Source organism: Bos grunniens, chromosome 8 (genome assembly GCF_055505025.1).
Source record: "Bos grunniens cultivar Pamir isolate PY7600 chromosome 8, Bosgru_T2T1.0, whole genome shotgun sequence".
In the NCBI taxonomy this organism is placed as follows: domain Eukaryota; kingdom Metazoa; phylum Chordata; class Mammalia; order Artiodactyla; family Bovidae; genus Bos; species Bos grunniens.
In genome coordinates this window covers 1,916,844-1,988,932 of record NC_141172.1, presented here as the reverse complement: position 1 = coordinate 1,988,932, position 72,089 = coordinate 1,916,844, and positions in this window count along the sequence as shown.

The window sequence follows — 72,089 nt, the reverse complement described above, 5'->3', positions numbered from 1 at the left end:
GGGTCACAGCCAGAGATCAGCTCCCCAGAGGAGACACATAGCACAGCTGAGACAGTGCTCCCGCTGAGCACCCAGGAAACAGAGCATCTGGAACCGGGGAGGTGATAAGATGCACCGCCCTACCTGGGGAGAGTGTGCTCACCAAGCACCTGGTCGCCTGAGCTGATCAGACCTGGGAAGGGCACAAAACGCAGGCCCACCCAATTCTGTGCCTTTGTGGATTACCTGAGAACCTGAACCTGAGCAGCTTAGTCCTGGGAGATTCAAGCAACCCAGGGCCCACCTTAGACAGTTCCCTTGCAGAGCAACCTGGAGCCTGAGCAGTGTAGACCAGGAAAGCACACATGCCATGAGCAGGTGCAAACCCAGTGTGGCCCAAACATGGTGAGCACTCCCCACACATGCCAGTGATATTTGTTTGCAGTGTTCCTCCCTCCCCGAGCACAACTGAACAAGTGAACCTAAATAAATGACCACCTTCGCCCCCTTGTGTCAGGGCAGAAGTTAGACACTTGAAGAGTCTTGCAAACAGAGGAAGCCAAAATAGACAAAGAAGAGGGAATCGTTTTGGAAGTGACAGGTGCAACAGATCAAAACCCTGTAGTTAGCACCGACTACATTGGAAGGGGCCTATAGACCTTGAGAGGAAGTATAAGCTGGAAAAAGGAACTATCTGAAACTGAACTGACCCCACACTGCCATCAGCAGCTCCAGAGAAATTTCTAGATATATTTTAATATTATCATTTTTTACTTTTTTTTATTTTTAAGTTCTTTATTACTCCTTTAATTTTCATTTTTAAAACCTATTACCTTGCAAAAAAAGACTATATTTTTAAAGCTAATTTCATATTTTTAATAACTTTCGTAATTTTGTATTGTTTTTTAAATATTGTATTTTTGAGAGTCTAACGTCTACTCTAGATTTTTAATCTTTGCTTTTTTGTATTTGTTATCAATTCTGTAACTTTAAGAATCCAATCTTCAATACCCATTTTTACTTAGGAGTGTGATTATTGGCTTGATTACTCTCTCCCCTTTTGACTCTCCTTTTTCTCCCCCAGGTCACCTCTATCTCCTCCCTCCCCCTTCTCTTCTCTACTCAACTCTGTGAATCTCTTTGGGTGTTCTGGATTGTGGATAACACTTAGGGAACTGATTACTGGCTAGATTTTTCTCTCCCCTTTTGATTCCCCCTCTTTTCCTCCTGGCCACCTCTGTCTCCATCCTCCCTCTTCTCTTCCCCATGTAACTCTGTGAACCTCTCTTGGTGTCCCTCACTGTGGAGAATCTTTTCATAATTAATCTAGGTGTTTTATCATCTGTGCTGTATGGATGGAGAAGTCTTGAGGCTACTGTAAGCATAAGACTGAAAGCCAGAGGCAGGAGGCTTAAATCCAAAACTTGAGAACACCAGAAAACTCTTGGCTCCAGGTAACAGTAATCAACAAGAGCTCATCAAAAAGCCTCCATTCCTACACTGACACCAAGCTCCACCCAAGAGCCAACAAGTTTCAGAGCAAGACATACCAAGCTAATTCTCTAGCAACATAGGAACATAACCCTGAGCACAAAAATACAGGTGGCCAAAAGTCACACCAAATCCATAGACACCTGAAAACTCACTACTGGACACTTCACTGCACTCTAGAGTAAAGAGATCCACCTTCACCCACCAGAACACCAATGCAAGCTTCGCTAACCAGGAAACCTTGACAAGCCACTCATCCAACCCCACCCACAGGGAGGAACCTCCACAATAAGGAGGAATCACAAACTTCCAGCATACAGAAAGGCCACCCCAAACACAGCAACCTAAACAAGATGAAAGGCAGAGAAATAATCAACAGGTAAAGGAACATGATAAAAGCCCATCGAACCAAACAAAAGAGGAGGAGATAAGGAGTCTACCTGAAAATAAATTCAAAATAATGATGGTAAAAATGATCCAAAATCTTGAAAACAAAATGGAGTTATAGATAAATAGTCTGGAGACAAGAATTGAGAAGATGCAAGAAAAGGTTAACAAGGACCTATAAGAAATAAAAAAAGAGTCAATCAATAAAGAATAATGCAATATCTGAAATCGAAAGCACTCTGGAGTGAACCAACAGTAGAATAACTGAGGCAGAAGATAGAATAAGTGAGGTGGAAGATAGAATAATGAAAATAAATGAAGCAGAGAGGAAAAAAAAAAAAAAAACAATTTAAAGAAATGAGGACAACCTCAGAGACCTCTGAGACAATGGTAAATGCCCCAACGTTCCAATCATAGGAGTCCCAGAAGAAGAAGACAAACGGGAAGGCCATGAGGATGAGGAGATAATAGTTGAAAACTTCCCTAAAATGGGGAAGGAAATAGCCACCCAAGTCCAAGAAACCCAGAGAGTCCCAAACAGGATAAGGCCAAGGCAAAACACCCCAAGACACATATTAACCAAATTAACGAAGATCAAACACAAACAACAAATATTAAAGGCAGCAATGGAAAAAACAACAAATAACTCACAAGGGGATCCCCATAAGGATAACAACTGATCTTTCAATAGAAACTCTTCAGGCCAGAAGGGAATGGCAGAACATACCTAAAGTGATGAAAGAGAAAAACCTACAACCCAGATTACTGTACCCAGCAAGGATCTCATTCAAATATGAAGGAGAAATCAAAAGTTTTACAGACAAGCAAAAGCTGAGAGAATTCAGCACTACTAAACCAGCTTTTCAACAAATGCTAAAGGATCTTCTCTAGACAAGAAACACAGAAAAGGCGTATAAACTCGAACCTAAAACAAAAAGTAAATGGGAACAGGATCATACTTATCAATAGTTACCTTAAATGTAAACGGGTTGAATGCTCCAATCAACAGACAAAGACTAGCTGAATAGATGAAAAAATAAGACTCCTATATATGCTGTCTACAAGAGACCCACCTCAAAACAAAAGACACATACAGACTGGAAGTGAAGGGCTAGAAACATATATTCCATGCAAATGGAGATGAAAAGAAAACAGGAGTAGCAATACTCATATCAGATAAAATAGACTTTGAAATAAAGGCTGTGAAGAGATAAAGAAGGACACTACATAATGATCAAAGGATCAACCCTGGAAGAAGATATAACAAATAGAAATATATATGCACCCAACATAGGAGCACCACAATATGTTAAGACAAATGCTAACAAGTATGAAAGGGGAAATTAACAGTAACATAACAATAGTGGGAGACTTTAATACCCCACTCACACCTATGGATAGATCAACTAAACAGAAAATTAACAAAGAAACACAAACTTTAAATGATACAATAGACCAGTTAGACCTAATGATATCTGTAGGAAAATTTACCCTAAAACAATGAATTTCACCTTTTTCTCAAGTGCATACAGAACCTTCCCTAGGATAGATCACATCCTGGGCCATAAATCTACCCTTGGTGAATTAAAAAAATTGAAATCATATCAAGCATCTTTTCTGGTCATAATGCAGTAAGATTAGATGTCAACTAAAGGGAAAAAAATGTATTAAAAATACAAACATATGGAGGCTAAACAACACACTTCTCAATAACCAACAAATCTCAGAAGAAATAAAGAAATCAAAATATGCATAGCAACGAATGAAAATGAAAACACAAGAACCTAAACTCTACGGGATTCAGTAAAAGCAGTGCTAAGGGGAAGGTTCATAGCAATACAAGCCTACCTCAAGAAACATAAGAGAAATCAAATAAATAACCTAACTCTACACCTACAGAAACTAGAAAAAGAAGAAATGGAGTACCCCAGAATTAGTAGGTATACCTGTGGTGGATTCATTTTGATATTTGTCAAAACTAATACAATATTGTTAAGTTTAAAAATAAAATAAAATTTAAAAAAAGAATTAGTAGAACAAAAGAAATCATAAAAATTAGGGCAGAAATAAAGGAAAAACAAAGGAGATCATAGCAAAAATCAACAAAGCTAAAAGCTACTTCTTTGAGAAGATAAATAAAACAGACAAACCATTGAAGAATCAAATCAACAAAATTAGAAATGAAAGTGGAGAAATCACAACAGACAACACAGAAATACAAAGGATCATAAAAGACTACTATCAGCAACTATATGATAATAAAATGGACAACTTGGAAGAAATGGATGAATTCTTAGAAAAGTATAACCTTCCGAAACTGAACCAGAAAGAAACAGAAAATCTTAACAGACCCATCACAAACACGGAAATTGAAACTGTAATCAGAAATCTTCCAGCAAACAAAAGCCCAGGAGCAGATGGCTTCACAGCTGAATTCTATCAAAAATTTAGAGAAGAGCTAACACTTATTCTACTCAAACTTTTCCAGAAAATTGCAGAAGAAGGCAAACTTCCAAACTCATTCTATGAGGCCACCATCACCTTAATACCAAAACCAGAAAAAGATACCACAAAAAAAGAAAACTACAGGCCAATATCACTGATGAACATAGAAGCAAATATTATCAACAAAATTCTAGCAAACAGAATCCAACAACATATTAAAAAGATCATACTTCATGACTAAATGGGCTTTATCCCAAGGATGCCAGGTTTCTTCAATATTCAGAAATCAATAAGTGTGATACACACATTAACAAATTGAAAGATAAAAACTATATTATAATCTCCTTAGATTATAAAGGAAAGGCCGTTGACAAAATTCAACATCCATTTATGATAAAAACCCTCCAGAAAGCAGGCATAGAAGGAATATATCTCAACATAATAAAAGCCATATATGATAAACCCACAGCAAACATTATCCTCAATGGTGAAAAATTATAATCATTCCCCCTAAAGTCAAGAATAAGACAAGAGTGCCCACTCTCACCACTACTACTGAACATAGTTTTGGGAATTTTAGCCACTGCAATCAGAGAAGAAATGAAAGGAATCCAGATTGGAAAAGAAGTAAAACTCTCACTGTTTGAAGATGACTTGATCCTCCACATAGAAAACACTAAAAACTCCACTAGAAAGTTACTAGAGCTAATCAATGAATAGAGTGAAGTTGCAGGATATAAAAATAACACACAGAAATCCCTTGCATTCCGACACACTTTCAATGAGAAAACAGAAAGAGAAATTAAGGAAACAATTCCATTCACCATTGCAACGAAAAGAATAAAATACTTAGGAATAAATCTACCTAAAGAAACAAAAGACCTATATATAGAAAACTATAAAACACTGATGACAGAAATTAAAGATCACACAAATAGATGGAGAAATATACCATGTTCATGGATTGGAAGAATAAATATACTGAAAATGAGAATACTACCCAAAGCAATCCATAGATTCAATGCAATCACTATCAAGTTATCAATGGTATTTTTCAGAGAACTAGAACAAATAATTTCCCAATTTGTATGGAAATACAAATAACCTCGAATAGACAAAGAAATCTTGAGAAAGAAGAATGTAAATGGAGGAACCAACCTGCCTGACTTTTGACTATACTACAAAGTTACAGTCATCAAGACAGTATGGTACTGGCAGAAAGACAGAAACATAGATCAGTGGAACAAAATAGAAAGCCCAGAGATAAATCCATGCACCTTTGGACACCTTTTCTTTGACAAAGGAGGCAAGAATATACAATGGAGAAAATATAATCTCTTTAACAAGTGGTGCTTGGAAAACTGGTCAACCACTTGTAAAATAATGAAACGCGAACACTTTCTAAGACCATACACAAAACCAAACTCAAAATGGATTAAAGATCTAAAAGCAAGACCAGAAACTATAAAACTCCTAGAGGAAAACATAGGCAAAACACTCACTCTCTGACTTAAATCACAGCAGGATCCTCTATGACCCACCTCCCAGAATACTGGAAATAAAAGCAAAAATAAAAAAACTGAGACCTAATTAAACTTAAAAGCTTTTGCACAACTATGAAACTATAAGCAAGGTGAGAAGACAGACTTCAGAATGGGAGAAAATAATAGCAAATGAAGCAACTGACAAAGAATTAATCTCAAAAGTATACAAGCAACTCCTGCAGTTCAATTCCAGAAAAATAAGCAACCCAATCAAAAAAATGTGCCAAAGAACTAAACAGACATTTCTCCAAAGAAGACATACAGATGGCTAACAAACACATGAAAAGATGCTCAATATCACTCATTATCAGAGAAATGCAAATCAAAACCACACTGAGGTACCATTTCACACCAGTCAGAGTGGCTGTGATCCAGAAGTCTACAAGCAATAAATTCTGAAGATGGTGTGGAGAAAAGGGAACTCTCTTACACTGTTGGTGGGAATGCAAACTAGTACAACCACTATGGAGAACAGTATGGATATTCCTTAAAAAGGTAGAAATAGAACTGACATATGACCTAGCAATCCCAGTGCTGTGCATACACACAGAGGAAAGCAGAATTGAAAGAGGCACATGTACCCCAATTTTCATCACAGCACTGTTTACAATAGGCAGGACATGGAAGCAACCTAGATGTCCTTTGGTAGATGAATGGATAAGAAAGCTGTGTTACATATACACAATGGACTGTTACTCAGCTGTTAAAAAGAATGCATTTGAATCAGTTTTAATGAGGTGGATGAAACTGGAGCCTATTATACAGGGTGAAGTAAGCCAGAAAGAAAAATACCAATACAGTATATTAACATATATATATATATGTTAATATATATATGGAATTTATATATATATATATATATTTGGAATTTATATATATATATATATGGAATATATATATATATATAATATATATAAAAATATATATATATATTCAGAATTTATAACGATGGTAATGATGACCCTATATGTGTGACAGCAAAAGAGACACAGATATAAAGAACAGACTTTTGGAGTCTGTGGTGGAAGTTGAGGGTGGAATAATTTGACAGAATAGCATTGAAACATTTATATCATCATATGTGAAATAGATCACCAGTCCAGGTTCGATGCATGAGACAGGGTGCTTAGGGCTGGTGCACTGGGATGATCCTGAGGGATGGGATGGGGAGGGAGGTGGGAGGGAGGGTCGGGATGGGGAACACATGTACACCCATGGCTGATTCATGTGAATGTATAGCAAAAATCACCACAATATTGTAAAGTAATTAGCCTCCAATTAAAGTAAATTAAATTAAATAAACATAAACTAAAGCTGTTAAAACTATTCAAAATGTTGTAATTTAAAGAATAAAATGTGATGTCAAGCATTTATTTTAGTTAAGTTCTGTGTTTTCCCTTGTCAGATATTTTTTACTACTTTTTTTGTTTGTTTTTTGTATCATTTTTAACCCTTTCCAGGTAGTGCAGTAGTTAAGAATCCTATTGCAGTAGAGTAGACACAAGAGACACAGGTTCCCTCCCTGAATTGGAAAGATCCTGTGCAGGAGGAAATGGCAACCCACTCAAATATTGTTGCCTGAAAAATCCCATGGACAGAGGAGCCTGGTGAGCTACTGTGCATGGGGCCACAAACTGCCGGACAGGACTCAGCACACACAGCACATCAACTTAACTGACATATTTGTTAAATTCAGCTGGAGTTACTGTATTTGTTTAGTGGCAAACTTCGAACTCTGTGTTGAGAAGATTGCCTGAAAGACAGCATGACAGCCCACTCCAGTATTCTTGCTTGGAGAATCCCACGGATGGAGGAGCCTGACAGGCTATGGTCCATGGGGTTACAAAGAGCTGGACATGACTGAAGTGACTTAGCACAGTGACAAACTTCAGAAATCAATCTTTAGAGTTAAGATCATTGGTAATAGCAAATAGAAGTCTGAATGAGAATTAAAAATTGCTTCTAATTACTAAGGACCTTACAAACTGCTAATATATTGACAATTTAGAAAATCACTATAGAAAATTGCACTGTTCTTGTATATTTTCCTTAGTGGATTGGTGCAGAGAAGATTCTTGGAAATCTGGTGTAACTCTGCAGAGAAATACAAGGACCTCAAATTTTTTCAATAATACTTAACCTTGCTTTAGTGTGTATGAAACTTTATATGCTGGATTAAACTGAGAATCCAGGCTTAAACTTTTTATTTGATTTTTTAGTTGTTGGAGGAATGCTGAAACATTACTTATAAACCCTCTCCAGAGTTCAGTAAATAACATCCATGTGTTGTTTTTTCTTTTTTTTTTTCTTTCTGTGAAAAACGTATCTGACGGAATTTTTTTAAATTCCTTATATAGGTTCAGTAGAAATCTAGGCAAATAAAAAATTAGTGGTAGATTATTTTATCTTTTAAGGAATGAAAAGAACATTTGTCTCATTAGACACTGAAACATGTGGCACGGACACTACAAATTAGACTCTCTGTCCTGTGATGTCATATAAGCCATCTCAGATTTTAACTCAAGATCAAGAAGTTAGGCTGAACTATATTAAAAGGCTGTTCTGGGTACTGTCAGGGAGGGTAGATGTTAATGGAAGTGAGAGTCATAACATGTGACTATACTGGGTGGTTCCTTCTAATAATATATACATTTACTGTGTGACTGGTCTTGTGTATTTCCCTCAGTGGATGGATTGGTGCAGAGAGGATCCTTGGAAATCTGAAGTAACCCTGCAGAGCAATACAAAGGACCTCAAAATTTTTAAATTTTGACTTCTTTTGCCCTATTCCATTTTCCAGCTCTATATTAGTAGAGGATTTGCAAATGTATCTGTTTACAAGATGGTTTAGGGGAAGTAATCAGACATGTTTTAGTGCATATGCATTAAAAGTAGATAAAAATGATATAGTATGAGCATTGCACAACATTTGAGTTAGATAATTTGATATATATAGAAGATAATTTTAGAGTAAGCTTATTTATAAGAACTCTGTTTTGGAAGTGGCTCATAATCTTAAACATTCCTATCAGTTTAATTAAATTGCTCTGTCACATTCGACTCTTTGCAATCCCATGGAATGCAGCTCGCTAGGCTTCCCTGTCCTTCACCATCTCCAATAACTTGTTCAAACTCATGTCTACTTCAATGATGCCATCCAATCATCTTACCCTCTGTCATCCCCTTCTCCTCCTGCCTCAATCTGTCCCAGCATCAGGGTTTTTTCCAATGAGTCTGTGCTTCTCATCAGGTGGTCAAAGTATTGGAGCTTCAGCTTCAGCATCAGTCCTTCCAATGAATGTTCAGGGTTGAATTCCTTTAGTTTGACTGGTTTGATCTCCTTAATGTCCAAGGGACTCACAAGAGTCTTCTCCAACACCACTGTTCAAAGCATCAATTTTTCGGCTCTCAGCCTTCTTTATGGTCCAACTCTCACATTCATACATGACTACTGGAAAAACCATAGCTTTGACTATATAGAGCTTTGTCAGTAATGTCTCTGCTTTTTAATACACTGTCTAAGTTTATCATTGTTTTTCTTTCAAGGAGCAAGCTTCTTTTTTTAATTTATTTTTTTATTGAAGGATAATGCTTTACAGAATTTTGCTGTTTTCTGTCAAACTTCCACATGAATCAGCCATAGGTATTTATAGGGCAGCAATGGAGAAACAGACATAGAGAATAGACTTATGGACAAGGGAAGAGGGGAGGAGAGGGTGAGATGTATGGAAGAGTAACATGGAAACTTACATTAACATATGTAAAACAGAATTTGCTGTATGGGAATGCCAAATTTACCAATGAAAATTTTCTGTATGTTTCAGGAAACTCAAACAGGGGCTCTGTATCAGCCTAGTAGGGTGGGATGGGAGGGAGATGGGAGGGAGGTTCAAAAGGGAGGAGCTACGTGTAAACCTAAGGAGCAAGCATCTTAATTTTATGGTTGCAGTTTACCATCCACAGTGATTTTGGAGCCAAAGAAAATAAAGTCTCTCACTGTTTCCACTGTTTCCCCATCTATTTGCCATGAAGGGATGGGGTGCAATGCCATGATCTTCAATTTTTTCAATGTTGAGTTTTAAGCCAGGTGTTTCACTCTCCTCTTTCAGCTTCATCAAGAGGCTCTTTAGTTCTTCTTAACTTTCTGCTGTAAGGGTGGTGTCATCTGCATATCTGAGGTTATTGATATTTATCCCTACAACCTTAATTCTAGCATGTGCTTCATCCAGCCTGACATTTCATCCAATATACTCTGCATATAAGTTAAATAAGTAGGGTGACAATTACAGCCTTGATGTACTCCTTTCCCAGTTTGGAACCAGTCTTTTGTTCCATGTTCAGTTATAACTCTTGCTTCTTGAGCTACATACAGGTTTCACAGGAAGCAGGTAAGGTGGTGTGTTATTCCCATCTCTTTAAGAATTTTCCACAGTTTGTTGTGATCCACACAATCAAAGGCTTTAGCATAGTCAATGAAGCAAAAGTACATATTTTTCTGGAAATCTCACTAACTTTGTTCACAGTGATGCTTCCTAAGGCCCACTTGACTTCAGACTCCAGGATGTCTGGCCCTTGGTGAGTGATCACATTATCCTGGTTATCTGGATGACTAAGATCTTCTTTGTATAGTTCTTCTGTTTATTCTTAATATCTTCTGCTTCTGTTAGGTCCATACCATTTCTCTCCTTTATTTGTCCATCTTTGCATGAAATGTTCCATTGGTATCTCTAATTTTCTTGAAGGGATTTTTAGCCTTTCCATTTCTATAGTTGACCTATATTTCTTTGCATTGTTCACTTAAGAAGGTTTTCTATCTCTCTTTGCTATTCTTTGGAACTCTGAAGTCAGATGTGTATAACGTTCCTATAATGATTTTATGTTTGATGTAAACTTGGTAAAATGATTAACATTGCTGTGGGCAAAGAATGTCTTTAGTCAATGACATTATTATTCCACTTTAAAAACAATCAAGGTGATGTCACTAATTATCAGTACAGAGCTCTGAATATCATGAAGTATAAAAATTACAAGCTTTACAACTTATTTTCATTATGGGAGTAAAAACAAAGTATGTAATCTGTTCTAAGGAAGAAAGGTGGGTTGTGATTAGGCAGCCACAAAAACAAAGTAATGCCATTTCAGCAATATGGATGAATCCAGAGATTGTCTTACTAAGTGAAGTTAGTCAGAGAAAGACAAATATCTTATGATATCACTTACATGTGGAATTAAAAAAATGATACAGATGAACTTATATACAAAACATAAATAGAACCACAGACATAGAAAACAAACATGGTTACCAAAGGGGAAATGCTGGGGAGGGATAAATTAGGGGTTTGGGATTAACAGGGAACTGTACTCAATATTTTGTAATAACCTATACATGAAAAGAATCTGAGAATATATATATATATATATATATATATATAACTTAATCATTTCCTTGTATACCTGAAACTAACCCAACATTGTAAATAAAGTATACTTCAATTTAAACATTTTAAAAAACCCTTATTAAAGTAAGTCAATGATGATCAGCAAAGAGAAAGCACACACACTGGCATGCTTAAGTACAATTTGTGTTGAATATACCATCTATATCACAGAGACAAGTAGAACTATTCTGGATATGTATGTATATAAATTATTTATATATTTTATATTATATATATATAATATATATTATATTATTATATATTTACTAGTTAATAATTAATATAATCTGTATTAATGTATTAGAAAAGGAAATGGCAACCTACTTCAATATTCTTTTCTGGAGAATCCCATGAACAGAGGAACCTGGAGGGTTACAGTCCATTGGGTCACATGGGTCAGACACAACTTAGCAACTAAACAGCCAAAAAATAATATATCGACTTCCCAGGTGGCACAGTTGTAAAGAATCCACCTGACAATGCAGGAGACACAAGAGATACATCTTCGATTCCTGGGTCAGGAAGATCCCCTAGAGAAGGAAACGGCAATCCACTCCAGTATTTACTGCCTGGAAATCCCACGGGCAGAGGAGACTGGTGGGCTACAATCCATGGGGTCGCAAAGAGTCAGATACGAGGGACTGACTGAGCACACATGCATATTAATTATTATATCATTATATATTATTAGTATTGGCCATTGATATTATTGATGATGATTATTAATCGTTATTATTTAAACTGTAGTGGTAACTGACACACTGTGACTTCATGGAGCCATTTCCTTCATAGTGGTCATGCTGGGAGCCCACATGTCACTCAGCAGTGTCAACACTCGTCACACATCAGATGCTATTTAATAAAGTCATGTTTAATCATCCTCTTGTCTCACGTGTTACAAGGCTTAGGAGTTAGTGCGAATGAGACTGTTTCCTGGGGCCCTTCTCCCACCATACATTTTAGAGGAACACTGATGAAAATGAAAACAGAAATGACAGAAGAAGCTAAGATATATTTTGCTCTTATAATCTCCCAGGTAATTTAGTAACTAAACTATATCAGATCAGATCAGTTGCTCAGTTGTGTCTGACTCTTTGCGACCCCATGAATCGCAGCACGTCAGGCCCCCTGTCCATCACCAACTCCCAGAGTTCACTGAGACCCACGTTCATCGAGTCAGTGATGCCATCCAGCCATCTCATCCTCTGTTGTCCCCTTCTCCTCCTGCCCCCAATCCCTCCCAGCATCAGAGTCTTTTACAATGAGTCAACTCTTCGCATGAGGTGGCCAAAGTACTGGAGTGTCAGCTTTAGCATCAGTCCTTCCAAAGAAATCCCAGGGCTGATCTCCTTCAGAATGGACGGGTTGGATCTCCTTGCAGTCCAAGGGACTCTCAAGAGTCTTCTCCAACACCACAGTTCAAAAGCATCAATTCTTCGGCGCTCAGCCTTCTTCACGGTCCAACTCTCACATCCATACATGACCGCAGGAAAAACCATAGCCTTGACTAGACGAACCTTTGTTGGCAAAGTAATGTCTCTGCTTTTGAATATGCTATCTAGGTTGGTCATACACCTGATCACTTTTAATCCTTGCAAATTTCTCCTTAGACTGTTAGATTATCAGTTTGCCTTTGCTGCAGCGTCAGAAAAGATGGATGCTTCAGGCAGTCCATTAAATATGAACCCATTAGAAGTTGGTGCAGACTACAGAGGCACCCATTCGCTGTTTTCACTTTTGATAGACTCAGCATCACGCATTCTTGGTCAATATGGAAGATAAAATCAATGTAAAACAACTGATGCTATTCTTGGATATACATTACTCTGTCAACAAATATATTTTTTTCCAAAAATATTCTGGAGAGATTCTAAAAAGCACATATCTGGGTATGAATAGATGTTTCCATTTTTAAGATCATCAATATAAATATGTACTGCCACTGGATATAGAGAAATTCTCCACAAAGAAAAAATCATTCTCAACTCTCAAATTTCCATAGGGAGAGAGGACATTTTAAATCAGAATGTTTTCTGTTTTGTAAGATAAAACTGTCTATACCATTAGTCATTTAGTACCGTGTCTGCTTTCCTTGACTACAGTGCTTCAGGGAAACACGATCTACTTGGTAACACAAAAGAAATTATTGTCAGGAACACCTTATTCCTCTTCATGCACAAAGGTTCACAAAAAATGCCTTTTTAAATAAATCCTTTTTATAGTTTTGCATTTACCAATTTCAACATGTCAATAAAATAGTAATTATTTTATCAATTTTCATATAGCAAAAGTTGTCACTTTGATGTTTAATTTCAGGTTTACCTATTGTTTTAGCTGAAAGCATCCTTATTTATCTGGGAGAGAGTGAAGAACAGAGAGGCCTGGCATGCTGCAGTCCATGGGGTCACAAAGAGTCAGATACGACCTAGCAAGTGAACAATGATAACATTCATTTTTAAAATTCAGAAAATAGATACTTCAATCTGTGCTTGAGATTAAAAAAAAAAGTGTTGTTTATATATTGCATCTCTTGCATTGGCAGTCAGATTCTTTATTACTAGCACCACTTTGGAAACCCTCCTTTATATCAGATCAGTTCAGGCACTCATTTGTATCCAAATCTTTGCTACCCCATGGAATGCAGCACATGAGGCTTCCCTGTTCATCATCAACTCCCAGAGCTTGCTCAAAATCATGTCCATCGAGTCGGTGATGCCATCCAATCATCCTCTGCTTTCACCCTCTTCTTATCCTCTGTCATCCCCTTCTCTTCCTGCCTTAATCTTTCCCAGATTCAGGGTCTTTTCCAATGAGTAGTTTCATCACATCAGGTGGTCAAAGTACTGGAGTTTCAGCTTCAGCATCACCCTTTCCAATGAATATTCAGGACTTATTTCCTTTAGAATTGACTGGTTTGATCTGCTTTCAGACCTAGGGACTCTTAAGAATCTTCTTCAACACCACTGTTCAAAAGCATCAATGCTTTGGTGCTCAGCTTTCTTTCTAGTCCAATCCTCACACCCATATGTGACAACTGGAAACTCATAGCTTTGACTAGGTGGATCTTTGTAGCCAAACTAACATCTCTGCTTTTTAATATGTTGAAGAAAGTGGGGGAAACCACTAGACCATTCAGGTATGACATAAATCAAATCCCTTATGAATATACAATGGAAGTAAGAAATAGATTTAAGGGACTACATCTGATATACAGAGTGTCTGATGAACCATGTACACAGGTTCGTGACATTGTACAGAAGACAGGGATTAAGAACATCCCCAAGAAAAAGAAATGCAAAAAAAAACCCAAAATAGCTGCCTGAGGAGACCTTACAAATAGCTGTGAAAAGAAGGAAAGTGAAAAACAAAGGAGAAAAGGAAAGATATACCCATTTGAATGCAGAGTTCCAAAGAAGAGCAAGGAGAGATAAGAAAGCCTTCCTCAGTGATCAATGCAAATAAATAGAGGAAATAATAGAATAGGAAAGACTAGATATCTCTTCAAGAAAATTAGAGATATCAAGGGAACATTTCACGCAAAGATGGGCTCAATAAAGGACAGAAATTGTATGGACCTGACAGAAGCAGAAGATATTAAGAAGAGGTGGCCAGAATACACAGAAGAACTGTACAAAAGAGATCTTCACTACCCAGATAATCATGATGGTGTGATCACTCACACTCACCTAGAACCAGGCATCCTGGAATGTGAAGTCAAGTGGGCCTTAGGAAGCATCACTACGGACAAAGCTAGTGGAGGTGATGGAATCCCAATTGAGCTATTTCAAATCCTGAAAGACGATGCTGTGAAAGTGCTGCACTCAATATGGCAGCAAATTTGGAAAATTCAGCAGGGGTCACAGGACTGGAAAAGATCAGTTTTCATTCCAATCCCAAAGGAAGGCAATGCTAAAAAATGCTCAAACTACAGCATAATTGCCCTCATCTCACAAGCTAGTAAAGTAATGGTCAAAATTCTCCAAGCCAGGCTTCAGCAATACATGAACCGTGAAATTCCAGATGTTCAAACTGGTTTTAGAAAAGTCAGAGGAACCAGATATCATATTGTCAACATCCTCTGGATCATCGTAAAAGCAAAAGAGTTCCAGAAAAACATCTATCTCTGCTTTATTGACTATGCCAAAGCTTTTGAGTGTGTGGATCACAATAAACTGGAAAATTCTGAAAGAGATGGGAATACCAGACCACCTGACATGCCTCTTGAGAAACCTATATGCAGGTCAGGAAGCAACAGTTAGAACTGGACATGGAACAATAGACTTGTTCCAAATAGAAAAAGGGGTACATCAAGGCTGTATATTGTCACCCTGCTTATTTAACTTATATGCAGAGTACATCATGAGAAACGCTGGGCTGGAAGAAGCACAAGCTGGAATTAAGATTGCTGGGAGAAATATCAATAACCTCAGATATGCAGATGACACCACCCTTATGGCAGAAAGTGAAGAGGAACTAAAGAGCCTCTTGATGAAAGTGAAAGAGGAGAGTGAAAATGTTGGCTTAAAGCTCAACATTCAGAAAACGAAGATCATGGCATCTGGTCCCATCATTTCATGGGAAATAGATGGGGAAACAGTGTCAGACTTTATTTTTCTGGGCTCCAAAATCAGTGCAGATGCTGATTACAGCCATGAAATTAAAAGGCACTTACTCCGTGGAAGGAAAGTTATTCCCAACCTAGACAGCATATTAAAAAGCAGAGACATTACTTTGCCAACAAAGGCCCATCTAGTCAAGGCTATTTTTTTTTCAGTAGTCATGTATGGATGTGAAAGTTGGACTCTAAAGAAAGCTGTGTGCCGAAGAATTGATGCTTTTGAACTGTGGTGTTGGAGAAGACTCTTAAGAGTCCCTTGAACTGCAAGGACATCCAACCAGTCCATCCTAAAGGAGATCAGTCCTGGCCGTTCATTGGAAGTTCTGATGTTGAAACTGAATCTCCAATACTTTGGCCACCTGATGTGAAGAGCTTACTCATTTGAAAAGACCCTGATGCTGGGAAGGATTGAGGGCATGAGGAGAAGGGGACGACAGAGGATGAGATGGTTGGATGGCATCACCAACTCAGTGGACATGGGTTTGGGTAAACTCCAGTAGTTGATGATGGACAGGTAGGCCTGGTATACTGCAGTTCATGGGGTTGCAAAGTATCGGACACGACTATGTGACTGAACTGAACTGAACTAGGTTGGTCATAGCTTTTCTCCAAGGAGCAAGAGTTACTTAATTTCATGACTCCAGTCACCATCTGCAGTGATTTTGGAGCCCAGGAAAAGAAAGCCTGTCACTGTTTCCATTGTTTCCCCATCTATTTCTCATGAAGTGGTGGGACCAAATCCTATGACCTTTATTTTTTGAATGTTGAGTTTTACTCCAACTTTTTCACTCTCCTCCTTCACTTTCATCAAGAGGCTCTTTAATTCTTCACTTTCTGCCATAAGGGTGGTGTCATCTGTGAAACTGAGTTTATGGATATTTCTCCAAACAATCTTGATTCCAGTTTGTGCTTCATCCAGCCCAGCATTTCTCATGAAATATGTATTAAATAAGCAGGGTGACAATATACAACCTTGATTTACTCCTTTCCCAGTTTGGAACCAGTCCCTGTTCCATGTCTGATTCTAACTGTTGCATCTTGACCCACATACAGATTTCTCAGTAATCAGGTAAGGTGATCTGGTATTCCTATCTCTTGAAGAATTTTCCACAGTTTGTTGTGATCCACACACTCAAAGGCTTTGGCATAATTGATAACACAGAAGTAGAGGTTTTTCTAGAACGCTCTTGCTTTTTCTTTGATCCAATGGATGTTGGCAATTTTATCTCTGGTTCCTCTGCCTTTTCTAAATCCATCTTGGACATCTGGAAGTTCTTGGTTCATGTAATGTTGAAGCCTGGCTTGGAGAACTGTGATCATTACTTTGCTAGTGTGTGAGATGAGTGCAATTGTGCACTAGTTTCAACATTCTGTGGCATTGCCTTTCTTTGGGATTGGAATGAAAACTAATTTTTTCCAGTCCTGTGATCACTTCTGAGTTTTCCATGTTTGCTATATGATTTTATGTTAAAAGTCAAAGTATAATTGACAAATGAACCAAAACTAAAATAGACAGGTATTATATACCACACAAAAATAAACATCTTGTTTTATAGAGGCTCACCATTAATTTATGCATGAAAAGATTTTAATATCAATATACCACTATATCATAGAGGATACTGGCTTCCAAAGTGGCTCAGTCTTAAAGAATCTGCCTGCAGTGCAGAAGACACTGAGGCACTGGTTCAATCCCTGGCCAGGAAGATCCCATGGAGAAGGAAAGAGAAACCCACTCCAGTATTCTTGCCTGGGAAATCCCATGGGCAGAGGGGCCTTGTGGACTAGAGACCATGGGGTCACAAAAGAGTTGGACACAATTGAAGCAACTGAACACAATTTTAATTACAGTAATATTTTCCCAGGTGGCTCAAAAATAAAGAATCTGTCAGCCAATGTGGGAGAGACAAGAGACTTGGTTTCAATCCCTGGGCCAGGAAGATCCCCTGGAGTAGGAAATGACAATTCATTCCAGTATTCTTCCCTGGAAAATCCCATGGACAAGGAAGCCTGGTGGGCTCAGCCCATGGGGTCGCAAAAAATTCAGACATGACTGAGCATAGCTCAGCATATCAGACACATATTTGATATATACTTAAGCAATACAGCTTAAAGATAACTTCTGATTTATTTGTAACTTAAATTCTTCTTATTATAATAAACTATATTAAAACTGAAAGATGAGTAATGAAAGATTCTGGGCTTAAATTCAAGAGGGCTTAATATTTAGTGAAGGAATCAGTAACATATGTGCACACTGGTAAATACATAAGAAAAGTCTTTGTGGTGACATCAAAAAGAGATAAATTCCTTTTTCTGATCATGAAGTTTTTGACTAAGATAACATCTGAACTAGTGGTAGGCAAGCTAAAAGACTGAGAATATTTTAAGTCATGAGTTAGCAGGCAAGATGATATTACTGAAAGAATATTCAATATGCTTGCATCCAGCTAATTGGGGAACACATGGGTACAAAGGAGAAAATTGGCATTAAATATGGGTGAAAATACACAAGTATTTCCAGCATGCATCTATTAGTACTTGTAACTCCCTCGCCCTTTTATTTTTGAACAAGTGAAGGGCATTATTCTAACTATGTCTTAAAGATTATTTGGGGACTTTCCTTGTAGTCCAGTGGTTAAGAATCCATCTGCCAATGTGGGAGACATAGGTCTAATCCCTGATCCTGGAAGATTCTGCATGTCACAGGGCAGCTAAGCCTGTGCACCACAACGACTGAGCCTGTGCTCTAGCTCCAGCCAGCCACACATGCCAAAACCAGTGAGCTAGAGCCTGTGCTCTGCAGCAAGAAAAGCCACTGCAATGAGAGATCTTCATGCTGCAACTAGAGAGTAGCCCCTGGTCACCACAATTAGAGAAAACCCTCATAGCTAGTAAGACCCGGCATAGGCCAAAATTAATAAATAAGTACCATTTTAAGAAAGATTTTGATATAAATACTTTTTAGAGGTAGAGGTTATACATGGCAGTCACGTAGAATAACTGCTTACCTCCTTAGATAGAATGTACATAACACTTTAAGAAAATAATAGATATTTTTGTTTCAGTAAGCCAATGGCAGAAAGGCATGAAAATCAAGCATAAGGGCAAATAATCACTTATGCTGCTGCTGCTGCTGCTAAGTCGTTTCAGTCATGTCCGACTCTGTGTGGTCCCATAGACGGCAGCCCATCAGACTCCCACGTCCCTGGGATTCTCCAGGCAAGAATACTGGAGTGGGTTGCCATTTCCTTCTCCAATGCATGAAAGTGAAAAGTGAAAGTGAAGTCGCTCAGTCATGTCCGACTCTTCGCGACCCATGGACTGCAGCCTACCAGGTTCCTTCATCCATGGGATATTCCAGGCAAGAGTACTTGAGTGGGTTGCTATTGCCTTCTCTGAATCACTTATGCTACTAAGTCTACAAAAGTGCTGAGGGCAGCATCAGCTCAGTTCAGTCGCTTAGTTGTGTCCGACTCTTTGCGACCCCATGGACTGCTGCACGCCAGGCTTCCCTGTCCATCACCAACTCCAGGAGCTTGCTCAAACTCATGTCCATCAAATCAGTGATGCCATACAACCATCTCATCCACTGTCATCCCCTTCTCTGCCTTCAATCTTTCCCAAAATCAGGATCTTTTCCAACGAGTCAGTTCGTCTCATCAGGTGTGAAGGGTAATTAGTCTTATAGACTATGTACACAGATTGTTAGTGGGAATAAGAGAGGAGACAACGTACCCTGTGCTTACCAGAAACAATGGAAGAATAAAGGAAATTCTGTTAGTAGATTATAGTCCAAGGAAAAGACTTAAGAACACAGCCTATTTGTAGGGGTGTGTGTGTGTGTTTGTGTGTGTTAGTTGCTAAGTCATGTCTGCCTCTTTGCAACCCCATGGACTATAGCCCTCCAGGTTCCTCTGTCCGTGTAATTCTCCAGGTTAGAATACTGGAGTGGGTTGTCATTCCCTTTTCCAGGGGATCTTTCTGATTAAGAGATCAAACCTGTGTCTCCTGCATGATACTTTACCACTGAACCACCAGGGAATATGTATAAGGATAAACACGGCTAAATGACATATACAAATAAAGTCTCAATTGAGTGATACAAACAATCAAAGAAGAATTAAGGCTTTAGGCTCATCACATCATCTTCCTATATTTAGCCTGTCTGAAAGATTGACCTTATTTTTACTTATATTTTATTTTTAATTTTACTTCCACATCTGTATCCATATAATTAGACTTTTATTGTTATTTTATTCAGAAATACAAAGTGAATGCATGTCTAAAAAGAAATCACCTCTAAGGATTGACAGGCTATGATCTTGCTAATTACTAGAAAGTTTACAGCCAGTGATTTCCTTTATGTTCTTAGGTAAAACATGAGTTTGGCCTGTTTAGACTCCAAAGGAGTTAGTAGTAAAGACTTCAAAAGCTTGTAGAGGTGCTAATTAAATTAATTATAACTTGATTATAATGTCTTCGTAAAGGAGAACTTCAAAGAATGGAGTCAGTGACACTCGGGATCTCCAGACAATCACCTATATATTTTTTAAGTCTATTTTATAAATCATCATCCATTATGTAGAACGGTGACTTTCCATGACAGATATTTATTCTAATACACAGGGGCTTTAAAAAATAAAAGTGTCAGACCTATCAAAAATTTAGTTCCTATTAATAGTATATGGTAAGGGCTCATTAAATGAGCAATTATGGTTACCTATAAACAAGGAGTACAAGAATAGAAAAGATGTGGCAGAAGCAAAATTGAGAAGCATTTCTTCGGATTAACGATTGTTCCCCTCAAACCAAACTTCTGTATAAATAAGACATCACTCAATGCAATAATAAGAAAAGAAACAGATTGATAAGATGGTAAATCACAAGCTAGTTGTAGTGTGTATATACATATTTCATATATTTTATATATTATAGCTGGCTTTCAGTCTAACATCTTATATATTCATTTATTTTTAACAGTAATTTAAATAGGCATATGATTAATTATGACTATTAAATCAATGTATATTATATATTTTAGCTGAAAAAATACAGTAAATATTTATATCTATATTTCTGTGTCTATCTAGAGATAGGTAGAATATGTTAAAGGAATGTATATTTATAGCCAAGATAGAATAAAGAGAACTGAATTTACCATCCTACCTAAAATAACTAAGAAATCAGTAAAAAATTATGAAAAAATGACTCTTAAGACATTTGACATGAGGAAACAAAGGACAGTAATCCTTTGCTTAGAAAAGTTTTCAGGGTAAAATACAAGGAGAGAATCCCCAAACTGGTAGGATATATTGGTTGGGATTCTGGGGGAGTCTAGATGGTTGGAAATTTCTGGGAAGAATAGCAAAAAGGAGAACTGCACAGAGAAACTACAATTATGTTCAGATTCTTTATGCTCACATACAGAATCAAGCACTTGTCATAAATGTATGACAAAATGCTTCTATGATGGAAAAGGAACAAACCATAAAGAATTAGAAAGATAAATAGAGCAACACGGGACTCTAACATGTGAAATGCCTGTCAACCAATTGAAATTCAAAGGCTTAAACAGCAGAAATAAATAAGTAAATATAAGTCAGTTGTTGCTGTTCTCTCGTTCATTCATGTCTGACTCTATGACCCCATGAACTGTAGCACATCAGGCTTCCCTGTCCTCCACTATCTCCTAGAGTTTGCTCAAACTCATGTCTTTTGAGTCAGTGATACCATACAACCATCTCATCCTATGTCGTCCCCTTCTCCTCCTGCCTTCAATATTTCCCAGTATCAACATCTTTTCCAATGAGTCTACTCTTCAAATCAGGTGGCCAAAGTATTGGAGCTTCAACTTCAGCATCAGTCCTTCCAATGACTATGTAGGACTGATTTCATTTAGGATTGACTGGTTTGAGCTCCTTTCTGTCCAAGGGACTCCAAGAGTCTTCTCTACCACCACAGTTCAAAAGCATCAATTATTCAGTGCTCAGCTCTCTTTAGGGTCCAACTCTAATATATATACATGACTACTGGAAAAACCATAGCTTTGACTATATGAACCTTTATAAGCAAAGTAATGTCTCTGCTTTTTGATGCACTGTCTAGGTTTGTCATTGTTTTTCTTCCAAGGAGCTTTAATTTCACCATCCACAGTGATTTTGGAGCCCAAGATAATAAAATCTATGACTGTTTCCATTGTTTCCCCATCTATTTGCTATGAAGTGAAGGGACCTGATGCCATGACCTTTCATTTTTTGACTGTTGAGTTTTAAGCCAGATTTTTCACTCTCCACTTTCAGCTTTATCAAAAGGCTCTTTAGTTCCTCTTAACTTTCTGCTGTGAGAGTGGTGTCATCTGCATATCTGAGGTTATTGATATTTCTTCCCACAACCTTAATTCCAACATGTTCTTCATCCAGCCTGGCATTTCACATGATGCACACTGGATATAAGTTAAATAAGTAGGGTGACAATTACAGCCTTGATGTACTCCTTTCCCAATTTTGAACCAGTCTGTTTTTCTAAGTCCGGTTCTAACTATTGCTTCCTGACCTGCATATAAGTTTCACAGGAGGCAGGTAAGGTGGTCTGATATTCCCATCTCTTTAAGACTTGTCCGCAGTTTATTGTGATTTGCATGGTCAAAGGCTTTAGTGTAGTCAATGAAGCAGAAGTAGACAGTTTTCTGAAATTCTCTTGCTTTTTCTATGATCCAATGGATGTTGGCAATTTGATTTCTGGTTCCTCTGTCTTTTCTAAATCCAGCTTGTATATCTGGAAGTTCTCAGTTCACATACTGTTGAAGCCTACCTTGAAGGATTTCGAACATTACTTTGTGTGGTAGTTTGAACATTCTTTGGCATGGCTCTTTTTTGGGATTGGAGTGAATACTGACTTTTCCAATCCTATGGCCACTGCTGACTTTTCCAAATTTTCCAGCATATAAAGTTCAGCACTTTAACAGCACCATCTTTTAGGATTTGAAATAACTCAGCTGGAATTCCATCACCTCCCCTAGCTTTGTTTGTAGTGATGCTTCATAAGGACCACTGGACTTCAAACTCCAGGCTATCTGGCTCTAGGTAAGTCAGTTAAATCTGACTAATATTTAGCTCAGAATAATTAAATATAATTGATAAAGAAGTAGAGCTTCCCCAGTGACTCAGTGGTAAGAATCCACCTTCCAGTGCAGGAGACACAGATTTGATAATGTGGTCAGGAAGATCCCTTGGTGAAGAAAATGGCAACCCACTCCAGATTATTGCCTGGGAGATCCCATGAATAGGGGAGTCTGGTAGGTTACAGCCAATGGGGCCACAAAAAGTTGAACATGACTGAGTGCATGCACATATACTTGGTCACTCTATAAATATTTTTTCCCCCAGAAAATTGAAGAAGAGGGAATACTTCCCAAGTCATTTGATGATGTCAGCTTTTCTGATAATAAAACTAAGGTCTTTACAAGAAAAGTTAACTACAGTGTTACATTCTTATGAACACTGATGTAAAAATTCTGTAGTAACAAGTAACACACAAAAAGGATAATGCATCATGCCCAAGTTGGGTTGATCCCAGAAATACAAGGAATGATTACTTGGAAATCAGTATAATTCAGAATATAATACCAAAAAGAGTGAAGTCATATGATCAAGTCAATAGTCCAGTAAATGAACTTGAGAAAATCCTAAATCCATTCCTGACTAAATATATTCTGTAATATTGGATAGTGAGACATTTCTGAACCTGATAAAGTGATAAAGAAAAAGTATGAAACCCCACAGCTAAGAACAGAATATTGAAATAATAGACACTTTTAACTTACAATCAGAAATGAGACAAGGACATCTACTTAACCACTTGTATCTGACATTCTACACTAGGTTCTAGTTGCTACAATAAGGCCCTGGGAGAAATGAAGTCACCAGATTGAACAAGAAGAAATAAAACTGTCTTTATTTGCATATAACATGATCATCAACATAGAAAATCCTCTTGAATCTACAGAAAAGCTAGTGAAACTAATAGATGAGTTTAAGAAGGCTGCAGAACATAACATCAACATAGAAAAACACACTGCATTCTTACTCACTAACAACCATTTTCAGAACAACTTGTCAGTTATTTTAAAATGTAACCAAATCAGGGAAAATGGAGCCATTCCACCTCTGACTATCTTCACAGGTGTAACAACAGATTTCCATGCAAAGATTTACACATAAATGCCTAAGTAGTTTACATGCCAAACATCTAGGTTAATAATAATCCTCATGCAACTGGCTTCATGCAACTTTAAGATATAAGGTTTCCCTAACATCTCTATTTAGCTTTGTCCAGAACACCAGAAAATTCCAACTTTCAGAAGACTTCTACTTAAAACTCTTTTTTTTTTTTAATTTTATTTTATTTTTAAACTTTACAATATTGCGTTAGTTTTGCCAAATATCGAAATGAATCCACCACAGGTATACATGTGTTCCCCATCCTGAACTCTCCTCCCTCCTCCCTCCCCATACCATCCCTCTGGGTCGTCCAAGTGCACCAGCCCCAAGCATCCAGTATCCTGCATCGAACCTGGACTGGCGACTCGTTTCATACATGATATTATACATGCTTCAATGCCATTCTCCCAAATCTTCCCACCCTCTCCCTCTCCCACAGAGTCCATAAGACTGTTCTATACATCAGTGTCTCTTTTGCTGTCTCGTACACAGGGTTATTGTTATCATCTTTCTAAATTCCATACATATGCATTAGTATACTGTATTTGTGTTTTTCTTTCTGGCTTACTTCACTCTGTATAATAGGCTCCAGTTTCATCCACCTCATTAGAACTGATTCAAATGTATTCTTTTTAAGGGCTGAGTAATACTCCATTGTGTATATGTACCACTGCTTTCTTCTCCATTCATCTGCTGATGGACATCTAGGTTGCTTCCATGCCCTGGCTATTATAAACAGTGCTGTGATGAACATTGGGGTACACGTGTCTCTTTCTCTTCTGGTTTCCTCAGTGTGTATGCCCAGCAGTGGGATTGCTGGATCATAAGGCAGTTCTATTTCCAGTTTTTAAAGGAATCTCCACACTGTTCTCCATAGTGGCTGTACTAGTTTGCATTCCCACCAACAGTGTAAGAGGGTTCCCTTTTCTCCACACCCTCTCCAGCATTTATTACTTGTAGACTTTTGGATCACAGCCATTCTGACTGGCGTGAAATGGTACCTCATAGTGGTTTTGATTTGCATTTCTCTGATAATGAGTGATGTTGAGCATCTTTTCATGTGTTTGTTAGCCATCTGTATGTCTTCTTTGGAGAAATGTCTATTTAGTTCTTTGGCCCATTTTTTGATTGGGTCATTTATTTTTCTGGAGTTGAGCTGTAGGAGTTGCTTGTGTATTTTTGAGATTAGTTGTTTGTCAGTTCCTTCATTTGCTATTATTTTCTCCCATTCTGAAGGCTGTCTTTTCACCTTGCTTATAGTTTCCTTTGATGTGCAGAAGCTTTTAAGGTTAATTAGGTCCCATTTGTTTATTTTTGCTTTTATTTCCAATATTCTGGGAGGTGGGTCATAGAGGATCCTGCTGTGATGTATGTCAGAGAGTGTTTTGCCTATGTTCTCCTCTAGGAGTTTTATAGTTTCTGGTCTTACGTTTAGATGTTAATCCATTTTGAGTTTATTTTTGAGTATGGTGTTAGAAAGTGTTCTAGTTTCATTCTTTTACAAGTGGTTGACCAGTTTTCCCAGCACAACTTGTTAAAGAGATTGTCTTTAATCCATTGTATATTCTTGCCTCCTTGGTCAAAGATAAGGTGTCCATAGGTGCATGGATTTATCTCTGGGCTTTCTATTTTGTTCCATTGATCTATATTTCTGTCTTTGTGCCAGTACCATACTGTCTTGATAACTGTGGCTTTGTAGTAGAGCCTGAAGTCAGGTAGGTTGATTCCTCCAGTTCCATTCTTCTTTCTCAAGATAGCTTTGGCTATTCGAGCTTTTTTGCATTTCCATACAAGTTGTGAAATTATTTGTTCTAGCTCTGTGAAGAATACTGTTGGTAGCTTGATAGGGATTGCATTGAATCTATAAATTACTTTGAGGAGTACACTCATTTTCACTATATTGATTCTTCCAATCCATGAACATGGTATATTTCTCCATCTATTAGTGTCACATATTAAGTTTTCTATTATGAAACTAATACATGCTTTTTAAAGATCCTTGAGGGGAAAAAACTGGAAAAAAGGGTAAAAATCAGAGGGAAAAAACTCTTAAAAGGCAAACACACACACAACTTTCAGAAATAAGTCTGAAGTACAACGTATCTCATGTTTATTTTTTTCTTTTTTTTTAATTTTATTTTATTTTTAAACTTTACAATATTGTACTAGTTTTGCCAAATATCGAAATGAATCTGCCACAGGTATACATGTGTTCCCCATCCTGAACCCTCCTCCCTCCTCCCTCCTCATACCCTCCCTCTGGATCGTCCCACTGCACCAGCCCCAAGCATCCAGTATTGTGCATCAAACCTGGACTGGTGACTCGTTTCATACATGATATTATACATGTTTCAATGCCATTCTCCCAAATCTCCCCACCCTCTCCCTCTCCCACAGAGTCCATAAGACTGATCTATACATCGGTGTCTCTTTTGCTGTCTCGTACACAGGGTTATTGTTACCATGTTTCTAAATTCCATATATATGCATTAGTATACTGTATTGGTGTTTTTCCTTCTGGCTTACTTCACTCTGTATAATAGGCTCCAGTTTCATCCACCTCATTAATACTGATTCAAATGTATTCTTTTTAATGGCTGAGTAATACTCCATTGTGTATATGTACCACAGCTTTCTTATCCATTCATCTGCTGATGGACATCTAGGTTGCTTCCATGTCCTGGCTATTATAAACAGTGCTGCAATGAACATTGGGGTGCATGTGTCTCTTTCCCTTCTGGTTTCCTCAGTGTGTATGCCCAGCAGTGGGATTGCTGGATCATAAGGCAGTTCTATTTCCAGTTTTTAAGGGAATCTCCACACTGTTCTCCATAGTGGTTGTACTAGTTTGCATTCCCACCAATAGTGTAAGAGGGTTCCCTTTTCTCCACACCCTCTCCAGCATTTATTGCTTGTAGTCTTTAGGATCGCAGCCATTCTGACTGGCGTGAAATGGTACCTTATAGTGGTTTTGATTTGCATTTCTCTGATAATGAGTGATGTTGAGCATCTTTTCATGTGTTTGTTAGCCATCTGTATGTCTTCTTTGGAGAAATGTCTATTTAGTTCTTTGGCTCATGTTTAATAATAAACGTTTTTCAACTTAATCTAAGCAAATATAAGACTTGACTTTAAAGAAATCTATGAGATAAGATATCCAGGTGACCATTGTGACTAAAATTCTTTTTATTAATATTCACAGTTTAATACAGCATTTATCATCTGACAAAATTGAACACTCCTGAGGTTGCAACATTCTTAAATTTTTTTTTGGGGGGGTGGTTAGTTAATCCACAATGCTGTGTTAGTTTCAGTTGTACAGCAAAATGAATCAGTTACACATATATTTATAGGCACTCTCTTTTTAGATTATTTTCCCATATAGGCAAGATACTTTAAACTGACTAGTCATTATGAACTTTTCTTTCCAGATGTTACAGTTTAATTTGACTCTTAAATGCATGTCACTTTAATTAGAATGTTAACACTTTAAGCTTTCTAATTGTAATAGCATTGATGAAAATAACTTCTTAAATTTTATCTCACATTTTTATATTGAATAAGTCTCTTAATAAAAATATAGGCTTGGGAATTCACAGTCCTGTGTCCTAATTATTCACATAAAGTTGAACACATGATTTCATCTTGGTTCTTACATATATGGGGAACATGAAGTAACACCTGACAGGTATAAACACTGATGTTTCTATGATCCTGTGACTCTCTTAACAAGTGGTAAGGGAACACTGGTTACTGGGGAAAAAACTATGATCAAATATACACACACATATCTGTGTCTGGGACTATCTGTATTTCTAGAGTATACATATCAATAAATGAATATTTAATTAAATTTGTATATATGAAAATATTTCAGATCTTTCTTTAAATGCATTAGTTGTTCTGTTTTACAGTGTCCATGATTCTCCTGTACGTTCCACTTAAGAAGCCAATATATCATATTTAATAATTAAATTTAATTGATACTTATTTCCCAACTATCCTTGTAAACTGTTGTGCCAATAAAATTCTGAGGTTTTTCAGAAACATTTAAAATTTATTTACTGTAACTATCTATATATTTAATTGTATAAAGTTATATTTTAGTAACATAACTATATTATTAAACTATGATGAAGTACATAAAATCTTAACAAGTACTTCCTCAATATTTTTTCAAGTGTTTTAACATAGGTTTTATTGTTTTGTATGAAGCTTTATATTTTATGCATATTAAATATCATATATTGTAACTGATTTTTCTTTACATGAGAAAAAGACAGTAAGTCTACTAACACTGAGAGAAATTTAGAAAAATTGATGAGTTACATGTAGCTGAACAGGAGAATGAGCACCAATTATTAGGTTTTATCTTTTTTCCTTTCTCCTTGAAAAAATGAAAGGGCTTAAGAATTTTGTTTTATTTTCTGGTTGTGTAGTTGTTTGTTCATTTATTTGTCAGGTCAATAGCTTTTTTTCAGAATTTTTTCTAAGCTTGATAGGCTATTTTAACTCAGGAATCACAGGAAGAAGTTAATTCTTTGTTCAGTCAATCCTAAACACTTGTTTTGAACCCACCAATAGCTGTTCAATAAAATAACAAGTATTGCTTTTAGAAATAACATTTTGCCTTACCTGTTATTAAGGAGAGAAGTTTCACTCAATGAAAATATTTTGTCCTTCTTCATAGTTGTCTTTTTCAATTCTCATGTTTATTCTGGCTTTTAATTATTACTATGTATTTTACATTATGGGAAAAAAGAAAATGAAAAACAATCCACTATGCAGTCACTGGATATTTAAATAGGAAGAATTGTAAGTCTAAAGACCACATCTGAGCTCCACTTAACCACTCTGCAACTTTGGGCATAATTGTCTAAATTTTAATCATTTGTAAAAACAAGGATAGGAATTGAAGATCTGGCCTACCTCCTAAATAGTCCTTAAAATACGAATAAGAAAGAGAGTATTAAGAGCTTGGCACAAAAAGCACTAAGTGATTTGCATGTATCCTAGGATCTCTATTCTCTATAGGGTTCAAGGTGATTTTGTGATACTTCTTTCAGTAGAAAATGGTCCACTGCTATGCTGTGATGCTCCACTTGGTTAACAAGTCACCATGTGTTAAGTGCTTCATCTAGGCATCTTTTTATCTTCACTCTATCCCATGCATGCATTGGATTCACTTTCATTTTTTACATGAAAAAACTGAAGCTCAGTGAGGTTAAGAAAATTGCTGAAAGTTGACAAGTTAAAAATTTGAAATTGGAACTCTCTTTTATGTAGCTACTCTGCCTTATCTGTGCGAGACCATTTACTTTTTGTTTGTTTGTTTGTGTATTTTTTAACTTTATAATATTGTATTGGTTTTGCCATATATCAAAATGAATCTGCCACAGGTATACATGTGTTCCCCATCCTGAACCCTCCTCCCACCTCCCTCCCCATCCCATCCCTCAGGGTCATCCCAGTGCACCAGCCCTGAATGCCCTGCCTCATGCATCGAACCTGGACTGGCGATCTGTTTCACATATGATAATATACATGTTTCAATGCTTTTCTCTCAGATCATCCCATCCTTGCCTTCTCCCACAGAGTCCAAAAGACTGTTCTATACATCTGTGTCTCTTTTCCTGTCTCACATATAGGGTCATCACTACCATCTTTATAAATTTCATATATATGTGTTAATATAGTGTATTGGTGTTTTCTTTCTGACTTACTTCGCTCTGTATAATAGGTTCCAGTTTAATCCACCTCATTAGAACTGATTCAAGTGCATCCATTTTAATGACTGAGTAATATTCCATTGTGTATATGCACTGTGGCTTTCTTCTCCATTCATCTGCTGATGGACATCTAGGTTGCTTCCATGTCCTGGCTATTATAAACAGTGCTGCGATGAACATTGGGGTACACATGTCTCTTTCAATTCTGGCTTCCTCAGTGTTTATTCCCAGCAGTGGGATTGCTGGGTCATATGTCAGTTCTATTTCCAGCTTTTTAAGGAATCTTTACACTGTTCTCCATAGTGGCTGTACTAGTTTGCATTCCCACCAACAGTGTAAGAGGGTTCCCTTTTCTCCACACCCTCTCCAGCATTTATTGTATGTAGGCTTTTGGATAGCAGCCATTCTCACCTGCATGAGATGGTACCTCATTGTGGTTTTGATTTGCATTTCTCTGATAATGAGTGATGTTGAGCATCTTTTCTAGTGTTTCTTAGCCATCTGTATGTCTTCTTTGGAGAGATGTCTGTTTAGTTCTTTGGCCTATTTTTTATTGGGCCATCTGTTATTCTGGTATTGAGCAGCATGAGCTGCTTGTATATTTTTCAGATTAATTCTTTGTCAGTTGCTTCATTTGCTATTATTTTCTCCCATTCTGAAGGCTGTCTTCTCACCTTGCTTATAGTTTCATGATTGTGCAAAAGCTTTTAAGTTTAATTAAGTCCCAATTGTTTATTTTTACTTTTATTTCCATTACTCTGGAAGGTGGGTCATAGAGGATCCTGTTATGATTTACATCAGAGAGTGTTTTGCCTATGTTTTCCTCTAGGAGTTTTATAGTTTCTGGTCTTACACTTAGATCTTTAATCCATTTTGAGTTTATTTTTGTGTATGGTGTTAGAAAGTGTTAAAATTTCATTCTTTTACAAGTGGTTGAACAGTTTTTCCAGCACCACTTGTTAAACAGATTGCCTTTTCTCCATTGTATGTTCTTGCCTCCTCTGTCAAAGGTAAGTTGTCCATAGGTGTGTGGATTTATCTCTGGGATTTCTATTTTGTTCCATATTTCTGTCTTTGTGCCAGAACCATACTGTCTTGATGACTGTGGCTTTGTAGAATAGTCTAAAGTCAGGCAGGTTTATTCCTCCAGTTCCATTCTTCTTTCTCAAGATTGCTTTAGCTGTTAGAGGTTATTTGTATTTCCATACAAATTGGGAAACTATTTGTTCTAGTTCTCTGAAAAATACCATTGGTAGCTTGATAGGGATTGCATTGAATCTATAGATTGCTTTGTGTAATATACTCATTTTCACTATATTGATTCTTCCAATCCATGAATATGATATATTTCTCCATGTATTTTTGTCATCTTTGATTTCTTTCATCAGTGTTTTATAATTTTCTATATAGAAGTTTTTTTTTTCTTTCAGTAGATTTATTCTTAAGTATTTATTCTTTTCATTGCAATGGTGATTAGAATTGTTTCCTTAATTTCTCTGTTTTCTGATTGTTAGTATATAGAAATGCAAGGGATTTCTATGTGTTATTTTTATATCCTGCAACCTCACTATATTCATTGTTTAACCCTAGTAATTTTCTGGTGGTGTATTTAGGGTTTTCTATGTAAAGGATCATGTCATCTGCAAACAGTGAGAGTTTTACTTTGTTTCTCCATTTTGGACTCCTTTTATTTCTTTTTCGGAGAAGGCAATGGCAACCCAACTCCAGTACTCTTGCCTGGAAAATCCCATGGACGGAGAAGCCTGGTGGACTGCAGTCCATGGGGTCGCTAAGAGTCGGACACGACTGAGTGACTTCACTCTCACTTTTCACTTTCCTGCATTGGAGAAGGAAATGGCAACCCACTCCAGTGCTCTTGCCTGGAGAATCCCAGGGATGGGGGAGCCTCGTGGGCTGACATCTATGGGGTCACACAGAGTCAGACACGACTGAAGTGACTTAGCAGCAGTAGCAGTATTTCTTTTTCTTCTCTGATTGCTGTGGCTAAAACTTCCAAAACTATGATGAATAGCAGTAGTGAGAGTGGGCACACTTGTCTTGTTCCTGACTTTAGGGGAAATTCTTTCAATTTTTCACCATTGAGAATAATGTTTGCTGTGGGTTTATCATATATGGCTTTTATTATGTTGAGATATGTTCCGTCTGTGTCTGCTTTCTAGTGGGTTTTTATCATAAATGGATGCTGAATTTTGTCAAAGGCTTTCTCTGCATCTATTGAGATAATTGTGTGGTTTTTACCTTTCAATTTGTTAATGTGGTGTATCACATTGATTGATTTGTGAATATTGAAGAAACGTTGAGTGCCTGGAATAAAGCGCACTTGGTCGCTTTATGTATGTATGATCTTTTAAATATATTCTTGGATTCTATTTGCTAGAATTTTGTTGAGGATTTTTGCATTTATGTTCATCAGTGATATTGACCTGTAGTTTTCTTTTTTTGTGGCATTTTTGTCTGGTTTTGGTATTAAGGTGATGGTGGCCTCAGAGAATGAGTTTGACAGTTTACCTTCCTCTGCAATTTTCTGGAAGAGTTTGAATAGGAAAGCTGTTCGCTCTTGTCTAAATTTTTGGTAGAATTCACCTGTGAAGCCATCTGGTCCTGGGCTTTTATTTGTTGGAAGTGTTTTGATTACAGTTTCAATTTCCATGCTTGGGATGAGTCTGTGAAGATTTTCTATTTCTTCCTGGTTTAGTTTTTGAAGTTTGTACTTTTCTAAGAATTCGTCCATTTCTTACAAGTTGTCCATTTTATTGGCATATAGTTGCTGATAGTAATCTCTTATGATCCTTTGTATTTCTGTGTTGTCTATTGTGATTTCTCCATTTTTATTTATAATTTTGTTGATTTGATTCTTCCTCCTTTTTTTCTTGATGAGTCTGGCTAATGGTTTGTCTGTTTTACTTATCTTATCAAAGAACCAGCTTTTAGTTTTGTTGATTTTTGCTATAGTCTCCTTTGTTTCATTTTCATTTATTTCTGCCCTAATTTTTATGATTTCTTTCCTTCTACTAACCCTGGGGTTCTTCATTTCTTCTTTTTCTAGTTGCTTTAAGTGTAAAGTTAGGGTATTTATTTGATTTCTCTCTTGTTTCTTGTGGTAAGTTGTATTGCTATGAACCTTCCTCTTAGCACTGCTTTTACTGAATCCCATAGGTTTTGGATTGTTGTGTTTTCATTTTCATTTGTTTCTATGCATATTTTGATTTCCTTTTTATTTCTTCTGTGATTTATTGGTTATTGAGAAGTGTGTTGTTTAGCCTCCATATGTTTGCATTTTTAATGTTTTTTTTTTTTTTTTTTTTCCTGTAGTTGACATCTATTCTTGGTGCACTGTGATCAGAAAAGATGCTTGAGATGATTTCATTTTTTTTTTTTTAATTTACCAAGGCTTGATTTATGGCCTAGGATGTGATCTATCCTGGAGAATGTTCCGTGTGCACTTGAGAAAAAGGTGAAATTCATTGTTTTGGGGTGAAGGTCTATTGTATAGTTTAAAGTTTGTTTTCCCATGCTAATTTTTTTAGTTGATCTATCCATAGGTGTGAGTGGGGTATTAAAGTCTCCCACTATTATTGTGTGATTGTTAGTTTCCCCTTTCATATTTGTTAGCATTTTCCTCCCCTTTCATATTTGTTAGCATTTGCCTTGCATGTTGCGGTGCTCCTATGTTGGGTGCATATATATTTATAATTGTTATATCTTTTTCTTGGATTGATCCTTTGATCACTATGTAGTGTCCTTCTTTGTATGTTTATGGCCTTTATTTCAAAGTCAATTTTATCCGATATAAGTACTGCTACTCCTGCTTTTTTTTGGTCTCTATTTGCATGAAATATCTTTTTCCAGCCCTTCACTTTCAGTCTGTATGTGTCCCTTGTTTTGAAGTAGGTCTTTGTAAACAGCATATTTTTGTATTCATTCTTGTTTTTGTATTCATTCAGCCAGTCTTTGTCTTTTGGTTGGGGCATTCAACCTATTTATATCTAAGGTAATTATTGATAAAGATGATCCTCTTGCCCTTTACTTTGTTGTTTTGGGTTCGTGTTCATAAACCTTTTTTTGTGTTTCCTGTCTAGAGAAGATCCTTTAGCATTTGTTAGAGAGCTGGTTTGGTGGTACTGAATTCTCTGAGCTTTTGCTTGTCTGTAAAGCTTTTGATTTATCCTTCATATTTGAATGATATCCTTGCTGGGCATAGTAATCTAGTTTGTATTATTATTTTGTTTTTTCTCCTTCATCACTTTAAGTATGTCCTGCTATTCTCTTCTGGCCTGAAAAGTTGCTATGGAAAGATCAGCTGTTATCCTTGTGGGAATTCATTTGTGTGCTATTCGTTGCTTTTCCCTTGCTGTTTTAATGTTTGCTCTTTGTGTTTTATCTTCATTAATTCAAATAATATGTGTATTGGGGTATTTCTTCTTGGGTTTATCCTGTTTGGGACTCTCTGGGTTTTTTGGCCTTGGGTGACTATTTCTTCCCCCATTTTAGGGAAGTTTCCAACTATTATCTCCATTTAGGTTTTAAGAAACATTCTCTATGTTAGTTTCACTTTTCTCTTCTTTTTGTCTGATCCAGATTATAAACTGCTACTGCTGCTAAGTCACTTCAGTTGTGTCCGACTCTGTGCGAACCCATAGGTGGCAGCCCACCAGGCTTCCCAGTCCCTGGGATTCTCCAGGCAAGAACACTGGAGTGGGTTGCCATTTCCTTCTCGAACACGTGAAAGTGAAAAGTGAAAGTGAAGTCACTCAGTCGTGTCTGACTCGTAGTGACCCCATGGACTGCAGCCTACCAGGCTCCTCCATCCATGGGATTTTCCAGGCAAGAGTACTGGAGTGGGGTGCCATTGCCTTCTCTGAGATTATAAACTAAATAACCAATATTCTTTGAGTCAAAGAGAAAGAAATAACTTTTTTGTTTTGTTTTGTTTTATTGCAGAATTTGGTTTATCTCAGCCCAACACTATTTTTATTTGCCTGATACAGTGACTGCATTCTCAAACCCAACTTCAATTCTTATGCTATTTATAGCCTTAATCTCAACCATCTCTGCTCAAAGTGTACTTAATAGGACATGTTCTTTTGAAACATTCTAAATTCTCTCTCTCAAGTTTATTAGTACTCTAGATTTGGTGAACAAATACAGATTAAATATGTCTTTACTCTTTATGACTTTTTGGATAGAGAGGTATGTCTATTAAAGTCTATGAAAATCAATTTTAATCTATCTAGACCTAACAGTTTAATTTTTTTTTGGCAGTATTTAAATGGCACCTCTTTCTCCCTACAAAGCATTGAATAGTTCACAGAACTTCCTATGAACTTTCTTCCAATCAGTCTTCCCCTTCATCCTTCCTCCCCTCCTCCTTCCCTTCCTTCTTTCTTTCTCTGGGCTAAAATGCAATGATGAAATAACACAATATTATCAATGAATGTGAGCTACAGTTAATTTATAAGAAATAAGTTTGAACATTTATGCATGTTTGTTTCAAAGACTCTTAATGATAAATCTTATCAAATATTTTTTCTCAAACTAAAAATATTTTAGCAAATTATATTTCCACCTTTGTGCTTTGCTGATACAAGCCATTCTCAAGCCCTTTTTGTGGGGCCCTATGGACGGTGAAACCTGGTAGGCTGCAGTCCATGGGGTCACACAGAGTCGGACACGACTGAAGTGATGCAGCAGCAGCAATTACATATTTACCTCCCTTTGTTTTCTGTTACACCAGTTATTTCCCAGGGTCACTATGATCATTCCCTGACACAGATCAGAACCAGTCACTTCTCCAAGGAACCCTTGTGACTTATGGTGGAATATGTTACTTAGAGATAAAAACTGTGGCCCCCAAAATGATATTGGGGCTAGAATATAATCGTTGCTATGTTCCCTCTGTAGGTAAAGTTATAATTTTGAAAATAACATATGTTTATTGATATTTTCAATTTAGCTTAAGATTTAATAGTTTTAAATTGCATACAGTGTGCAGGACTACCCTCGTAATCCAGTGATTAAGACTTTGCCTTTGAATGTCAGAGATGTGGGTTCAGTCCCTGATCCAGAAGCTAAGTCCTACATGCTGTGTGGCCAAAAAATCAAAACATAAAACAGAAAAATATTGTAAGAAATTTGACAAAGGCTTTAAAAATGGTCCCATCAACAGGGAAAACAAATGAACAAAAAAAATCTTTTAAAACTTTTTTGAAAATTGCATACAGAGTCCAATGGAAAAAAATCTATATATCACTTAAAATACAAGTTTCAAATTCAAACACTGGAATTGTTTATTAAAACATTAGAAATAAATAGTCAAATAAATCACACTAATACCAGTAACTGTAGTTAACAGCTACTCTGCTTCTGCCAGGTGCTTGAGCAAAACCCGTGCTCTATGTTGTGGCAATTATGACTGCTGTTGTCATGTTCTGTCATAAAAAGTTTTAGACTCATGCAAATTTATCTACTTTTTTCCCCTTTATTCCAGATTTTGAACAGAGAAAGACTTTCTTCATTCTTCATCCCAAAGGAATTTTGTGGCCTCCCCCCCCCCCCACCTTTCAGATACATAAATGGTTTCAATGTTACATTCAGATTTTTAGTTCACTGGGGATTGATCTTGTGTAAGGTAAAGAACCAGATGCATTAAGTGATGGTTATATACTTGCTCCAACATCAGTTTAAAAACCATTGTTTCCCAGTGACTTGAGACTTGGTATTTATGATCAACTAAATTCTCATGTATTTGTTTAGATGCAGCACTCTGAATGTCTGCATATCTTAGGAGTGAGACGCTAACAACCTTTTGTTCTGGATTGTCTTCTGAACTTTTGCACAGCAAACAGCTTTGGATGACAGAGATATCATCTCTGGAGCAATGAATTGGCATGCTCACTGCTTATAATGAAAGATTTGGGTTCTAAGGGTCCCTCTCTCCTAGGGCACCACATCTATTTCACATACCCCTGTGATTACTGGAACTTGGGTAGCAGACACAGGTAATGATAATGATCTCTGATGAATCTTCTATCAGCATCTTTAAAAATGTAGCAGGAATCCACGTTTAATTCTATAAAAATAATGAAAAATCTCAGACATAATTGTAAACTTGAACTATTTTTACTAGTTTTATGTAAATGGACCAATACCACACTGCTTGAATTTAAGAGATTTTTTTATAGAATACGTTTCAATATCTGGCAGGACTATAATCTTTTGTGTACCCTTTTTAGGATTTCCTTATTACTCTGTATTGGCTTTCTCATATTTTTAAAAGCAACTTATGTAGTTGGGGAGTGGGAAAATATTTGTTGGTATTTTTACTGGATTCCTGAATAAGACAATAAAGCTTTTAATTACTTAGAATAAACATCTTATGATGTTGAGCTCTTCTAACCAAGAGCAGGCTATAATTTCCAATTTTTTTTTCAGTATACAGTTACAGCTCACATCAAAGTTTAAGAACTTTCTTATACAGGTTTTCCCATTCCTTGTTAAGGTATTTTTCTATTATTTTACATTTTAATTTGTATTTTATACAGGCCTCATCTCCTGCTAAATATCTTACTGGTTATGACTTATATATACATATATGAATACTACTGATTGTTATAGGACTTTAAATATAAAGCTAACTTACTAGATTTTCTAATTGTTTATCATATTTTTAATTGTTTTTCCTGGATTCTTAAGGTATACTCTCATATCCCCTTTGATAGAAATAGTTTTAAATATTATTTTACCAGGAAGTTATCTTTAATTTTGTTTTCTTCTATAACTACCTTGGGAAATTTTTTCAAAATAACATTAAAATATTCATGGTAATACTTGACATTCTTGCTATTTCCTGTTGGGGGGAATGCTCCATTTTGCCCATTAAGAAAGACGCTATTCTTTAGGGCTAACATATGCGATAACACAAACACTCTCACATCATATACATCAGATTAAGAAAGTGTCTATTCAATCTTATGGAGTGATTTTAGTTTTAATACAAAATGAATTTTCAAGATGACTTTTTAGTATTTATGGAGATGAATAATTGTCTTTAATGTATCAGGACAATAAATTTGTAATGCATTTATATATTTTTTTAAATAGACTGAGATGATCAGAACCTTAATATTTTACTGAGTTCTCCTTTAAAACTGTGTATGACTGATTCTATTTTGAGGAGACTTTTGACAACTTTATGCCTTTTATGGAAGAACTCAGTGGTAGAATATTACTGAGTTCTAACCTATTTAATTCATTTAGAAGTCTTGATAAACAGAAGCCTGCTGCACACTTTCTTTCCTCAAGAATTCCTGAGATATTGATTCCCTGTTTCATTTTAGTGAACCTTGCTGAAAAGCATGGTATCAGTGTGATTTTGCTTTTGTGGTGCTTCCTTAGAATATTAATTTTTTTTTTCCATTTGTTTGCCTGGCAGCCCAGAGTTTTCAAAATTGTCTTTATGCTGTTAAAGTGGCATCGTTTTCCCAGGGCATATTTGCTTGGCATCTGAGTCTTGTGGGCAAATGTCCCCATCAAAGATGGTATTCCTAAAGGATCTCCTTAATTTCAAGAGGGTTTCAAATCTGAGGGCTACTATCACCTGGATTTATGCTATGAACAGATTTGTTACTAGAAGGCCTGCCTATTAAGCAAGCCAGGTATCAGTGGAGTGTGCTGCTCGGCTGTCTGTTTGACCTGCATATGTAAGTGGACTTCAGGGATGTCTAATGTTCAGTGTTCCAGGGCACACCAGACTTAATCAGGTCAGAGGAAGGTGTCAATTGCAGAAAGCAACAGTCCCATCAGAGCAGGCTCTGTGATAAGACCCTGACATGAGGCACACCTGAGAACATTCATCCAAAACAGGACAGGCTTAAGGATACACAGCAGCTGGAATTCTAAGGAAAAGCTTTTCTTCACAAGTTACCTGATATACTGGCATCCACTGTGGCTTAGACTTGTAGACAAATTCTGACTTGTTATGGCTTCATAGGCAGCCAATATATCCCTCCACATGGAGAGGGCAATGGGAAAACTTTGTGGTGACAAGATAATCTACAATAAAGGGACAATAGGTCTATTGGAGGGTGGATGGGCCACACAAGATACACTGTGAACAAATGGACCATATTCCATGTTTTATAAGGCACATTTGCATGTGTGCTTGCCAGTTCACATAAGTTCTCAGAGTTTTGTGGGGCATTTCTGAGTTTTTTCCAAATATTTGGGGGTGGTTAAAGCTGTATATTGGCTACTTATATGACAGTGGGTGCTGTGTGCTTAGTCATTTTAGTCATGTCCGACTCCTTGTGACTGCACGGACTGTAGCCCACCAGGCTCCTCTGTCCATGGGATTCTCCAGGCAAAAATACTGGAGTGGGTTGCCATTCCATTCTTCAGAGGGTCTTCCTGACCCGGGGATTAAAACCAGGACTTCTGTATTGCCGGTGGATTCATTAAAACCTGAGCCACCAGGGGCTTCATATGATAGTAAATTTGGCTATAAATTCTCTCTTTTGATTACAAAGGTAATGAGCTAATCAGTTCAATTTAAACATTGACAGATCAATTATCATGTAATTATAAGGTTTTAGTTTTCTAAAATGCATTTTTTTTTTGTACTTTTAAAAACTAGCCCATATCTACATGTTTCCCATAGAGCCATCTTAGCCCACTTGTTCTGTATCCATCTTCAATCCTTCTCCAGTAAGGTACATCTCCTGTGAAATACTCCTTATGTATGTGTATTGATCACTGTGCAGTTCAGTTCAGTTCAGATCAGTTGCTCTGTCGTGTCCGACTCTTTGCGACCCCATGAATTGCAGCACACCGGGCCTCCCTGTCCATCACCAACTCCCGGAGTTCACTCAGACTCACGTCCATCGAGTCAGTGATGTCATCCAGCCATCTCATCCTCTGTCATCCCTTCTCCTCATGCCCCCAATCCCTCCCAGCATCAGTCTTTTCCAATGAGTCAACTCTTCACATGAGGTGGCCAAGGTATTGGAGTTTCAGCTTTAGCTACATTCCTTCCAAAGAACACCCAGGACTGATTTCCTTTAGAATGGACTGGTTGGATCTCCTTGCAGTCCAAGGGACTCTCAAGAGTCTTTTCTAACACCACAGTTCAAAAGCATCAATTCTTCGGCACTCAGCTTTCTTCACAGTCCAACTTTCACATCCCTACATGACAACTGGAAAAACCATAGCCTTGACTAGATGGACCTTTGTTGGCAAAGTAATGTCTCTGCTTTTCAATATGCTTTCTAGGTTGGTCATAACTTTCCTTCCAAGGAGTAAGCGTCTTTTAATTTCATGGCTGCAATCACCATCTGCAGTGATTTTGGAGCCCAAAAAATAAAGTCTGACACTTTTTCCACTGTTTACCCATCTATTTCCCATGAAATGATGGGACCAGATGCCATTATCTTCGTTTTCTGAATGTTGAGTTTTAAGCCAACTTTTTCACTCTCCTCTTTCACTTTCATCAAGAGGCTTTTTAGTTCCTCTTCACTTTCTGCCATAAGGGTGGGTCATCTGCATGTCTGAGGTTATTGATATTTCTCCTGGCAATCTTGATTCCAGCTTGTGCTTCTTCCAGCCCAGCATTTCTCATGATGTACTCTGCATAGAAGTTAAATAAACAGGGTGACAGTATACAGCCTTGACAGCCTCCTTTTCCTATTTGGAACCAGTCTGTTGTTCCATGTCCAGTTCTAACTGTTGCTTCCTGACTTACATATAGGCTTCTCAAGAGGCAGATCAGGTGGTCTGATATTCCCATCTCTTTCAGAATTTTTCACAGTTTATCATGATCCACACAGTCAAAGGCTTTGGCATAGTCAATAACGCAGAAATAGATGTTTTTCTGGAACTCCCTTGCTTTTTGGATGATCCAGCAGATGTTGGCAATTTGATCTCTGGTTCCTCTGCCTTTTCTAAAACCAGCTTGAACATCTAGAAGTTCATGGTTCATGTATTGCTGAAGCCTGGCTTGGAGAATTTTGAGCATTACTTTACTGGCGTTTGAGATGAGTGCAATTGTGTGGTAGGGTTGAGCACTCTTTGGCATTGCCTTTCTTTAGTATTGGAATAAAAGCTGAACTTTTCCAGTCCTATGGCCACTGCTGAGTTTTCCAAATTTGCTGGCATATTGAGTGCAGCACTTTCACAGCATCATCTTCCAGGATTTGAAATAGCTCAACTGGAATTCCATCACCTCCACTAGCTTTGTGCGTAGTGATACTTTCTAAGGCCCACTTGACTTCACATTCCAGGATATCTGGCTCTAGGTCAGTGATCACACCATCGTGATTATCTTGGTCGTGAAGATCTTTTTTGTACAGTTCTTCTGTGTTTTCTTGCCACCTCTTCTTAATATCTTCTGCTTCTGTTAGGTCCATACCATTTCTGTCCTTTATCGAGCCCATCTTTGCATGAAATGTTCCCTTGATATCTCTAATTCTCTTGAAGAGATCTATAGTCTTTCCCATTCTTTCCCATTTCTTTGCATTGATCGCTGAGGTAGGCTTTCTTATCTCTCCTTGCTATTCTTTAGACCTCTGCATTCAGATGCTTATATCTTTTCTTTTCTCCTTTGCTTTTTGCTTCTCTTCTCTTCACAGCCATTTGTAAGGCCTCCCCAAACAGCCATTTTGCTTTTTTGCAATTCTTTTCCATGGGGATGTTCTTGATCCCTGTCTCCTGTACAATGTCACAAACCTCCATCTATAGTCCATCAGGCACTCTATCTATTAGATCTAGTCCCTTAAATCTATTTCTCACTTCCACTGTATAATTGACCACTGTTAAATATTTGCAAAATTAATTGCTATATTCATCAAAAGGGCGAAGACAGAGAAATTATCTAAGTGCTACAATAACTGTACACTTAGTCTTCTTTTTTCCACTGTGAAGTATGTCACTAGTTGAATAGCCATGCATCACCTCTCTATGTTGGATTGGCTAAAATATTCATTTGGGTGTTTCCATAACATGTTATGAAACACCCGAATGAACTTGTTGGCCAACCCAATCCAAATAAATTAGAAAAATAAAAACACCAGGAAAAAATAGTGATAATTGACAACAATCCTTGATGTAGCTAAGACTTCTAGCCCATAAAACTATAAAATTATACATTTGTTTGATTTAAATGATACATTTGTGATTATTTGTTACAGCAGCAATAGACAGCCTATATAGTTATGAAAACTGAATCACTATAGAATAAAACCATGGAATTCAGTAAGTGATGTTTTCCTCTAGATTGAAATTATTTTAAATGTATCCAGAGATAGTATCTTAATGGAAAGTCATGCTTTGAATGTTTTATGCTATGGTATCTTTAATCCCAACTACAATCCTTTGAAGGTATAAAAGCAATTAAATTATTACAAATTTCTCTTTAGTTTTTGCTTGTTCTAGTTAAAAACCCTATTTTCAGCAAATTAAATGTTACCTTTTAACACTGTGCTTTGGTTTCAAGTTATCTATCACTTTATACTATATATCAAGCAATGTTTATTTATTTTTTTTTACCAAACTTGTAAAACAAAACACAGTATCAAATTATACGTGTGAGAAAATGCAAAATGCACTTTAAAACCCAGAGCTAAGATTCATTTAGATCAGTCATTAACCATTAAGTAAGAGAGCTTATTTAAGGAATTGAAATCATAGCACTTACACTGTATTTTTAAATGTTGCTAAGAGCACTCAGGTGAAATAACTTGTCAGTGTAAGTGCTTTTTCTCACTTATTAGAACAAGACCAACCCAGAAAAACATATATTTTCCATTACCTAGGCTTCTCACAGAAACAAAATCTTTAATTAGTGCAGTGATAGTGTTAAATGCAAAGAATATTTCTTTACAAACTAGGTAAAATTCAAGTAACTTGGGCATTTCATTTATCATAAAGCTCCACTTTAAAAATATATATCAAAAGGAAGAGGAGAACAAGACTACATACGATTATGTGATGTTCTTAACTTCAACTATTTAAAATTTTTTGGTATCCACAATGTAGAATCAGGACATGTTAAATTCCTACTTTGAAACCACAGAGCACAGTGATTAGAATTACAAACACTTGTCACATGGCTTTGTTTTATTTATTTATTTATTTATTTTTATTTTTTTTCCTAATTTTATTTTATTTTTAAACTTTACATAATTGTATTAGTTTTGCCAAATATCAAAATGAATCTGCCACAGGTATACATGTGTTCCCCATCCTGAACCTTCCTCCCTCCTCCCTCCCCATACCATCCCTCTGGGTCATCCCAGTGCACTAGCCCCAAGCATCCAGTATCGAGCATCGAACCTGGACTGGCAACTTGTTTCTTACATGATATTTTACATGTTTCAATGCCATTCTCCCAAATCTTCCCACCCTCTCCCTCTCCCACAGAGTCCATAAGACTGTTCTATACATCAGTGTCTCTTTTGCTGTCTCGTACACCGGGTTATTGTTACCATCTTTCTAAATTCCATATATATGCGTTAGTATACTGTATTGGTGTTTTTCCTTCTGGCTTACTTCACTCTGTATAATAGGTTCCAGTTTCATCCACCTCATTAGAACTGATTCAAATGTATTCTTTTTAAGGGCTGAGTAATACTCCATTGTGTATATGTACTACAGCTTTCTTATCCATTCATCTGCTGATGGACATCTAGGTTGCTTCCATGTCCTGGCTATTATAAACAGTGCTGCGATGAACATTGGGGTACACGTGTCTCTTTCTCTTCTGGTTTCCTCAGTGTGTATGCCCAGCAGTGGGATTGCTGGATCATAAGGCAGTTCTATTTCTAGTTTTTTAACGAATCTCCACACTGTTCTCCATAGTGGCTGTACTAGTTTGCATTCCCACCAACAGTGTAAGAGGGTTCCCTTTTCTCCACACCCTCTCCAGCATTTATTATTTGTAGACTTTTGGATCGCAGCCATTCTGACTGGCGTGAAATGGTACCTCATAGTGGTTTTGATTTGCATTTCTCTGATAATGAGTGATGTTGAGCATCTTTTCATGTGTTTGTTAGCCATCTGTATGTCTTTTTTGGAGAAATGTCTATTTAGTTCTTTGGCCCATTTTTTGATTGGGTCGTTTATTTTTCTGGAGTTGAGCTATAGGAGTTGCTTGTATATTTTTGAGATTAGTTGTTTGTCAGTTGTTTCATTTGCTATTATTTTCTCCCATTCTGAGGGCTGTCTTTTCACCTTGCTAATAGTTTCCTTTGATGTGCAGAAGGTTGTAAGGTTAATTAGGTCCCATTTGTTTATTTTTGCTTTTATTTCCAATATTCTGGGAGGTGGGTCATAGAGGATCCTGCTGTGATGTATCTCGGAGAGTGTTTTGCCTATGTTCTCCTCTAGGAGTTTTATAGTTTGCAGATGACATGATCCTCTACATAGAAAACCCTAAAGATTCCACCAGAAAATTACTAGAAATAATCAATGACTATAGTAAAGTTGCAGGATATAAAATCAACACACAGAAATCCCTTGCATTCCTATACACTAATAATGAGAAAACAGAAAGAGAAATTAAGGAAACAATTCCATTCACCATTGCAACGGAAAGAATAAAATACTTAGGAATATATCTACCTAAAGAAACTAAAGACCTATATATAGAAAACTATAAAACACTGGTGAAAGAAATCAAAGAGGACACTAATAGATGGAGAAATATACCATGTTCATGGATTGGAAGAATCAATATAGTGAAAATGAGTATACTACCCAAAGCAATTTATAGATTCAACGCAATCCCTATCAAGCTACCAACAGTATTCTTCACAGAGCTAGAACAAATAATTTCACAATGTATATGGAAATACAAAAAACCTCGAATAGCCAAAGCGATCTTGAGAAAGAAGAATGGAACTGGAGGAATCAACCTACCTGACTTCAGACTCTACTACAAAGCCACAGTTATCAAGACAGTATGGTACTGGCACAAAGACAGAAATATTGATCAATGGAATAAAATAGAAAGCCCAGAGATAAATCCACGCACATATGGACACCTTATCTTTGACAAAGGAGGCAAGAATATACAATGGATTAAAGACAATCTCTTTAACAAGTGGTGCTGGGAAATCTGGTCAACCACTTGTAAAAGAATGAAACTAGACCACTTTCTAACACCATACACAAAAATAAACTCAAAATGGATTAAAGATCTAAACGTAAGACCAGAAACTATAAAACTCCTAGAGGAGAACATTGGCCTTGTTTTAATATGTCTCTTCTCTACTTTGTCAGAGACTGGCATTTGTTGTAATCACTCCAATCCTTGGGGTTTCCCTGGTGGCTCAGTTGTAAAGAATCTAGCTACCAATGCAGGAGATGCAGGAGATAAGGAATCAATCTCTGGGTCAGGAAGATCCCCTGAGGAAGGAAATGGCAACCCACTCCAGTATTCTTGTCTTGAGAATTCCATGGCCAGAGGAGCCTGATGGGCTACTGACCATGGGTTTCCAAAGAGTCAGATGCGACTGAGTGACTAACACACTTTTCATAAATGAAATAAAACTAAAGCATACAGGTAAGTGAGCTTTACATATTAATAATACAGCTTGCCCCACTGTGGGATCACAAAGATTCGGACATGACTGAGCATGTGCATGCACATGAACACACACACACACCTGGGAGACCATGTTGCTACAATATCAGACCTCTTATTTCATTTATCTAATTGTTCAGCTTGTCTGTAGTATCAACTCAAAAGCTTCAGGTATGAAACCACATACCTTTTTATTTTGTGTTTGTCAATTTCTCTCCATGTACGACTTTTAGTGTGAATGTTTTGTTAGTTTAGATCATTCTCACTTTCCACTTGAAGTATTTCATTTTGCTTCCATTTCGGGACTCTCATCTCCACTGTAATTTCACCCCATGGAAACCAAGAAGCTACCTTATTCTACCCAAATGTTAATGACTAGAATTTCCTAATAAATAAATGGGAATAAGAATTAAGTACACGGGATCTTTCATCTGTAGAAAGGACGATACCTCAAAATCACTTATAAATATGTGAAAACTGGAAATAGCTGAATAATCAAAATAATCTGTGTTCAGATATTTGCTTTGACCTAAGAAAACATCTTATACTAGCCTTTTCCTTTATCCAACCAATTAAGTGATAATATCGAGCATTTAAAAGTGCCTAAACTGAAAAACTGTTTACTAACATATGGATTACATCTGGGAGACTAACAAAATCAAGTGTCCAGATCTACAAAAATCTAATGATTTATCTTGTAACATGGGACACATCTGAGTGTATGTGTGCTCTTTTGTGGACAATTCTGTTGCAACCCCATAGACTGTAGCCTGCCATGCTCCTCTGTGCATGGGATTTCCCAGGCAAGAATACTGAAGTGGGTTGCCATTTCCATCTCCAGGTGATATTCCCATTCCAGGGATCAAACTTGAGTCTCCTGAATTGGTAGGCAAATCTTTATACTACCACCTTTGTAAGTCCCTGGGGAAGGTGACATCCACCAGATACAATTTGCTAACACAATTGCCAGGAGATATATCAATAACCTCAGATATGCAGATGACACCACCCTCATGGCAGAAAGTGAAGAGGAACTAAAAAGCCTCTTGATGAAAGTGAAAGAGGAGAGTGAAAAAGTTGGCTTAAACCTCAACATTCAGAAAACTAAGATAATGGCATCTGGTCCCATCACTTTATGGGAAATAGATGGGAAAACAGTGGAAACAGTGTCAGACTTTATTTTTTGGGCTCCAAAATCACTGCAGATGGTGATTGCAGCCATGAAATTAAAAGACACTAACTCTTTGGAAGGAAAGCTATGACCAACCTAGATGGCATATTGAAAAGCAGAGACATTATTTTGCCAACAAAGGTCCGTCTAGTCAAGGCTGTGGTTTTTCCAGTGGTCATATATGGATGTGAAAGTTGGACTGTGAAGAAAGCTGAACACCGAAGAATTGATGCTTTTGAACTGTGGTGTTGGAGAAGACTCCTGAGAGTCCCTTGGACTGAAAAAAGATCCAACCAATCCATTCTAAAGGAGATCAGTCCTGGGGGTTCTTTGGAAGGACTAATGCTAAAGTTGAAACTCCAATACTTTGGCTACCTCATGCGAAGAGTTGACTCATTGGAAAAGACTCTGATGCTGGGAGGGATTGGGGGCAGGAAGAGAAGGGAACGACAGAGGATGAGACAGCTGGATGGCATCACCGACTTGATGGACAAGAGTTTGGGTGAACTCCAGGAGTTGGTGATGGACAAGGAGGCCTGGCGTGCTTCAGTTCATGGGGTCGCAAAGAGTCAGACACGACTGAGTGACTGAACTGAACTGAACCCAATATATCTGTATGCAGGTCAGGAAGCAAAAGTTAGAACTGAACATCGAACAAAAGACTGCTTCCAAATAGCAAAAGGAGTGCATCAAGGCTGTATATTGTCACCGTGCTTATTTAACTTATATGCAGAGTACATCATAAGAAACACTGGGCTGGATGAAGCACAAGCTGGAATCAAGACTGCTGGGAGAAATATCAATAATCTCAGATATGCAGATGACACCACCCTTATGGCAGAAAGTGAAGAGGAACTAAAGAGCCTCTTGATGAAAGTGAAAGAGGAGAGTGAAAAAGTTGACTTAATGCTCCACATTCAGAAAACTAAAATCATGGCATCTGGTCCCATCACTTAATGACAAATAGATTGGGAAACAGTGGAAACAGTGCCAGACTTTGTTTCTTGGGCTCCAAAATCACTGCAGATGTTGACTGCTCCCATGAAATTAAAAGACACTTACTCCTTGACAGAAGAGTTGTGACCAACCTAGACACTATATTAAAAAGCAGAGATGTTACTTTGCCCAACAAAGGTCTCTCTAGTCAAGGCTATGGTTTTTTCCAGTAGTCATGTATGGATGACTATAGTTGGATTATAAAGAAAGCTGAGCACTGAAGAATTGATGCTTTTGAACTATGGTGTTGGAGAAGACTCTTGAGAGTCCCTCAGACTGCAAGGAGATCAAACCAGTCAATCCTAAAGGAAATCAGTCCTGAATACTCATTGCAAGGACTGATGTTGAAGCTGAAATTCCAAGTTTGACCACCTGATGTGAACAGCTGACGTTTGAAAAGACCCTGATGCTGGGAAAATTTGAAGGCGGGAGGAGAAGGGGATGACAGAGGATGAGATGGTTGGATAGCATCACTGATTCAATGGACATGAGTTTGAGTAAACTCTGGGATTTGGTGATGGACAGGGAGGCCTAGCGTGCTGCAGTCCATGGGGTTGCAAAGAGTCGGACATGACTGAGCTGCTGAACTGAACTGATAGCACACTAAGAATTTCATTTGCTATCCCCAATAGGCATTCCTGACTGTGAAACCAGTAATAATACTTTGAAATATACATTTTAAATATTTTTGTATTTACAAAACATAAGGTAAACATGAAATTCAGTTTTTCCTCTCTTTTTAATTATCAAATATTGGGTAAATAATTGATATTCCAAAATCTAAAATCAAATATAAGTAAAAATTGTTTTTCAATTATTTGTATGAAATTTATAATAACCAAAGAACTTGCATATTTTCAACAGCAAAGTCAAATTATTAGGGAAAGCATTAAGCATATGAAATTTAAAGTTTCTAAAATAAAAGATAGGTTTTATTCTGGGAAGTCAAAACAGAAAACCAAAGGAGATGTATATCTTCAAATTAATGTCCTGATTGAAAGCAATAAAAATATAAAAGATTAATGTTATAGGCATTAAAGATTCATGAAGGCCAAGTTTTCCAAAAATATAATGATTAAACTGGCAGTCAGGAAGTCCTAATACTATTTTCCAATCACTATTGAATTAATTCACTTTCTATCTTTTGTAACATATATCATGAAACTATTCCACATGAAAATATATGATGTTTGTTAATATTGTTTTCACACATATCATTTTCCAGTATTGTGGAATTTGGTCTTATAAGGGCATAGCCAAAAGACTTAGGAACATATGGCTATGACTTTACATTTATAGTACAAATACTTGAATGATTTATGATTATGCAAGTGATAATAGTGAGGGTTGCTTAAGATGTAAAATGTTGGGGGTCATACCTACTCTGTTTACCCTCAGCTCCAAAATTTAATAAAAATGCTTAAATTTTTATTATGCTTCCATTGGTAGATGAATCCCGTTAAAATATATTTTTATTTATTTACTTAATGTTTTTATATGCATTACCTCCTCAGTTATCTTACTTTGTAACATTGAAACCATTAAACTTTTATATCTCATTCAGTACTTAGCTTCAGGTTATTCTCTTCACTAAAAATAATGAGAAAATCTCAGAGAAACTAATGTAGATTCCAATTCAGTTCAGTTCAGTCACTCAGTTGTGTCCAACTCTTTGCTACCCCATGGACTGCAGCATTCCAGTTTTCTCTGTCCATCACGAACTCCAAGAGCTTGCTCAAACTCATGTCCTTCGAGTTGATGATGTCATCCAACCATCTCATCCTCCATTGCCCCCTTCTCTTGCCCTCAATCTTACCCAGCATCAGGGTCTTTTCCAATGAGTCAGCTCCTTGCATCAGGTGGCCAAAGTATTGAAACTTCAGCTTCAGTATCAGTTCTTCCAATGAACATTCAGGACTGATTTCCTTTAGGATTTGACTGGTTTGATAGCCTTGCAGTCCAAGGGATCTCAAGTCTTCTCCAACACCACAGTTCAAAAGCATCAATTCTTCAGTGCTCAGCTTTCTTTGTGGTCCAACTCTCACATCCATACATTACTACTGGAAAAAAAACATAATTTTGACTAGACTGACCTTTGTCGGCAAAGTAATGTTGCCGCATAACAGGTACCCCATAACAAAGTAAGTGTCCCTTGGCTTTGTCTTCTTTCCCCTGCACCCCACCCCCAACTTCATCTTTAGGATCTAATTTTCCTGAAAGTTGCCGTGGAATTTTGGTTACTTGTTTAGGAAGTTCTAGATCAGATAGTAATGGTAACTGAAGGATGTGTGTGTGTGTCTGTGTGTGTCTGTGTGTGTGTGTGTTTTCTATACACATTAGGATTCCTATGCACATAACAGTGAATATTTATTTGTATTATAAGAAACTGAAATGTGTATGGTCTGTATAAAACGAAGGGCCTGGGGTTTAGGCAACCCATTCTATTTTCCTCTGCATATGGTTTCTCTCTCCCATCTGAGAGTGTTACACTGCGCTGTCTCTCATGGCCTGACTCCTCCAGCTGTGCAAGTCTCCTAAAACACAATGTTCATTTCAGATAACTGCATTCCTACCTTTATTCTTAAAGATAAAGGTTGGTGGCCCCTGCAGCTGCCCCTGAGGGCCCCAGAGTGTCGGGCAGTGTCCAGATATAGCCAGAATATTTTATCTTAACAATAACGAAAGACATTAAGTCTTTAAAACAACCCCTTCAAAAAATAGGACAGGAGAATATGTTTCATTTGGTAGTTTATTAGATAATGAATTTATTATGTATCCTGATAACTCTTATGTAGAGTTTGTATCTGGTATTTAAACGAGCATGACATTACAATTAATGGCACTCAAATGTCCAATAGGTGAAACATAATTGGTGTAATTTCTTATAAATTCCATAGTCTAGGGATACATTGAGCATTCAAATTAGGAATAAAGAATAAAAGACTCATTCTTTGCAACTGTAAATATTTAAAACTACACTTCTCATTTAAAGGAGATTACACTTCTCATTTAAAAGATAATTCATATTTTTGTCTTATTTTAAGCTCCCAAATGGGTATAGAGGTAGGGAGCAGTCAGTCCAATTTAAACACTGCTAAGTTTGGTCTTATATTGCTGTTTAAATTGATTACAGATTTGAAGTACAATAAAAATATGCATTAATTCTTCATTAATATTGGAAAAATTATGCTAAATATCACTTGATTAAATTATATTAAATGATTATTACTAATATTTCTAATGTGTTCAACCCAGGTGTCAGATCAGATCAGATCAGTTGCTCAGTCATGTCCGACTCTTTGCAACCCCATGAATTGCAGCACGCCAGGCCTCCCTGTCCATCACCAACTCCTGGAGTTCACTGAGACTCACGTCCATCAAGTCAGTGATGCCATCCAGCCATCTCATCCTCTGTTGTCCCCTTCTCCTCCTGCCCCCAATCCCTCCCAGCATCAGAGTCTTTTCCAATGAGTCAACTCTTCCCATCAGGTGGCCAAAGTACTGGAGTTTCAGCTTTAGCATCATTCCTTCCAAAGAAATCCCAGGGCTGATCTCCTTCAGAATGGACTGGTTGGATCTCCTTGCAGTCCAAGGGACTCTCAAGAGTCTTCTCCAGCACCACAGTTGAAAAGCATCAATTCTTCGGCACTCAGCCTTCTTCACAGTCCAACTCTCACATCCATACATGACCACAGGAAAAACCATAGCCTTGACTAGACAAACCTTTGTTGGCAAAGTAATGTCTCTGCTTTTGAACATGCTATCTAGGTTGGTCATAACTTTCCTTCCAAGGAGTAAGTGTATTTTAATTTCATGGCTGCAGTTACCATCTGCAGTGATTTTGGAGCCCAGAAAAATAAAGTCTGACACTGTTTCCCCATCTATTTCCCATGAAGTGATGGGACCGGATGCCATGATCTTCGTTTTCTGAATGTTGAGCTTTAAGCCAACTTTTTCGCTCTCCACTTTCACTTTCATCAAGAGGCTTTTGAGTTCCTCTTCACTTTCTGCCATAAGGGTACTATACTGAAATTAAGTGGGGACTAATTCAGCTAGTTATTGTCTTTATCTAATAAAAAAATTATTTTCTGTATAGATAATTCACATTCTGTAGCCAAGAGATTTATATCAATAACCAAGGGAACAAGAATCCTTAGTGTGTTCTTATTAGAACAATTTGACTAAGACTTAACCAGAACATTTTATTTCTGTTAGGAGACACACACTGACTGCAATTGCTCTTCCTGGCCAGGCACCAGAGTAACCATTTACACTAATTGTTTTATGACAGGATTTTCTGGTAAGGAACACAGAACTAATAAGCTACCACCAACTGGAAGATTTTGGGAAAGGTCAAAAGGAGACATCACATGTCTGACCATCTCCCAGAATCCTTCTCTCTGCAATCAATCTTGAATGAGCAATTCATGTGCTGCCAGAAAGACTTCTGTCAGAATGATTGGCCAAACACAACCCAGAAACTAATTCCATCACCATAAAACCTGAGACTGCAAGCCACGTGGCAGAGCAGACCTCCGGGGGGGTTCCCTTACCCTACTGCTCTCCACCTGGGCACCCCTTCCCAGTAAAATCTCTTGCTTTGTCAGCACATGTCTCCTCGGACAATTCATTTCTGAGTGTTAGACAAGAGCTCACTTTCTGGCCCTGAAAGAGGGCCCCCTTCCTGCAATATTTCCATAGCTTATTGTTCCCTGACATGGCTGCTTAGGGGTCCAAAAAAATAAAAATTCTCTTGCAGATCTAAGATAAATTGGTGTTATTAAAGCCTCATACAATTTTGAAAATTTTCTGAAAATTCAGAGAAATGCAGCCTGAAACAGCACACATTTCTAGATGAGGCCTGGATCTGCTCAATCTTGGCAGGGTTCACCTGGTATGTATCAGAGGAGGCGGGTTGTATGATGACAATTTAAATACTGAAAACTCTAGATTGGAAGTCAGGTCCTCTGAGCATCCACTCCATATGGTCATAAATGAAAATGGGTGAGAATGTAGGTAATGCTACCTTGAAATTACAATATTCTACATTTGCAGAGTGCAGCTCTATCTAAACCCTACAACACTTCTGTGATACAATTAAGTATCATTGTCTCTTTACAGAGGAAAAAGATGGTCACAGATGTCAAGTGACCTACCAGCAGCCAAGTACACCATAGCTGGAAGTTGGGATGGACCCAGGGAAGCCTTTGGATCTCAGAATGTGCTCAGAATTGTCAACCACAAACTGGTACTTGCCATGGGCACCTGCCATCTACCCTTACAAGGATGAAATTGTGTGCTGCTACCGCTGCTGACCTTCAACACCCCCTGAAGGAGTTCAGGATGGGGAGCAGACATGAGCCACTCTATGCTTCAGGAACATTGGCAGGACAGGTCTTCAGTCAGTTAAGATATTCTCAGGAGCTGATTTTATGAACCCAATTCTTGTATATCCTCATATCTAGAAAAGCACTAAAATCCTTCATGGTGATGACTGTTCCTTGTGACTAGCAGAAGCTTCACAAGACCAGCAGAAACTTTATGAAAAATAAACATGCTTGATTACATGTACTCCCCCTTTATAAGAATCACATATATATATAAATACAAATATATAGAGTCCTTTCCCTCTATCTCTTTGAAACAGTTTCTCAGAGCTGTCTGAGGTTCTGTCTCCTGGTGTGCAGTCCTCATATTATCCCCCTCCCCCGCCAATAAAACTCAACTCACAACTTTCAGGCTGTGCATTTTTTAAGCCGACAGGATGTGCCTGCAGTTGAGGCAGGAAAACAGTTGCATAGCTATAATATCTTCCTTTATGTGTTAATATTTAACCATGAGTTTCTCAGAAGATTTCTATTAGGCAATAACACTGAGAAGTAAAGGGAGACAGAAGAGTGGAATATACCTCAAAGAAACACTTCCCCTGCAACACACAATGTATCCCAGGCACATGAGGAGGACACAGTTTGACACTCAATGTTATACAATAACTCCTTTCTAATTATCTAATGCCATACAACCAATCATGACAACACTTACTGGCTAAAGATAACTGATGTGTTAAAATCTCTTGCATTTTGTGTGTGCTAGCAATTCAAGATGAACTAGGATGAATTGGTTGGTTAGGGTCACGCCTGCACTCACATTTATATGGTGGCTGGGAAAGCCAAGAGCTGGCAGGCACCTGTCACTTTGTGTGGTGGGTCTCAGGGCCTCTCCATGAGGTCTTACACGTGGACTCCCATATGTTGGCCCCAGTGTATTAAGTTTTCTGACACGGAAGCCCGGGACTACATGGAAAGTGCTTTAGCGAGCGGAAGCTGCAATGCCTTTTCTAACTGACCCTCAGAGGTCATGAAACATCATTTCTGCTGCTTCCTATTGGTTATGACGAGTCACAACTCACTCTGCATCCTCACCTCCATTCACACGGAGGCACGTACAGGAAGGTTGATGAGAGCAATGTCAGGTCATACTGCAGAAGAATCTGCAGAACAAGAGAGAGGTTGCAACCATATGTGTAAAATAAAATCCACTGCAACATCTTACAGAAAAGCCAGAATCTTTTGTAAAGGATTATAAAAAGGACTGAGGAAGAGGTTTCATGGGTACACTACACTCATGTCCACTGACTGGGGCAGACATAACTGCAAGGTCTTGCTCTCACTCTGAAGAAAGTTTACAAGGACAGGAACTCCATGCAAGAGCCCTGAGATGAAAGGGATATAGACGCCTTTGTGGTGGATGATTGTCCAAAGGGAAACATAATGAGAAAGAGGAACAGGAGTTGACAGTTATAGAAAATGGCTTGTTATTGTAGGCTGGTGTTGAGGACACTTACTCGACACTGTGGAAACTAGAAAAATGATACAGATGAAGCTATTTACAAAGCATAAATAGAGACACAGGCTTAGAGAACAAATATATGGATACCAAAGGGAGAAAGTGGAGTGGAATGAATGGGGAGATTGGGTTGACACATATGCACTACTGATGTGTGTCCACGTGTGGTAAGTAACTCCAGTGTATTTGACTCTATGAGACCCTATGGATGGTAGCCCACCAGCCTCCTCTGTTCATGGGATTCTCCAGGCAAGAATATAGGAATAAGTTGCCATGCCCTGCTCCAGAGGATCTTCCCGACCCAGGGACTGAACTCAAGACTCTTACGTCTCCTGCACTGGCGGGCAGGGTTTTACCACCAGTGCCATCTGGGAAGCCCATACACTGTTGATACTATGTATTAAATAGATAGGGGCTTCCCTGGTGGTTCAGCAGTAAAGAATCTGACTGCAATGCAGGAGCTGAGGAAGACACGGGTTCAATCCCCGGATAGGGAAGATCCTCTGGAAGAGAGCATGGCAACCCACTCCAGCATTCTTGCCTGGAGTATCCAATGGACAGAGGAGCCTGGCAGGCTACAGTCCATAGGGATGGACTCGACTGAAGTGACTTAGAATGCAGCACTCATAAAAGAGATAACTAATGAAAACTTACTATATAGCACAGGGAACCCTACTCAAAGCTCTGTGATGACCTAAATGGGAAGGAAATTCAAAAAAAGAGGGGATATATGTATATGTATGACTGATTAGCTTTTCTGTACAGTAAGAAATAATACAACATTGTAAAGCAACTATGCCCCAATAAAGTGGTTTTTTGTAAAGGTATGTTTGAAATGCAGAGAGGGGTAAGGAAGGAAAAATCAGACACCCCCCCTCCTTTATCTAGGTGTTAGAATGTATATTTATGGGATATTCTACTGGATATGAATTTCTGAGTATAATCTGCTATATGTTTAGATTTTCCTTGAACTCTGCAAATTTCTCATAAATGGGAAAATTCTACTGACTAGTCCTCTTATTCCTAAAAATCTCTACTGATTTAGGAATTATGAAAAATTATTAAAATAGGACCTAGCAATTAGTAAATACAAAGTTAATGTTGGCTATTATTTTCTTACCCTCATCACAGTCTTCCTCACTCCTTGCCAACTTCAGTTGTGATATAGGTCTTTTCAGTACCAGCACTTCGTGTCCTCAAAATGTCAGCACTGAGAATTGTAAGGCCTACATCTGCCCTGTCCATAATTTTATTTCTAATGGATATATGATGGCACTAGAGGTAAAGACTCCGCCTGCCTATGCAGGAGATACAAGAGATGTGGGTTCCATCCCTGGGTCGGGAAGATCTCTTGGAGTAGGAAACAGAAACTTGCTCCATTCTTGCCTGGAGAACTCCATGGACAGAGGAGCCTGGCAAACTATAGTCTGTGGGGCCACAAAGTGTCAGATACAACTGAGCAACTGATCATTCTTCTCCCAAACATCTTAGTGCAAAGTATGTATCTTTTTCTATTCCTCTAGGCATGAATAATTATGTTCTAAATTAACACTAGGAATTATACTAAATTAATATCACTATCATTATTAATTGGAGAAGGCAATGGCACCCCACTCCAGTACTCTTGCCTGGAAAATCCCATGGACGGAGGAGCCTGGTAGGCTGCAGACCATGGGGTTGCTAAGAGTCGGACACGACTGAGTGACTGCACTTTCACTTTTCCCTTTCATGCATTGGAGAAGGATATGGCAACCCACTCCAGTGTTCTTGCCTGGAGAATCCCAGGGGTGGGGGAACCTGGTGGGCCACCGTCTATGGGGTCGTACAGAGTCAGACACGACTGAAGCGACCTAGCAGCAGCAGCAGCAGCAGCAGCAACATCATTATTAATAAAACAAAAATCAGTATAGATATACAGTTAATGTACACTTTATATGTATTTTAAATATATATGTTTGAGTTCAGTTTGTACATAAATTGCAAATTTTGACTCTGGAGAAATGATCTGTGATAAACAAGATTTATGAAGTATCTCATCCAATGTTATCAAAATATGAATGTCCAACCTTTTACTTACCTATGCTTCACAGACAATTTTACAAGGCTACTGAAATGGCTTGAATAACCTTTTGATTCTCCAAGTCATAAAAACACATTCTGTCTCTGCAAACATAAATTATACAAATTTATTGTGATTCTGTGGGACAACAATCTTTTCAGGTCACTCTACTCATAATTACTACTAATTAAAATGTGCCAAAGAAAAGATAGAAATTTATCACTGCTCATTAAACCTGTAAAGACTGTGTTAATTGGATGTCAGGCTCAGTAACTCACAGAAATGTTTGCTGCCAGTCTAATTTTAGAGCAAAAGGACAGTGAACTGTACAATATTCTAGCTGGGAATCTAATCTGAAAAAGAATCCACAGTTTTAGAGATACAACATATATGTAGATTTTTAATGGGTGTCATCATTATCAGCCATTGGCCTAAACAAATGGAATAAATTAGTGTGATGTTTGTTGACTTTTAACTGACATAAGGTTCCAAAAACCTACAGCCAAGGCAATGAACAACTGCAGCTGGTTTACAAAGCTGAGCAATTTTAAGAGTCTATGTATATGAAACATCTTTTCCTTCCTTAAATAAAGCAAGATATTTTTAGAGTCATTGTATTTGGAAGAATAAGTGTTTTAACCGAAGTAAAACTTTTTATGCAAAACATCAGATACAATTTGTATATGATTCAATTACAAATCCTTCTATAAAGAGAATGCTTTATGTGAATATGAAATAATTACATGAGAAAAATAGAACAAAATTGCTGGGAAACCAGGACTTGGCTATGGACAACAAGGCTAAATTAGATAATGTGCAAAGTGTAAAAATGGCTCCTTTATGTTACCTAAAATATGAGGAGTAACAAGTGTACCATTAAGAGCAAATCACATAAGAGCTCGAAAGCTGGAAGCTTCAGACTTGATATAGAAAGACTGGATATTTGGATTATTGCGGTTCCTGTTCAGTTGCCGCCATATCTGACTCTCTGCGACCCTGTCATCGGGCTCCTCTGTCCTTCACCACCTCCCAGAGTTTGCTGAGTGTCCACTGAGTCAGTGATACCACCCAACCATCTCGTCCTCTTTTTCCCCCTTCTTCTGCTACCCTCAAATTTTCCCATCATCAAAGCCTTTTCCAATGAGTCAACTCTTCCCATTAGGAGGCCAAAGTATTGGAGCTGCAGCTTCAGCATCAGTCCTTCCAATGAATATTCAGGGTTGATATCCTTTAGGCTTGACTGGTTTGATCTCCCTGCTGTCCAAGGGACTCTCAAGAGTTTTCTCCAGCACCACAGTTTGAAAGCATCAATCCTTCAGTGTTCAGCCTTCTTTGTAGTCCAACCTTCACATCTGTGCACGACCACTGGAAAAACCATAGCTTTGTCTATATGGATCTTTGTCAGCAAAGTGATGTCTCAGCTCTTTCATATGCTGTCTAGGTGGTCATACCTTTTCTTCTAAGGAACAAGTGTCTTTTAATTTCATGGTTGCAGTGAACATTCACAGTGGTTTTGGAGCCTAAGAAAATGAAATCTGTCACTGTGTCCACTTTTTCCCTATTTGCAATGAAGTGGTGGGGCTGGATGCTAATATCTTCATTTTTTGAATGTTGACTTTTCAATCAGCTTTCTCACTTTCCTCTTTTACCTTTATCAAGAGGCTCTTTAGTTCCTCTTCAGTTTCTGCCATTAGAGTGGTGGCATCTGCATATCTAAGGTTGTTGGTATTTCCCCTGGAAGTCTTGATTCCAGCTTGTGGTAGTGGTGGTTTAGTCGCTAAGTCATGTCCGATTCTTGGGACCCCATGGACTGTAGCCTGCCCGGCTCCTCTGTCCATAGGATTCTCCAGGCAAGAATAATGAAGTAGGTTGCCTTTTCCTTCTCCAGCTTGTGAGTCATTGGATTATTGGTTAAATATTACTACAATGTCTATGCCTTCTTCGTAAATAGATGGGGAAACAATAGAAACAGAAACATACACTTTTTCTTGGGCTCCAAATTCACTGCAGATGGTTACTGCAGCCTTGAAAGTAAAAGATGCTTGCTCCTTGGAAGAAAAATTATGACCAACCTAGACAGCATATTAAAAAGTAGAGACAATACTTTGCTGATAAAGGTCCATATAGTCAAAGCTATGGTTTTTCTAGTACTCATGTGTAGATGTGAGAGTTGGACCATCAAGAAAGCTGCTTTGGAACTATGGTGTTGGAGAAGACTCTTGAGTGTCCCTTGGACTGCAAGGAGATCAAACCAGTCAATCCTAAAGGAAATCAGTCCTAAATATTCATTGGCAGTACTGATGCAGAAGCTGAAGTTCCAATACTTTGGCCACCTGATGCGAAAAAGTGACTCATTGGAAAAGATCCTGACGCTGGGAAAGATTGAAGGCAGCAGGAAAGGGTATAACAGAGGATGAAATGGTTGGATAGATCACTAACTAAATGCACATGAATTTGAGCCAGTTCCAGGAGCTGGTGATGGACAGGGAAGCCTGGTGTACTGCATTCCATAGGGTCACAAAGAGTTGGACACAATTGAGTGACTGAACTGAATTGAACTGATGACTTTTTAGAGACACCTTACATGTGCTATTATAACTCCCTGACCTTTACGCTTGCGTCCTGTCACCTTATGTCTTAATTTTAAAACTCTTCTGCTGTTACTTTGATACAAATCTTAATGACAAGCTAATTGTTTGATGCAATTCATGGGGTCGCAAAGAGTCGGACATGACTGAGCTACTGAACTGAACTGAACTGAATTATTTTATAATTTAATTGAATTTGTGTGTTTCAAAAAGAGCCTCTGTGTAAGGTATTGCTAGCATGAGTCAAGAGTATTGTATCATTTCTACCAACAATTAGCCCAAATTCCATCTAAAATTATCCATCATCATGTAGACTGAATTCAGGAATTCAGGATCATTATACCCTTGAGTTTCGTAAAAGTAAATACCAGACTTTCCACATTGAAGGCAAGTGTAAGACCTATGTGCACAGTTTTGTACTGAAAGGTTAACAGAACATTCTCTAAAATATGCTGGTTTGGCATATTGATTATTTTGAGCTAAAGGAACTTGAAAACAGTAGGTACAAAAGGAACACTCATTGTTTCCAATAGCTGGGACACAGAAGCAACCTAGATGTCCATCGGCAGATGAATGGATAAGAAAGCTGTGGTACATATACACAATGGAATATTAATCAGCTATTAAAAATAATGCATTTGAATCAGTTCTAATGAGGTGGATTAAACTGGAGCCTATTATACAGAGTGAAGAAAGTCAGAAAGAAAACACCAATACAGTATATTAACACATATATATGGAATTTAGAAAGATGGTAATGATAACCCTGTATGCGAGACAGCAAAAGAGACACAGATGTAAAGAACAGACTTTTGGACTCTGTGGGAGAAGGCGAGGGAGGGATGATTTGAGACATAGCGTTGAAATATGTATAGTATCATATGTGAAATAGATCACCAGTCCAGGTTTGATGCATGAGACAGGGTGCTCAGGGCTGGTGCACTGGGATGACCCTGAGGGATGGGATGGGGAGGGAGGTGGGAGGAGGGTTCAGGATGGGGGACACATGTACATCCATGGCTGATTCATGTGACTGTGATTCATGGCAAAACTACCACAATATTCTAAAGTAATTAGCCTCCAATTTTTACAAAAAAAAAAGAACACTCAGATATTCCCTTTTCAGGAGATGAAACTCCCACGTGGAAGATGCTTTCCTTAAACCAAGAGGAAAGAGCCTTATAATCAGAGGCAAGGAATCAAGCAGAGACAAACCCGCATAGATAGACCTTGTTAACACAATCTCATCCTGCCTTGGTCACCCTGTGCCTTTTAGTTACTTTTCCACAATCCCTGCCCTTTTGGTTAACCCAATATGTAAGCAGTCAGATATATCCAGGCTTTGGGTTTTCATTTTGCTGTGAGGGCAATCTGTTGTTCCTTGTTGTTCAGGCACTAAGTTATGCTGATCTTTTGGGACCCCATGGATTGAAGCACCCCAGGCTCCCATGCCCTTCCCTATCTCCTAGATTTTGCTCAAATTCATGTCCATTGAGTCAGTGATGCCATCCTTTGCACCCCTTCTCCTCATGCCTTCAATCTTTCCCAGCATCAGTGTCTTTTCCAATAAGCCAGCTCTTTGCATCAGGTGGTTAACATATTGGAGCATCAGTCCTTCCAATGCATATTCAGGGTTGATTTTCTTTAGGATTAACTGGTTTGATTATCTTTGCTGTCCAGGGGACTCTCAACAGTCTTCTCAACATCACAGTTTGAAAGCATCAATACTTCGGCCCTTAGCCTTCTTTATAAAGACTTTTATCCTGTTAATCTCTTTTGCATCAGCTTTAAGACTCTGAACCCATCCCAAGACCCTGAGGAGGTCCCTGTAAAGCTTTGCCTCCCGGTGTGTCTGGCTTGGAGGACAGGCTGTCCTGGGCTGGGAGACCCCACTCATCCTAGAGACATTAGCTGAGATCTGAGGCCACTGACAGAAAGCCAGAAAGAGGCAGCAGTCCTCTCACCTCAGCCTCTGGATGTCTATCTGTGTCTGGGGCACAGAGGAAGGTAAGAATTCTCTGCCATTCCTTTCCAAATTCAGTCAGCAGGAGAAAAACGTTTGTAAGCATTAGTTCTTTGGATTGAGACTGTGAATTTGCTTCTGGGTCTCCACTGGAAATTGCTCCAGGGAATAGTCACTGCTTTCCTTTGCTATGTCAGTATCCCTTTTGTATCTGCTGTTCTTCAAGTGCTTTTAGCTCAAAATAGTCCATACACCAAGTGGGCGTACCTTGTGGAGACGCATTCTGCTACCGTTCATTACCACCGGGTCACTCACCCACCAGAGTAGGCAGCATCACAAGGCTCAAGGTCACTTGAGTGCATGAATATGAACTGCCCACCTGTGGAACTTCACTTAACTCACTGTGAACACAGCCTGCAGGGTCTTTCTCTATTTCTATACAGTTCTCACAGCTCTACTTCATCACTTAACTTAGGCTGGGGATATTTTCTCAATTTGGATGATGCAGTTATAGCTAGAGATTGTAATATGGAAAGAGAGCTGCCACCCACTCATTTGTTGACATTTTACCTTATTTTTTTTTCCCTTATGGGCATTCCTAATTTAAGAATGCCCCTCTGCATTTATAAGATAATTTTAATATTTTAATAATCTTTAAATTATTCCAGGTTTGATACCTGGGTTAGGAAGATCCACTGGAGGAGGGCACAGCAGCCCACTCCAGTATTCTTGCCTGGAGAATCCCATGGACAGAGGAGCCAAGCCTGTAGGCTGCAGTCCACAGCAAAAGTAAAAGTTAGTCGTTTCCGACTCTTTGCGACCCCATGGACTGTAGCCTGATATGCTGCTCTGTCCGTGGATTTCTCCAGGGAAAATATTGGAGTGGGTAGCCATTCCTTTCTCCAGGGGATCTTCCCAACCCAGAGACTGGACCCAGGTCTCCCGCATTGCAGGATTCTTCACTGTCTGAGCCACCAGGGAAGTAGAGTCCGTAGGGCTGCACAGAATCAGACACAACTGAAGCAACTTAGCACACACACCATACACATTTAAATTATTCAAAGTAAAAATAGTCACAAGCTAGCTTATTTAGTAACTAACAAAATTTCAGTTTCATGTTCTGGACATATTTTGGACACTTAGACAAAAATATCTGAAATAAGTTTAAGATAAAGCTTTTTAAAAAATCCTTTTACAACATACATTTTATTTAGATACCTGTCATACTTTTCTAAAGGAGTATCAGATCTTACTCACAGGAATACCTAAAGGGAGTACAGTCTTATGTTAAATTGTATAAATTAACATAATATTTTGTTCTATTTACTTGCCTTAAAACTAAATGAATAACATATCATTAAAAAATGTTTAATTTTCAACATGATGACTTTAGCTAATTTTTTTCTCCCATAATAATTAACTTCTCAATAACTGTGTCAAGGGCATATTATGATCTAAGAACCATTAATTTTCCTCTGTTTTAAAACTTGCTATCCTTTGAAATATTATCTTAGAAACAAAAAAGAAAACAAAAGAATTGTTAAATGGAGAGAAAATGGGACTTTTCTTTTAAATTAGTAACTTACAGTAGTTGTAAACAATGAATCATCTACATGTTCCTTTACTCTAGAAGCATAACTATAGGTTTAGTTTTCTGAACTGATTTTGGTTTTCAGCCCTCACCTATTAACCGACCTTGTAGAGGTCACATTGACATTCCGATGGCATATCCTCAGTTCAGTTCAGTCGCTCAGTCATGTCCGACTATTTGCCACCCCATGGACTGCAGTACGCCAGGCTTCCCTGTCCACCACCAATACTCGGAGCTTGCTCAAACTCATGTCCATCGAGTCAGTGATGCCATCCAACCATCTCATCCTCTGTCATCCCCTTCTCCTCCTGCCCTCACTGTTTCCTAGCACAGGGTCTTTTCCAATGAATCAGCTCTTCACATCAAGTGGCCAAAGTATTGGAGCTTCAGCTTTGGCATCAGTCCTTCCAGTGAATATTCACGACTTATTTCCTTTAGAATGGACTGGTTGGATGTCCTTTGCAGTCCAAGGGACTCTCAAGAGTCTTCTCCAACACCAAAGTTCAAAAGCATCAATTCTTCAGTTCTCAGCTTTCTTTATAGTCCAACTCTCACATCCATACATGACTACTGAAAAAACCATAGCTTTGATTAGACAACCTTTGTTGGCAAAGTAATGTCTCTGCTTTTTAATATGTTGTTTAGGTTGGTCATATCCTGTGGGCCTTTAAATAATCAGGACATTTATGTTTCTCTACTTGTCACCATGATTGACTGTTGGCAATACTCCTTCATTGTAAGTAAAATTCTCTCTCATCTTAGGTGCTCAATGCCACCGTTTCTCTGCTGAGATTTTATTTTATTTTTTTCATTCTCTGAAACTTTTCACAAAAGTTTCTTAAGTATCCATAAATGCTGGTTCCAAATTCTTCACTATATGTGGGTTGGTTTATATTGATTTGCTCTTTAATATGGGGCCCATCTTACTATTTCTATGGACATTTAGCAATTATATATACTGAATATTTTGGATATATATTTTGGGTGATACATTTTTTCAGATATTGAGTTCTGTTATTTTCCTCCAGAATTTTGTACCCCCCATGATGGGGAGTAATATATATATTAATTAATCATTTTATAATTGGAGGATAGTTTCTCTACTAACCACTGTGTTAGTTTCTGCCATATATCAACATGAATCAGCCATAGGTATACACATGTCCCCTCCCTCTTGAACCTCCCTCCCACCTCCCACCCTGTCCCACTCCTCTCGCGTGTCAGAGAGCACCAGGTTTGAGCTCCCCTGTGTCATACAGCAAATTCCCTCTGGCTATCTATTTTCATGTGGTAGTATATATGTTTCCATGCTACTCTCTTGATTCTCAAAAGAAAAGCATCATAATCCTCAAGTTCAATTCCTCTCATCAAGGACCGGCTCCTCAACTGTCTTTTGATAATTTTTATTTCTTGTTCAAAAATAAATTTTTAATATTTTCCAGAATTTTAAATGCTATCTGAAAGTCTGGAAAAAAAAGCTGTTCTGCCATTCTACAATTACTTTTTAAAGTTTGTTATATTGATCAGTGTTATACAATAAAAATAATGTGAAGCTCTAGGGAAGACTCCATGCTTCCACTGCTAAGGACATGGGTTCGATCCCTGATCAGGGAACTAAGATCCCACAGATCACACGGTGTGGCCAAATAAATGAAGCTTCAAAAAAAATTAAGCTTCATAAGGATACAAGCTCTATTTCCTTTCTCTACATTGAATCCCCAACTCTAATTGCTGCATATGTGTAATTTTTAGCTCTTATGCATTTTCATACTTTATCCTTTTAAAAATCTCAGGAGGTGGGTATTATATTTATGACCACTTTAACATGATAAAAATGAAGCATGATCAATTAAATTATCACAGATCTCAGTCTTGGTAGTAACAGATGGAGAATAATCACAGGTACATCACTCTTGTTTTTGAATACTATGCATGATATGGTGCATGGTTTTGCTCATTGTGGAATATGTTTAATTTAATAAAGATTTTTTATTGATCTCAGTCACTCCCTAACCTGAATTTCTTAATTGAAAAATGTATTAATAATACAATAATAAACAAGTGACATAGCTTACTATGTAAAATATGTTGGAGAAAATTCTTATTATTCTATGAGCCCCTGGACTCATTTTCTAAACCATAGTAGACAAACACTTGAAATCCATCTCACCATGCACTTGAAAAAATGTAACTAACATATTGCTTTTTCTTATTTTTTCCTCTTTGAATGATGCTTCACATGAGAGAATTTAGACAATGGTAAAATATTATGTGGATGTAAATTACATACTTAGTTCCTTGTTAAGCTGCCTGTAGAGCATAAACACACATAATTTATTTACTCAGTCCATATATATTATCTACTATACCCCATTAACTGTGAACATGGTACACAGGTCACACAAAAGTATGCTGCAAGCTGAGAGAAACAAAGCAGACATAAGCAGAACAGAATAAATATAAGTTGATGTACTAGTAAAGAAAAAAAGAAAACTGAGATGGATACTTCCAGACCAAGTCTAATTTTTTGCTGTGAGAATTTTAGACTCTTTTGGGCATCTATTCTTTATGTGCCATGTGTGGCCTGTGTGTTAGGGGACAGTGTGTCCATGGAGGGGAGGGGAATGTTTTTCTTTTCAAACACCAACTGTATCAGTTACTTACTGCTGTCCAAAGTTAAGTGGCTTTAAAGCATCTATAGATTATGACTTCCCCAAAAGTACGAGCTGTGTGGCTATTCCTTTGCTACTTTCAGCTATTCCTTTGCTAATTTCAGCTAGACTCGCTTATGTCTCATTGATTAGCTGGAGGTTCACTTTCTCTTTCAGCTAGACTGGGAGGCCAAGGTGGTGTAACTTTCAAGCCAGGCTGCAGATGTTGGCTACTGGCTAAAGTGACAAAACTATTCTCCATGTGGTTTCTCATCCACAAGAAGGAGTGCCTGCTGTTTTACTTAGTTCTTGTCAGGTCAGCAAAAGTAGATGTTGTAAGGCCCTTTGAAGCTGAGACCCTAGAAGCTGTAAAACATCATTTCTGCTGCATACTGTTAGTGAATGGAGAATGCTACCTCAAATTCAACAGAAGGTGGGATGAAAGATGGGAGGACACAAAATTAGTGTATGCCTATGCTTAAATTGGGCTTCCTTGCAGCACAGCTTTCCTGGGGCAGAATCTGCTTGCAATGCAGGAGACTCAGGTTCAATCCCTGGGTTGGGAAGATGCCCTGAAGAAGAACGTGGCAACCCATTTCATTCTTCTTGCCTGGAGAATCACATGGACAGAAGAGCATGGTGGGTTACAATTCATGGGGTCTCAAAAGAGTTAAGAGTTTGTAGTTAAACTACAACAGTGCATCCTTCAGCCACAATTGCTTCCATTGCTCCCAGGAGAAAATATGTTCACCAAACCTATACGATCTCATTTATGGGATCAAAGCCAGACTCTAGCATCTTAGGAGCATCTTTCCATATAGGCAAGTAGCCCTATATTGATCCAAATAATCTATTATTTTGGTTAAATAAAGAGCTGTGAGCATCAAAGAACCTCCTTTCAATATCGAGGGAGACAGAGACATAAAACACGTTTGTGAGATGGGGATAGTATGATAGCAAAATTTAGAGGATCAAATTAATCAAAAATAGGAAAAAGGAAAAGCACACAGCAGTCGTTAGTCCATAATCATTCTTCAGGTTGAAGCAGGCAGTGGCAAACCACTCCAGATCTTGCCTGGAGAATCCTATGGATTCCTCCAGGGCCAGGAACATATTTGGAACAAGACTTATATCTGCTTATTACTCACTAAGGCTTCCCTGGTGGCTCAGACAGTAAAGAAGGATCCGCCTGCAATGAGGGAGACCTGGGTTAGATCCCTGGGTTGGGAAGATCCCCTGGAGGAGGGCATGGCAACCCACTCCAGTATTCTCACCTGGAGAATCCCATGCACAGAGAAGCCTGGCGGCCTACAGTCCATGGGGTCCCAAAGAGTAGGACATGACTGAGCGACTGAGCACATGGTTTACTAATGCACATTTCTCCTCAACACTTGGCTCCCCCTTGGAGCTTTTGGCACTGCCCCTTAAAGTCAGTTTCCGTTTCAGGAGGTATAACTGATCCACGGTAAATGACCAATGTTCAGATCTGCAAACAATTTTCATTTTCTTTTCTTCTTGTATAAAGCTGGAAGTTCCTTTAATTTTGAGCTGTCATTTCTTTTTTTAATACAACCTGATAGTATTTTTACTGACACAATTTCCTTAAAAACATGTTTATCTGTAAGATATGGCAGGTGTCAGCTTCCTAACAATTCTTTGAGTCCCATTTTCTCTTGTCAGAAAATTTTCCTAGATACAATCTGAAATCTTTCAAAAATCATAACAAACTGTATTAAAGTCACACCCTTGATCTAATCTTTAGCCCCAGGTCTGGTTTCACATTGAGAATATTTTCCCCATCAAAGACTAGAGATGAATAATATTTTTATTTTTGATCCTTGAAATCCTCCAAATTTTCCTCTAAATTTTGCTTGGCACTCTACACATTTATCTCCCTTCCTGTGTTTTAGCACATGGAGATATAAAATTGTAATTTGACATTTTATTATTCAGCATAAAAATCCCTTAAACCAAACCTACAAGTGGGTTAAGTGCACTTTCTATTTTTCTGGTTTTTCTTACTGAAGGTTTTGCCAGCTGCTCTCCAGTTGTGTGATGTGAGGCACCTTTGCTCCAACTTCCAAGAACAGTTACCCCTCTGCTCTTCTTGGCTTCCCCTCTAGTGTCCTGGGAGCCCTTCCAGCTCTGCCTGAAGCACTGCCTCAAAGCCAAGGATACAAGCTCAGATTTCTGCTGTGAAGCACACTAATTCTTCCACCAGTCACTTATTGCTAAACTACTCCAAAATTCAGTGCTAATGGAAGTGATTCTCCCTCAAGGTTAAAATTATTATTAGTTATCAGGGAGAGCAAGCCATTTCCTGGGCTCACCCATGAAGCCACATTTGGCTGGAGACTCAGCTGCACTGGATTGTCCAAGTTGGCCAAGAATCAGCTCAGATTCCAGAATTTTAAGACTTTTATTTCTGAGAAGAATTCAGAAGTAAAGACACAACCATTAAATTTTGTAGATAAAATGTCCCATAAATTTAAAATTTAAATATATATTCCCAAAATGAGGGGGGAAAAGCTTGGAAGGCAGATTTTTTCAAATATTTTGTTAAATGAGATGTTCTTAAAAGAATAAAGTCTCTGCAGTAAGAAAAAAAAAATGACTGAAAAGAAAAGATTAGTGAAGTGAGCATTAAAAAAAAAAAACACACAGTAAAATAAACTGAATAAAACCATATATAATTAAAATATTCAGAGGCAACTTATTTATAACCTATATGTACCCAAATTTTCCTAACAATTAAGAGTCTTTGAGAATAGATGTAGAAAAAGAAGTGATACACTCAACAATATTCTGAGTCTAGTCTAATAAACCTTCTAGATCATTGTTGTTGTTTAGACACTAAGTTGTGTCCAACTGTATGCCACCTCATGGACTGCACCATGTCAGTCTCCTCTGTCCTTTACCATCTCCCAGAGTTTGCTCAAACTCATCTTCATTGAGTTGGTGATGCCATCCAACCATCTCATCCTCTGTCATCCCCTTCTCCTCCTGCCTTCAATCTTTCCCAGCATCAGGGTCTTTTCCAATGAGTCAGTTCTTCACATCTGGTGGCCAAAGTATTGAAGTTTCAGCTTCAGCATTAGTCCTTCCAGTGAATTTTCAGGATTGATTTCCTTTAGGAATGACTGAAGGGTTGGTAATGTGTGGTCCTGAGACACATGTAATATCATACCATTTAAATTCCACATTTGGTTTTATAGCTTTCCAGCTACAGGAAGAACTGACTCTTGATGACATTTATACTAGCCCTTGTAGGATTATAGACCTGATGATTTCTTCGCCCAAAATGGTGATGCTACTTGGAGTAACATTTGCCTTTTTAATGCATTTTCACTAAGGAATTAGAGTTTATGTGTTCAGCCACTAAATGGGACATTTTAAACACATTTTTTCATTACTGCTTATTTTTAGCATATTCTGAAAGAGCAAATGGCCAAATAGAGATTTGCTTGCAAATATCATACACTTTCAAGTGAAACTCCTTTGCATTATATGTTCCTTACTATTTTCTCACACTGCAAATATATTAAAGGATAAAAGCAATGTAATGCACAATTTTCTGAGTGACCATTCCAGGCACTGCAAGGGGCTGGGGGTGTGAAGATGACTCCTCTCAATCAAAAGCAGTGCATTATTTATTTGTTTCATGTGCCTTGAAAGGACATTTTCCAAGGGAAGAAACCTGATGCAGACTTAGAGAAAAGACAAACCAAAGGTGACTGCTTACAGACACACATATCACAGGGTGTTTCCTGTTTGCATCACAATGGGTTGCTAATTACAAAGGCAAACAGACTTTGATTCCTCAGCCTGCTAAATTTATCCTGCAGTTTGACTGCCATTGGCTGTGAAAACTCAGGCAGTTTCCAAGCCTAAGACTTCTTTAAATCTATGCAACAGAGGTCAAGGCTATTGTGATAGGGGAGAGAGGCTGGATTCAAATGCATGGAAATGAAAGCAGTGAGTGAAGTGAAAGTCATTCAGTTGTGTCCGACTCTTTGTTACCCCATAGACTATACAGTCCATGGAATTCTCTAGGCCAGAATACTGCAGTGGGTAGCCTTTCCCTTCTCCAGGAGATCTTCCCAACCCAGGGATCAAACCCAGGTCTCCCACATTGTAGGTAATTCTTTATCAGATGAACCACAAAGAAAGACCAAGAACACTGGAGTGGGTAGCCTATCCCTTCTCCAGTGGATCTTCTCAACCCAGGAATCGAACCAGGGTCTCCTGCATTGTAGGTGAATTCTCTACCATCTGAGCCATCAAGGATCCTTGGATTGAACTGGTGGAAAAGTACTGGTGGACACAGGGGTTCAGGGTCATTGGTCAATGTGATAAGGCCACCTAAACGTACTAACTGGAGTATTCTGATTGGGCTCCTATTTTCCACAGAGACTACAAGATGGGGTCCCTAACTTTCCTGATGATTATATTTCAAAGGAGGGGTCCTGATTTCTGAGAAAGGCTTCTGGGAGAAGAATTATATCACAAAAGGGAAGACCTGGAAGAATGTATACATTTTCTGAAGTAAACACATTAAGAAAAGAGATGTCAAGGGTGGAAAGAAGCCCATTAAAGTTTAGTCGAGCTGGTAAAACAATAAAGGTCATTTTTTGTCAGTAAGAGTATTAGGTATGTTCTTTGCATCTGTTTTTCTACAGAAAAAATATATTTAGATATTTCACCAGACTGCTGAGAACTTCGAATTATGTGCATATCTTTATCTTTAACCTAAGTTCCTTTTATGAACAAAAAATCTACTCAGGTATGTTTTACCAATACTACAGATTTGTGATTTCTGCCCTAGATTTTTTTTTTTTTTTTAGCTAGGGAAATCTAGATAGGAAATAGGTCAACACTATTTCCTTAATTGGAGAAGGCAATGGCACCCCACTCCAGTACTCTTGCCTGGAAAATCCCACGGACGGAGGAGCCTGGTAGGCTGCAGTCCATGGGGTCGCTAGGAGTTAGACACGACTGTATAACTTTCAAGTAGACGACCTGAGCGACTTCACTTTCACTTTTCACTCATGCATTGGAGAAGGGAATGGCAAGCCACTTCAGTGTTCTTGCCTGGAGAATCCCAGGGACGGAGGAGCCTGGTGGGCTGCCGTCTCTGGGGTCCAACAGAGTTGGACACGACTGAAGCGACTTAGCAGCAGCATTTCCTTAAATATTTGAAATCAAAGGCTTAAAGCCAATTTGGCCTTTTTTCTCGGAGATACTTAAATCTCAACTTCTTTCCATTGAATTATTTTTCCAATTCCTTCAATCGTAAAGATCAGAGTAGCTCCAACATAAATCTCTATCTTTACATTTTGATGTTACTATCTTAATTCAGATTCAATTTCTCCCCACAGGCTCTAGAAGATAGATCTCCTCCTCTCTCAGGCTCTAAATCTACTTTTCCAATGTTATTGATTAAACTTGCTAAAGGTCACATCTGATATTATCACTTTCTTACTCAAAGTCTTCAATGAGTCCTTTTGCCTAATTATTGGCTTATTAAACATACTCTGTTCTTTTCCAAAATGAGGGTTTTGAAAAATACATTTTCTGTTCTCTTCTGCTTTCTTCCTTCTTTCCTTTCAGAATTGTTCATTACTTCCTTTCCTGTCTCACACAGTATATTCTTCGAAAGAAATCAGATAAGAAAGACATGGTCTGCTCCTCTCTTATGGTAGAGAAGAGAAGGTAGACAATTAAACTAGAGCTTAAACAAATGTGTAGTAGAATCATGCTGAGACTATGAAATCACAGATGTCAAAGTAGTATTTTGCTAATTAAACATGGAGTTTAACACAGACCTCCCTGAGAAACTGATTTAGAATTAGAGCTGAAGAATGATTAATGTTGATCACATTAATGAGGAAAAAGGAATGAGGAATGGGGAGGATTCGGGAGGAAAGTCTATGGATTATAAGTGACGGGTCATAAGGAAAAGAGACAATACAATGTCTTAGTAATCTAGAAATAACTGTGTGACTAGATCTTGACTGAGTGAGGGAATTTTAAGGCATGAGGGTTAGATGGTGTACAGGGGCCAAATAACAAAAGACTTATGAAGACATATAGCTTTAAGAGTTTAACTCTTCAATTAAAAAGGGAATAGCATCTGTATCTTCAATGGAGTGGCATGGTGAATGTAATTTTTAAGGATCATTCACAAGAAAGAATGGAGAAGGAAATGGCAACCCACTCCAATATTCTTACCTAGAGAATCCTGTGGACAGAGGAGCCTGGTGGGCTGCCATCTATGGGGTCACACAGAGTCAGACATGACTGAAGTGACTTAGCATGCATGCATGCATTGGAGAAGGAAAGGAAGAATCCCAGGGACAGAGGAGCCTGGTGGGCTACAGTCCATGGGCTCGCAAAGATTTGGACACGACTGAAGCAACTTAGCAGCAGCAGCAACAGCACAAGAAAGAGAATCCAGCAGGCAGTTCATTAGGACCCCCCCCCCCTCCCCACCACACACACACGCAAAAAGCTAGTAACCTAGATTTGAGTAGAAGCCATAAATAACCGTTGAACTAGACATATGTGAAAAAATGTTTTCATGGTAGAATAATGAGGAATTGCTTATAGTTTGGTTTCCTAGAAAGAGAGAGAAGAAAGGAGTGGTCAATTTGCTGTTAAGGGTAGTTGTGAGTCTTTGTTGTGATCCTTTTGCACAGAAACACAAAAGACCCCAAAGAGCCAAACAATCTTAAGAAAGAAGAGTAAAGCTGGAGGCATCACTCCCTGATTTCAAA